The 72,089-nt window shown below is 45.1% G+C and overlaps 2 protein-coding genes across 2 annotated transcripts; both read left to right on the top strand.

Moving 5' to 3' along the window:
* The first annotated feature begins 2,502 nt into the window (after positions 1–2,502).
* On the top strand, positions 2,503–4,364 carry LOC146341355 (vomeronasal type-2 receptor 26-like). Its single transcript, XM_084807391.1, has 2 exons — positions 2,503–2,611; positions 3,463–4,364. Exon 2 carries the CDS (start codon positions 3,465–3,467, stop codon positions 4,362–4,364), a length of 900 nt encoding a protein of 299 aa, XP_084663517.1. The 5' UTR covers positions 2,503–2,611; positions 3,463–3,464.
* A 12,238-nt stretch (positions 4,365–16,602) lies between these two features.
* On the top strand, positions 16,603–38,842 carry LOC146341356 (vomeronasal type-2 receptor 26-like). Its single transcript, XM_084807392.1, has 7 exons — positions 16,603–16,746; positions 17,911–18,115; positions 18,440–18,689; positions 19,171–19,195; positions 21,129–21,356; positions 32,712–32,838; positions 37,938–38,842. The coding sequence occupies exons 1-7, from the start codon at positions 16,603–16,605 to the stop codon at positions 38,840–38,842; spliced, it is 1,884 nt and encodes a 627-aa protein (XP_084663518.1).
* The last annotated feature ends 33,247 nt before the right edge of the window (positions 38,843–72,089 follow it).

Raw genomic sequence — 72,089 nt, forward strand, 5'->3', positions numbered from 1 at the left:
TATAATCAGGAGACAAATGAACAAAGAACTTTTTTTTTTGGCCTGCCATTATAGGCTACATAAATACTTACATAAATACATAAATACTTACATAGCCTATCACGGCAGCCTGGCTGGATGCAAATGGTGGCCACTACGGAGGCTGCCATTTGCGTCTGCAGCAGCCCGTCAGCACCAGGAACTCTGGCTGTGGATGGCCCTGGCCGGCTGCTCTGCGGAGCTGGCCGGGCAGGATTCTGGGGGGGAGGACCGGATCACCTCCCCCCCGTCGAGGATTCTGGGGGGAGGGATGGAGCGCCTCCCCCCCATCGAGGATTCTGGAAGGAGGACCGGATCGCCTCCCCCCCGTCGAGGATTCTGGGGGGAGGGACAGAGCGCCTCCCCCCCCCCACGAATCAATTCCATGAAAAGGTAAGTGACTTTCATACATCCCTAGTCCTTCTTAGATGTAAAGAACACTTCCAAATTTTGGAGTTTTCACCTGCTGAACAGTATTCTCATACATCCCTACTAACAACTGAATGAGAACAGTTTGCTGCTGGTTTTTGTTTGTTTGTTTTTGCTTTTGCTATGTAAACATGTTCTGATTTTACCATCTCTAGGTCAGAATGCTGGGGAACCCTAATAGGCATTCTTGACTTAAATAAATAATCAGGAACAAGTAACTATAATCAGGAGACAAATGAACAAAGAACTATATTATTATTATTATTATTATTATTATTATTATTATTATTATTATTATTATTATTATTTTGGCCTGCCATTATAGGCTACGTAAATACTTGCGTAGCCTATCACGGCATCCTGGCTGGATGCAAATGGCAGCCTGGCTGGATGCAAACAATAAAATGAAATGCACAATAAACCATAAAACAAAGTATCCATACATTAAACTCTGTCTCATAATTTTGTCTTTCCCACCTTAGTTCCTCAAGGACACTCCTCTAGGTGATTTCCATGACTTTCATCCTCTCCCCCCCTTTTTTTAAATCTTCACAATAGGGGTGTTTACACATTACATTTTATGCATCTATAATTTTTGTATGTGTGCACATGTACAATAATGTACATGTAACATTCAACTTGCATACAATCCATGTACACTGTAAGCAGATTGCTGATATGCAGTTATTCAAATGTAATGGAACACAAGTGTGTTCATGGGTTTCTGGAATTTAACCCAGTATGTTTTTGCCCATCAAGGGGCATCCCTTAACCTAGAAGAACAGCTGGCACACAGGCTGAATGCAAGTTCTTCATTCACAAAATGTAGAAATAAGGAATTTTAGGATCTTGAGTAAATGGGTTAGTTTTCTTTAATTTAAGCAATTACTCATAAAAATACCAATGCAAATTAGCACAGGAATAAGGCCTACTGTGTTCAGTGGTGTTTGCATGGGATTGTGATATCTGCAAAAAGTCACTAGTTCTACCTATAAACCGTATAAATATAAGTAGGCCAGAGTTTCACCACTATGAAATGCTGAAAATTAAATAACAACGCCAATGGAGTTCAAAAATATTGAAATTCGCTAGCAGTTCCAACACATCCTAATCACACCAGGTTGGGTTGGGCACCTTTGATTCCGTTGTCTGCCCATCAACAGAACTGAATTTTTTCTGTTGCTGAATTCACACAAATTTGCAGGTTAAAAATGTGCACATTCCCTCCAAATGTGCATTTTCACACCTTACCCTATAGGGGAAATACATATTTTTGGTCTATTTTTTTTTTAATTTTGCTAATTTCCCATGACAAAATTTACACAAAACTCTGGAAAGTTAGACAAACAGCTCACAAGTCCACGGAACTTGCCCAACAGAGTAAAAGCCAGTCCTCTGAGGAATCTGTGGGCAGGAGTCATAAAAATTTGAACTTATTTGGTTCTGTTGCAGATTTCTCCAACACCCCTAGTCCTAAATTGTTTATCATCAGTTTCCTGTAACCCCACAGTCACCTCTGCATAGCATATTCTGTCCACATGATTTATCAGATACTTTGGGAGAATTAGAATTTCACTTGCACTTTCTACCTCCTTAGGGAGGATATGGTGTTAAGACTTTTGAGCCCTAGTTCACAATTTCCCTGCTTCTTTATGCTTGTTTGAAAATGGTACATTAACATTTTTCTTTTTTAAAACTTGGGATGTGAACCCAAGTCAGGTGAGTCTTTTGTTCACATCCCTGATCTGCCATGATGTTCAGTGGGTGCCCTTGGGCCAGTCCCTATCTGAACTTAGCCTACCCAACGAAGGGATCATCAACCTGTCCTCCAACCTGCCCCTAGGATTACAACCCTGAGTGACAGGGGACATAATTGCTCCTATCCTGCTGTGAAAGAAGTTTCATATCTCTGTTCTTCCATGTTTCTGCCTCACTACACTGTCAACATCTCCCAGCATACTCTGCTGCTCCTGAACCTTAATGATTCCAAGACCAGTTTTCTGAAAATTTATATTCTCCTCTTTCATGGGTGGACAGGCACAGCCACTTTCTCTGTGTAATGACAACTGTCAACCTGGTTATAGGAAGAACAGGAAGGAGGGAGAGCCTTTCTGTTGCTATGATTGCATCCCTTGTCCCAAAGGGAGGATATCTGACCACAAAGGTGAGAGTTATAAGGTTCAGAAATCTCAAAAAGATATAAACTAGAGGAATATACAAGTTATGGTGCATCCAATGTGGATGTTGATCGTGTATTTATCCATGTTCTCCAATATTACTTTTCTTCGGTATTTCATATGTGATAGCATTGGAGTGTGTGTGTATATGAATGAGAGAGAGAGCCAATATTAATGCATGGAATAATTTATTGATTATATGGTTATCAGCCAATATCAATATATGGAATTAAGCACAATCTCCCAAGTTGGGCTTAAGCTCTTTCTCATCACTCAAACCCTCAGGATTAGAGAAGCATTTGAAATTCCCCTTATCTAAATTTTCTCTTAAATTTAAGACTTTGAAATGACGTGTTCTTGTTTTTGAAAAGGGAATGATGCATTAGGAACTCTCTTTTCCATTTTCATTTCCAGTTTTGGTGCACAGGTATGCGTGTGGAGAGCTTGCCGCAGCTTCCAATTACTTCCCACCTGTACAGTGCGAACGTGCACAAGCAGTTTTGTTTTTTTGTTTATTTTAAATATAATTTTAGATTCATTTAGGGAGCAATCCTACGGCCGCTAGGAGGGTGGACTCTGAGACAAATTGCCATTTTGTGTGTGGAAGCCCTTTATTCTTTCTGAGCTGTTGTTCAGCCTCAGGTATCTCAGGAATGGTTCTCCTCTCCATGAGCAGTGCCACTTTCAACAAAATCAGTACAGAATAGAATATGTGAACAAGAGTATCAGTTAAAACACATTTCTCAGATTTATTAATGATTGAAAGCCACTTTCCTTAAACCAAGTCTTAAAGGAATACCATAGTCTGGTATTGACAAAAAAACCTTTCCTTTTTCAGACATGGCTGAATGTTTTAAATGCCCAGATGGTCATTATGCAAACAAGGCTCAGGATGTATGCATTCCCAAGACTGTAACCTTCTTATCTTATGAAGAACCTTTAGGAATCACTTTAGCCATCTGTGCTCTTTCATTTTCTTTGATCACAGCTCTGATGATAAGAATGTTTATGAAGCACCACAACACTCCCATCATCAAAGCCAACAACCGGGATCTTTCCTACACTCTTCTCACCTCTCTCCTGTTCTGCTTCCTTTGTGTATTCTTATTCATTGGCCACCCTGAGAAGGTGATGTGTCTCCTCCGCCAAACTGCCTTTGGCGTTGTCTTTACAATGGCTGTTTCTTCTGTGTTGGCAAAAACCATCACTGTTGTTGTAGCTTTCATGGCCACACAGCCAGGATCAAGGAGCAAGAAGTGGGTGGGGAAAAGACTGGCCAGTACTATCGTACTCTCTTGCTCCAGTCTTCAAGCTGCCATTTGTCTTGTGTGGCTGGCAACATCTCCACCATTCCCAAATACTGACATGCACTCACTGGCTGAAGAAATCATAGTGGAATGTAATGAATCATCATTAATAATGTTTTACTGTGTCCTAACCTACATGGGGTTCCTGGCCATTGCCAGTTTCACTGTGGCTTTCTTTGCCAGGAAGTTGCCAGGAAGTTTTAATGAAGCCAAATGTATCACTTTTAGCATGTTGGTGTTTTGCAGTGTTTGGTTGTCTTTTGTTCCAACCTATTTGAGCACCAAGGGAAAATACATGGTAGCTGTGGAAATCTTCTCTATTTTATCCTCCAGTGCTGCATTATTAGGCTGCATTTTTGTCCCAAAATGCTACATTATATTGCTGAGGCCTGACCTTAATAACAAGGAGCAGTTCTTAAGGAGAAAACAGTGAACAATTTCCCTCCCAGTAGCTGCCTCCTATAGCATATTTAACCTCCCCCTCCCCATTTAAAACTATGTGAAGACTGGGGTGGGCTGTATGGATAACGTGTTCAATGGTTATAGCTATGGATGTCCACTATCAATTTTCTCAATCTGATGTGTTCTTTCTTTGAATTCAGAATTTTAGGGCATTTTAAAACCCTGGGGGGTGTTTATATTTATTGCATTTATAACCCTGCTTTTCTCCCCCTGTGAAGGAAGTTATGTTGAGAGATAGCAACTGACTCTGTGAAGCTGATGGATGATTTGGGATTTGGACCTGATCCTTCCTTGTCCTAGTTTAACACCCTAGGGACTATACCATATTGAATCCTAACAGTTTTGGCAAAATAATACTAATGCCAATAACATCTCCAAACTTGTTCTCCAACTCACAAGTATTTAAAAAATAAGGTTTGCAGTTTGTTGTGCTCTGCTGTCATGTGCAACAGTCTCAAATCAATAATGATGGATATGTGCATGATGCTCATGTGTTCCTAGAGTAAGAGAGCCTTATTAACTCTGATGTTCAAATTCAGTGGGAGAAATCAATCTATTATAAGGATGAACATGGTCCAGAACCAATTCTAATAACTCTATTTTCCAATCCTGTCTTTATGGTTCCTTTATTTTCATAGGCTTCTTTTCCATAAGATTCATGTGCAGTTACTGGAGCTGTAACGTCAATGCACTCCCTTTCAAAGACGTTTAGGGTTCCAGTCAGTGCCATGTGAATTGTCTGTTTTCATAAATGTATGGCATTATAGTATACAAGAGTGGATGACAAATGGTTAAAACGTAGGAAATGAGACATCAAAGTTTCTTTGGGGTGGGGGTATATTTCAGTTTTACACTGGAAATAAAGTTATAGGATGGCAGTTGCTGACCTATATTAGGGTGAGTTGAATTAATTGTTTTCTGCCATTATAGCCAGAATTATAGACATTATGCATGGCTTATACTCAGAAAACATCTGAACTTAGCAGTGTGGGAGAGGTCCATGTCAATGTTGAGGTAGAAAGGGTAGGGAATGGCTTATTTATAGGATTTGGAAAATTGACAAGTGACTTCCAGCAGTTTGACAGCTTTTGTCTTTTTTTTAAATAGACTTTGCTAGGGTGGTATGGTGAAAATGTGGAAGACCATTGTTATCTCAAGGAGCTCATGGTGCACAAATTCTCTTGCCCTTGTCTAGAGTTCCATTTCGGCCTGCTTGTTGAGATGGGCAGCTATGCTAGTTCCCAGAGTTAATTCTGTTGTTATTGTATCCCAGAAGCTGTTATGGAGTCACTTTCACTGTTGATCCTATCCCTATAAGACAGGATGCTGGGTTCCCAGTTGCAGAAGGGATGTATGATTTATGACCTTGTTATAATGTATTAGCTTTGCTTTCTTGTGCTTTAATTATTCTGTTCATCTGCTTTCTGTTAATAAAATATTCCCTTCACCTGTTGCCTCTGAATTTCCTAAAAAAAAAGAACCATTGCCATTGACAAAACAGTTACATGTGCCAGCCAATTTCCCATTTATACTATGTCTTTTATAGAAACGTGTGTACCAAGTGGACCATTGTACCAAGTGTACCATTGACTATTTACTGTGCACTAGTACTTAGGGCTGTACATGGACCCCCTGATCTGGTGGGCCCGAATCAGCTCAGGCTGATTTAGGGGCCCCCCAACCCACCATTCCAGGAGCCACTGCTGCCACTCATGCTGATGCTGCCGGGAAAGGTGCTGCCAGGGAAAAAGCTGCCCATTGCAGCCCATCAACTGCTGACAGGCACAAGGGCAGCAGTCGCCCTCCAGCCGCAATCTCTCTCTTCCTTGGAAGGAGGGGAGGTTACCCAGTTGGAGGACAACTCCTGCCTCTGCTCAAGCCTTCACTGGTTCCTTGATTGTGAGGAGCCCGTGAAGGCTTGAGTGAGGTGGCGGAGGCAGGAATTGCCCTCCAACTGCACTCTCTCCCTTCCTTGGAAGGAGGAGAGGGTGCCCAGTTGGAGGCCAACTCTTGCCAATGAGGGAGGGCTGCTGCTGCTGCTGCCACCAGCCCCTAATTCCTCTGGATGTGTGCCAGCAGCTGTCTTGCTCCGGGGAATGGAGGGAGCGATTTCTCCCTGTTTTTGTGATGTTGCTGCACCCACATGTGGTGTATCCATTATTTTTCTGGTTCAGTCCATGGAGGCAGATGTGCTTTGTGATATGATCGTGGCTTGGGGGATTTGCTCTGCAACAGTCATATGGAATCAAGAGGAAAGCTTGTGGAAAGCTGGGACATTTTGCCAAAACCTGCCGTGCTAGACCTGCAGCCCCACTGCCTCTCTCCTTCCTCCTCCTCCTCCTCCTCATCCCCAGGCCTGACTAGGCTGCCCCCCAAGACTGTTGGGGGTCTCCAGTGTGGGAGTCGTTTCCTCACCAAATGGGTGCCTTCCGCAACCCCCCCACCCTCCCATCTGCTATTGTATGTTCACCTCCGCTCCTCCCAGTGGGGTGGGGTGGAGGTAGGGATGTCAGAGAATGCGCCACGAATCTCGGGGAGGCCGAATGCCAGTGCATTCGGCCCCCCGAAATTGGTGGCGAAACGGTCTGCCCCCCCGCCCCCCCGGAATGGGACTTACCTTCGGCGAATCTTCCTGGCGGCGGTGGCGGCGGCTCCGGTGGCGGCGGCTATGGCGGCCGGTCTTCCGACCAGCTGCCGCTGCCACCAATTCCAGTTAAAAAAAAAAAACGTGATAGGCTACGTAAAGATTTATGTAGCCTATCATGGCTAGATTTTTAGAAAACACCGTGATAGGCTATGTAAATGTTTCGTAGCCTATCACAGCTGATTTAAAAGAAAAAACAACAAGGCGCGTATGCAAATGGCGGCGCCTATGGGCGCCGCCATTTGCGTTCCTTATTTTGGCATGTCTTAGTCTACGTAAACATTTAGGTAGACTAAGATGGCGAAAATAAGGGGAACACAAATAGTGTAGTCTCTACGCTATTTGCGTTCCCCTTATTTTCGCCATCTTAGTCTACCTAAATGTTTACATAGACTAAGATGTGCCAAAAAAAGGAACGCAAATGGCGGTGCCCATGGGCGCCGCCATTTGCGTACGTGCATTTGTTTGTTTTAAATCAGCCGTGAAAGGCTATGTAAACATTTACGTAGCCTATCACGGCTGACTGCAGGGATGCAAACGGCAGTGGCTATGGACACAAACCTCAGAGTGGCTTCATTCACCCCTCCTCCTCCCCTGCCTGTACCTAGGGATGGAGGAAAATTTCTCCCCGAAACTTCGGGGGGCCGAGCACCAACGTGTTCGGCCCCCCGAACAAGTTTCGGGGAGAAATCCCCCACCCCCCCACCCCCAGCCCCCCCCCCGGTACGGGACTTACCTTCCCTGAATGTCCCTCCCGGCGGCGGGTCCGCCTGACGGTTCGTCCGGTGTTCGAGCGGGTTCTTTCGACTGGCTGCCGCCCCCGCCATTGCAATGAAAGAAAAAAAAAAAAAGTCCCCTGATAGGCTACGTGACGATTCACGTAGCCTATCACGGCAAGATTTGCAAAGTCAGGCATGATAGGCTACGTGAATCGTCACGTAGCCTATCACGGGTGACTTTAAAAAAAAAAAAGTGTGTACGGATAATGGCGGCCCCCATAGGGAGCCGCCATTCCCGTTCCTTATTTGGTTGCTGTAGTCTACGTCAATGTTTACATAGACTACGGCTATTTGCGTTGCCCTTATTTTCGCCATAGTCTACGTAAACATTGACGTAGACTACAGCAACTAAATAAGGAACGCGAATTCCTTATGGGGGCCGCCATTCGCGTACGCGCTTTTTTTTTTTTTTTTAAAGTCACCGATTCACGTAGCCTATCACGGCTGACTTTCCAGATCTAGCCGTGATAGGCTACGTGAATCGTCACGTAGCCTATCAGGGGACTTTTTTTTTTTTTTTTTACTTTCGTGTTCGCGGCCGGGCGAGGCGGGAAGCCTCCTCCCCGGCCTGAATTTTGGCCGGGCGAGGCGGGAAGCCTCCCCCCCCGGCCTGAATTTCGGCCAGGCGAGGCGGGAAGCCTCCCCCCCCGGCCTGAACTTCGCGGGGGGAGCAGCGAAGCGCTCCCCCCCACCGTGAAAAAGCTGCGAGTAAAGGTAAGTGACTTTCGTTCACCCCTACCTGTACCCCTACCATGTTTGTGCCTCCAAAATTGGGAGAACTCCGCCCGGTGCATAATTTCAGAGCATTGAATTCGATCTTGATCCCTGACAAGTACCCCCCTCCCCCTCATACCGGAGATCCTGGAGCGCCTGGGGCAAGCCAAGATTTTCACAAAGTTGGACCTGCATGGCACCTACAATCTAATTCGCATCTGGGAGGGGGATGAGTGTAGGGATGGCGGAGAATTTCTCCCTGAATCTTCGGGGGGCCGAACGCCAACGCATTTGGCCCCCCAAATCGGCGGTGAAATTCTCTGCCACCCCCCAGCTACCCCCCCGGGATGGGACTTACCATAGCCAAATGTCCCTCCCGGCGGCGTGTCCCGGCGGTGGTTCGGCGGGCTTTCGGTGGGGGCATCAGCCGGTCTTTCGACCGGCTGCCGCCGCCGCCATTCCAATCAAAGAAAAAAAAACACAACAACCCCGTGATAGGCTACGTAACAATTAACGTAGCCTATCACGGCTAGATCTCCAAAGTCAGCCGTGATAGGCTACATTAATTGTTACGTAGCCTATCACGGGTGACTTTGAAAAAAAAAAAAAGCGCATACGCAAATGGCAGCCCCCATGGGGCGCCACCATTTGCGTTCCTTATTTGGTCCCTGTAGTCTACATAAATATTTACGTAGACTACGGTGAAAATAAGGGCAATGCAAATAGTGTTGCCCTTATTTTTGCCGTAGTCTACGTAAATCTTTACGTAGACTACCGGGACCAAATAAGGAACGCAAATGGTGGCGCCCCATGTGGGCCGCCATTTGTGTACCCGCTTTTCTTTTTTTTCAAAGTCACCCGTGATAGGCTACGTAACGATTAACGTAGCCTATCACGGCTGACTTTGAAAATCTAGCCGTGATAGGCTGCGTAAATTGTTACGTAGCCTATCACGGGGTCTTTTTTTTTTTTTTTACTTTTGTAGTTCGTGTCTGGGGAGACGGGGCGCTTCTCCCCGGCCTGAATTTCAGCCGGGCGAGGCTGGACGGCTCCCCCCCCTCGCCTGAACTTCGGGGGGAGAAGCGAAGCACCTCCGCCCCACCGCGAAGCAAGCTGCGAGACCAGGTAAGTGACTTTCGTACATCCCTAGATGAGTGGAAGACCTGTTTTGGCACCCAGTATGGAGCATAGGAATACCTAGTGATGCCGTTTGGGCTCGCCTGTTCCCCCCCCCACATTTTTGTGTTTTATGAATGCCATCTTCCAGGACTATTTGAACATTTTCCTCATTGTGCATCTCGATGATTTACTTATATTTTTTGAGGACCCCCACACCCATCAGCACCATGTCTCCACCGTCCTCCAGCACCTCTGCGAGCACCATCTTTATGCCAAGCTGGAGAAATGTGCATTTGACCTAACATTTTTAGACTATCTTGACTACATTATCTCAGTTGATGGTTTCAGGATGGATCCTGCAAAGGTCCAGGCTGTCCTTTCCTAGCAGGCTCCATCCAGCAAGAAAGACTTGCAATGTTTTCTGGGATTTGCTAATTTTTACAGAAAGTTCCTGCCCGGCTTTGCTTGGCTGACATCTCCTCTCACGGACCTCCTTAAGGGCAGGAAATCTCCTTTTCATTGGACAGCATCTGCCCAACAGGTAGGGATGGAGGAGAATTTCTCCACTAATCTTCGGGAGGCCGAGTGCCGACGCATTCGGCCCCCCGAAAGTGTTGGGGAAATTCTCCGCCGGCCGCCATTCGCAAAGCAGCGCAAATGGCACAAGGTAAGTGCTCCATTTTGCGCACCTTTTGCGGGGTGGTGGAGCGGGGGGGGGCTTCGTTCTGCCACAGATTTCAGGGGGGGGAATGCACTGGCATTCGGCCTCACTGAGATCCATGGTGGAATCCTCTGACATCCCTAGCTGGAGGGTCCTGGCTGAAGGGTCTATAAAGTCAGATATTGCACTGGATGAGGGTCAGTCAGGCAATGCCAGGTGGACCGTAAAGAAGAACAGTGAGGAGGCCCAGAGGTGGCTAAAATAAGCCTGATGAGAGCCTAGAACATGGATAAGGGACCTCTGGCCTGCAGGCCAAACACAGCTCATGGAAGTTCCCCATCTGGCCCACCAGCTATCTTGGCAGGCCCTGTCCCTTTCCCATAAAGCTGCACCCCCACTGGCTTTCCCACAACTCAGAGCTCGGGGATGGTCTCTCTTTCTGCAGGGCTGAGCTGGAAAGCCCAGTTCTTATCTCTGAACAGTGATTGAATGTGATGTTCAATATCCATGCACCCAAAGAATGTGGGTTGTGAACCGCCCAGAGAGCTTTCGCTATTGGGCGGTACAGAAATAAATAAATGCATACATACATATATACATACTTATATATTTCAGTTATTGGGCGGTTTAGAAATGTAATAAATAAACAAAACACATAAATTAATGTTAGAGCTGGATTTGCCGCAGCTCAGAGCTGCAGAATGGTCTACCCTCAATTTTATACAGTATTGAGAGATGAATTATTTAGTCCTTTAACATGTTCCATCCAGCAGATGATGCAGAATTTTCAGATGCAGGTTATCTGGGGGCAGGAAAACTATTCTCAAAACAGCTTTTAATGACAACCATGTATCACCTGATTTCTTTGTTAACCAGCATTTTAAGATCTGGCCCTACGTTCTATAATACTGATAACTTCTCGTCTGGATTACTGCAATGCGTTATACGTGGGGCTGCCTTTGAAAACAGTCCGGAAACTTCAGCTGGTCCAAAATAGGGCAGCAAGATTGTTAACAGGGACTGGCCAGCGAGCTCATATTATGCCAGTACTTTTCCAGCTGCACTGGCTGCCAGTCCATTTCCGGGCCCGATTCAAAGTGCTGGTGTTAACATTTAAAGCCCTTAATGGCTTGGGGCCAGGTTACCTGAAGGATTGCCTCCTCCCATATGTGCCTGTCCAGACCTTAAGATCATCATCAGCGGCCCTTCTCCGTGAGCCCCTGCCAAAGGAAGTGAGGCGGGTGGCTACTAGGAGGAGAGCTTTTTCTGTTGTGGCACCCCGGCTCTGGAATGAGCTCCCTAGTGAGGTTCGCCTGGCGCCTACATTGTATTCCTTTCGGCGCCAGGTGAAGACCTTTTTATTTTCCCAGGCATTTTAGCATTTTAGGTTTCTAAATTTTTATCTTTGCTGTTTTAAATCTGTATTTTAAACTCCTGTACTGCTGCTAGGTTTTATTGTGGTTGTATTGTTATATTGTGGTTTTAATGTTCTATGTATTTAAATTGTTTTATTGTGTGTTGTTTGGTTTTAATTTTTGTGAACCGCCCAGAGAGCTTCGGCTATTGGGCGGTATAGAAATGAAATAAATAAATAAAATAAATACTACTACTACTACTAATAATAAATAATACTGATAATAATACGCAAATATATTGATGGAAATCAATCCAGATTCATAAGAGGCCCATTGATTAATAACTAGGTCTCTCCTTTCCACTTTCTCCACAATATGCATAATCTCATTCCCCCCCTCATCCCCCCCAACTTTTATTTTGAATTTAAAAGCCATGGATACATTTGCCTTTCCATGTAAGGAAAATATTTGAATCCCTTTATTTTAATGGTTGAACCTTTTCTGGATCTTTTCTGGATCCTAGCTCTATGATATCTTTTTTGGATGGGTTTGTCACTGAGCTGTCAACCATTATCCTACTATCTCTTTCCAGTTTTTTAACACCACTTACGATTCCATCAGTTTATATATAGAATCATAGAATGATAGGGTTGGAAGGGGCCTACAAGACCATCGAGTCCAGCCCCCTGCTCAATGCAGGAAGCCTGATTCCCAGGCGGTCTCCCATCCAAGTACTAACCAGGGCTGACCCTGCTTAACTTTCGAGATCAGAGACATATAGATTTGTTAGCAGACCACTTGGCAATAAAGCAGGACTTGCACCCTGCCTTATACTGGCGGCTATAATCATGGTGTCTTTAAGAAAGTTGATCTGAAACAGGTAGCAAAGGAGACTGCTCAACAGCTTTAGGTTGTCTATGCAAGTTGAGACCTGGCAATATCATATCAAAGCTGCATACATTCAAAAGCCTCAAGACTTTCTTCCAGCATTTGTATTCTTGTCATACCACCTATGACAACAAACTACTTCTTAAACTTGTATACTCTGAGAGGTTGCAGCAGTTATTCTGGTAAGTCTGTGATCAGTGCTGACCATGGATGGCAGACTTATACCATCTACATCCTTTCCACTAGAAGCTTTGAACTCTTGGCTCCCCATGTTTTTACAAGAGCTCCAACCAGTCTGTCATGGAGAGAGGCAAACTAAAATCCCTACTCCTCTCAGAATCCCCTTGGAGGGTGAAGGACATTTCAGTTCTTTCTCAAATCCACTAGGGATGTACGAAAATCACTTACCTTTCGTGGATTATGCTGATGGTGCGGGGGGAGCGTTCCATCCCTCCCTCTGAAATCCTTGCCGGGGGGGGAGGCGCTCCGTTCCTCCCCCCCCCCCCCAGAATCCTGGCCAGCCGGCTGTGCTCCGCAGTGATTCTGCGGAGCCGCCGGCCGGCTCCGCCAGCAGCCAGACATCTGGCTGCTGGCTAGCAGGGACGCAAATGGCGGCGACCGTAGCCGCCGCCATTTGCATCCCTGCAGTCAGCCGTGATAGGCTATGTAAATGTTTACGTAGCCTATCACGGCTGATTAAAATAAACAAAAAACAAAAAAAACTTTTACATAGCCTATCACGGTGCTTTTTTTAAAATTTAGCTGTGATAGGCTATGTAAACATTTACGTAGCCTATCACGGTGTTTTTTTAAAATTTAGCCGTGATAGGCTACGTAAACATTTACGTAGCCTATCATGTTTTTTTTTGTTTTTTGTTTTTTTTAAACCTGGAAATGGCGGCAGAAGCAGCCGGTTGGAAGACCAACCGCTGCAGCTGCCACTGCCGGAGCCGCTGCCACCAGGAAGATCCGCCCCAGGTTAGTCCCATCCCGGGGGGGTGGCAGGGGGGTGGCGGGCCGTTCCACCAACCGATTTCGGGGGGCCGAATGCGCTGGCATTCGGCCTCCCCAAGATCCATGGCAGAACTTCCGTACATCCCTAAAATCCACTGCTTTTTAGCCTAGACTGACCATTTAGGTCTGCAAAAGTTCATTTTTAAAGGGACATATGATTTCTGTTGCTGCTGAGACCCAGGACTTTGACTACACCCCAAAATTCAGATATAGGAATGGGTCAACAGGCCTACGGAAAAGTATCTTTGAAACCCAATCTGTCCTTGAGGATCATTTTGTGAACTAGTAGCCTCCACTCCTTTTTTTCTATGGAGTGCTTGTCTATAATTTGTTCTAATTTTGAACTTGTTCCATCAGCATCCAGTCTTGTAGTACATCCTTCTTTGGCCAAAGGGTGGAAAAGATTGCAGCTGGGATGCATTATGCAGCCCTTCCTGTTTCCTCTTTATTTTTCTCCTCTTTCCCAGAAGAGTTAGTCAATGTGAAGTTCCAGGGTTACAAAGTATAATTTGATTGAGTTTGTGCAAGCCCGTTTTGAAAGGAAATGGAAGGTAAGTGCTCTTAATTTGAGTGAATGAGCTGTAAATGTTGGATAGGCTGCCTTCTATTCTCCCTTCTCGTTACAATAATTGTGCATCAGGAGCAGCCTGATCACACCAGCCCAGTTGACTAACATTGGTTCTTTTTTATCTGCTTCATTTCCACCCTCTAGAGTAATTGGCTATCATTTGCAGACCTGACCATCTCAGGGCCACATAGCATTTATGAACAATTTAAATTATTCTAGTCCCAAATCAGATAGCTGAGGGACCCATTTGTTCCTTTCTTCCTTATACTGTAAGTTGATACTTTTTTCAGAGATGGACACATGAAGAGTATATGCAACATCAGGTGTACAGCCAGGAGGCACAGCCTGGCTTCGTCTTCCGTACATTACCCCCAAACATGGAGAGAATGCATAAAAAGTACTTTTGACAAAAGATTATTCTCTTTTCCTTGAATGGCAGAGGTAGAAAATATTCCCCGATATTCACCATCTTATGACCAAATTTCCTGCCTGGTTCAGGACTCAGGTTGACCATTGTTATCCATGTAATGTGGAGCTAATGATACTGTTCAGACATGACAAACATGAATCTTTCAGCAATGCTGCAGAGAATACACCACTTTGACACGAGTCCTCTGTAATTACTGAGAGGACTGTAATTATTTCTGCTGCTTGCAAAATCTACACTAGAATCCCTGCACTGAATAACAAAACCAATGATGCCTGTGAAGCATCCTAGACATATACCCCCATACACTCCACAACCAGGGCTAGGGACAAGAAACAGGCATGACTTGAAACCACCAGACTAACTTCAGTTTACTTTATGTTTTATATTTCTGCCTTCAAGTCTATCACCAAGCAGAATGAGCATTCAAGTCAAGCTGCTGTAACCATGGAGGTTCTAAACTGTTGTAATCATGTGGATTTGCAATATATGCCAATTAGGACATCTGTGTTCAGAGGGCAGATTTGCACTTAAGATGGTGACATTAATACTCTTGCTGTTGCTGCCTCATATAGCATGCCAGGCTCAGGTTTTTAAATATGAGATGTGGAATTCCCAGCCTGTTCTTCCCAAGTATTATCAGACGGGAGATTTCATTTATGGGGGAATTATTTTTCAGTCCTCCTTCTATGTCAAACCGAACAATTTCAGCAAACACCCTTCTGGGCCACCACTGGAAAAAATGTTTGTATATGGATTTTTTTTCTTTATAATGTATTTTTGACCATATCATATTCAGTACTAGGCCAATAATATGGGAAAGCATGAGCTGAAGCTTCATCTACCATAGTTTCTGTTGTCTTCCCTGAAGGTGCATGTCTGATATAGAATAGAGAAAATGGTGAATTTTGCAATCCTGAACTCAGCTTGACAATATATTGAGAGTCTGAACACAATTGAGCTTGAGGTAGAAGATGCACAGATATCGTATGCTTTGGATGTGAATGGGGAAATGAGTTATAGGAATTTCAGTCCCCAAAGAATGGCTTATTAGTTTGTGCTTCAGGCAAGACTAATAAAACAAAATAAACAAACATTCTCTTTTGTATTTTAAAAAAAGCACTTAAACTTTATCGAGGTTTTGACATTTTTGATGTTTATTTGTATGATGTTTGCATATTAGTTTATATTTCCATTCCCTTCCTATTACTCTTTCCCACATCACATTTTCTTCCATATGATGTACTCCAATTCTGTTAAGTAGTGACAGAATTCTCTTTAAGTAGTTAAGCAGGAATGCTCTCTGCTCAGGCTCAGTTTGTAGTCTGGAACCACAAACCACAGTTTGCAGTTTGTATTCTCCCCTCCCCCTTGTGAAATAGTGTGGCTTCTATCAAGCCAAATCAGCCTCACCACAGCCCCTTTGTGGCAGGCAGCACCTGCACATGCTGGAGAGCTGTGAGCTAGCAAGTATTCCCCAACCCATCTCTCACATTTGTTTTTGAGCATGATCATACCTGTGTTTGTCTAATCTGCATATATCTAACCATGCAAAATATAAATTTCTAATTTTGTGCCATGTACATGATGAGGAATGTTCCTCAATCCTTTGGTTTATGTGTTCTTCTTCAGAGTGGTGCTTTATACCAGTTACTTTAATACATCCTATTCCAAATGTATATAGTATTCAAGGAGTAGAATATGTTTGTCATGCTGTAGTTTGATAATGGTTTGTACACTGATATAGTTTCATTCTCTTATTCTTGCATAACCCAACTTGGATTAAAGATTGCATAATAAATCATCATCATAATAACAATCCATAATACAGTGGAGACCATTTTAGGAAGTGATTGTTATGCTTATGACAAAAAATACGTATCTCTTCGTAGTGTAGTGCCTGAGAACTACCAGCACATCCTGGCTTTGGCATTTGCTGTAAAGGAGATCAACAAAAATCCCCAAATGCTACCCAATATTACACTGGGATTCAAAATTTATGATGGATACTTGATTGCAAGGTGGACGTATTATGCAGCAATGCAATTTATTTCTCCAGACCATAAACTTGTTCCCAACTACAAGTGTGAGATCCAGGACAATATACTGGCAATTATCGAGGAACTGAACACTGACCTCTCCCAACAGATTCCACAACTTTTGGGCATCTACAAGATTCTACAGGTAGAATGTGTGTTTGTGAATGACAATAATGCAAATACTTTTCTTTCATTCCAGATGTGACTTTGTGGTATATACACAGAGATGGGTGTGTTTAATTTCAGCAAGAAGAAATTAAATTTTGCAAGAATATAAAAAACTGTACCAAGGAAAGCTGTGTTTCTTATTTTTTTCCTACTTGGGGAAAAATATGACTAGTCTGCAACTTTACCTTGGTGGACATCTATCTGTAAAGATAGAGTAGATCCTCTGAAATCAGTGAGACTGAAGCTAATTATTAGTAACTTAAATCCCACTGATTTTAATGAGTCTACTCTAAGTAGTCATACAACCCAATATCTCTACAGTGCCTCAAACTACATTTTTGTGGAAAACATAATTCAGTTTTTTAAACTTGTGCAAGCTTCTCTGAGATTTTTTTTTTTTAGAATTGCCAACAAAAGAGAAACAAAAAAGAAAATGGGGGGGGGAATTAAATGGAACATAGGAGGACAAAGTGCATTCCATCAAATAAGCTGTTGGAGCACCACTAATCAGAAAAGCAGAAAAAAGCAAGAAAACCCAACATTTCATATATATATATATATATATATATATATATATATATATATTTAAGCAGTCCATATATCTAAATAAGCATCCAGATGAAATTGACCCAACACTTCTACAGTAATTCAGGGTATCGTTAATTACTATACCCTCTACCATCTCATATATTACTAGAATATGGTGTAAAGCATTTCTTCATAGCTGGATCCCACACTGCTATTGCATCATTAGGAAGAAACCATGTGGGTCTCCTGAATGGTTCATTTCCATTCCAAATCTTTGTCAAACTTCCCTGAATGTCTTCATGCTAAAGCAGAATGGGAAAGAATCACATTATTCACTTACGAAGCAATATAATAACCACTGAACAAAATACAGTATTTCTAGGTGAAGAAAACATTATGTTTGATGTAGAAATATCAGACTTCCTCAGCATAGTAGGGCCTCAAGAACTTTTTCAAAAACTAAGTGGGGCACTGACTACAGTTAGTATATGGGGATGATAAATACAATTTTTAAAATGGACCATTGGACAAACACACTTTTTCTGTTGCACATACAGACAAAAGCTATGCCATATTGAACATATTGCTGTCTATACCTATCCTCTTTCTTTAGCTCATGTATGGCTCTGCAGCAGTGAAAATGGAGGACACAAAACCCTGTCACTTCTACCAGATGGTTCCAAATGGATTCCATCAGTACAGGGGGATCATCCAGTTACTTCATCATTTCAACTGGAGATGGGCTGGTTTCATAGCTGCGAATGGGGACAATTTGCAGTGGTTTATGCAGACGGTGCTTCCAGAGTTTTCTAAGGAAGGCATTTGTTTTGCAGTCTTAGAATCATTCACCAGTTTATGTTATGATGCTGAAAAGGGAAACTTTATGGCATGTGCTTTTGAATTTTATGACAAAATCATGAACTGCAAAGTTAACGTGTTGGTCTTCAGTGGAGACACACGTTCTATGGTAATTTTGAGATATTTGCTAAGTACATCAATTAAAGATTTGATGGAAAATACAAAAGGAAAGGTCTGGATTTTGACAGTTGGGATGGAATTAAAATTTGTCAGCAGAAGAAGTTGGGATATAGAAGACCTCAATGGTGCTCTGTCATTTGTACTTCATTCCAATGAACTTCCAGGATTCAAGCAATTTCTTCAGAGCAGAAACCCTTCCAGTGCTAAAGGAGATGGTTTCATCAAGGACTTCTGGGATGAGGCATTTGGCTGTACATTCCAAGATTCTGTTCTGGACAATGTGAGTGGGAATATCTGCACTGGAGAGGAGAAGCTGGAGAGCCTTCCTGAACAGATCTTCCCAAAGAGTGTAACAGGCCACAGCTACAGCATCTACAATGCAGTCTATGCTGTGGCTCATGCTTTACATGCCAGGTATTCCTCCACATCCAAAAGTAAGGCAATTTTGAAAGGAGAGAGAAGGAAGATACATAATCAGCAGGCCTGGCAGGTAATTGACTCAATATTTTAATCTGGGGGCTGTTTTACTTGTTATCTGTCACATCGTGAACACTAATGCAATATGATCTTCCCTGTACCACTGTGGATCATGACTGGGGCAGGTGCATCCAGTGGGAGAGACACAGATGTGATTGTTTCCACATTGGTTGTGCTTGTCTCTGCTGTGGCAAATAATGTATGAGTGAGCTCAGGATTAAGGTAACTTCTGTGGGTAAGAAAAAAAGAAGGGGGGGGGCCTCCGATCTATATAGAAAAAAACCCAGTGATAGTAATCTTCAAGCAGGTGCCAAATAGAGTTAATTGATACAATTTTATTGACCAAAGCATTTTAACAAGTATCTGTGGGAAAGTGTGATTATAAATAGTCAACTTAGTTTATGTGTATAAACCATAGGTTATTGCAAAAGGTTAAAACAGAGGTAGGTTATCACCTTTACAATTAACATAACTGGATTCTAAAAACTTTGCTCTGATTTTCTAAGGTGCAGTTGCAAACAAGGCCATCTGTTTAGTAACATAAGGATCATAATCAGGTAACAGTACTAGTACTCTCTCAGATAATGGGCTTCTTAATATGGAGCATTTATCCTGCTATTGAGATTGATTACTCACAGACATTTGCGGGTCCTTTAGAAGATGCCATGAACCTCCAGGGCATCTCCCGTACTAAATTACCTTTATTCTGTGTTGTTGTTGTTGTTGTTGTTGTTTTTAAAGATTGGAGATAATGAGCTATCAAATTACAATGTTTGAGTTCCTCTTCCCTCATGATAAAGGAAGAGCAGCAAAAAGAGGAGCTAGAGCACAGTGCCATCTAGTGGCTGTATAATGAAACATATGAGGGACTCAGATAAGGGGGGAAGGAAGGGGAAGGAAGCACATGTAAAGGGAGTCCGTCATGATCCTGCATTTAAAATGGAAGCAGAAAGCCCCATTTTAAATGCACGATTTTAGGCTGGTGTAGATATGCTCAATGTTCTACCAGATATTGTTTTTAACAATGGAGCAATAAATATATTTCTTGGAGATGAATACAACTCACAAAACAACATGTAAGGACAATATTCTCCATTTGTAATTCTCCACAAATACGAAATGACTGTACAATTGGCAACTTAGCATACCTTCCATCCCAATAAGCAGAAGCCATTGTCTGAAAGCCTAGCTCAGTAAAGGCTTGCCTCAAAGGAGAAAATGTCAGGATCTGAAGGCAGGGGTATAGACTTCTGTCTTTTTTAAAGCCATATTACCATCTACTGAAATCTGAGGATTGGATATTTCTCCTGTCCTGGCTTGCATCTACAAGATATATCCAATCCTGGAGTTTTATTTTAAAAACCTGCTCCTGAAAGAGGCGTACACTGTCAAGGAATATTGGGCAAGTCTTTCATCCATATCATGGAAACAACCTCTTGTACTATTTTGTTCTTGAAAACAGAGTTTTGCTACATAGTGCTCAGGCATGTCCAATGAACGATCATAAGATACAAATAATGGGCCTTCTTTGCCCCCAAAGTGTTAATAGGTAAACCCACCTCATTACACAGGAAAACAGCTTGTGTGTTTGGGTGTAAAGCTAAAATATATCTTAAAAAATTATTTTGAATAACTGATTATGAATAGGAATAGACAAAAATAGCTGCCGCTGTAACAGCAGCAACAACAACAAAACTAAAGAAATAATGTAAGAGCAAGACTACCATCATATATAAAAGACTTGAATTGTGCTAATAAGAAAACCATTAGAGTGCAAAATGGGTGAAACCAAAAACTAATATGCAATGTGAATCTCTCTTAATAACATTATTAACATAACATTATGAAGGCAAATAGATTCTTCTGTAAAGCAACCAGAAACAATGAGTTGGATCTACAGCTGCATGAGTAGTTTAATTATAGAATGGAGCTGTTATGCACTGTAGTCCTCAATATCCCTTGCCAAATCCTCTCTTACAGATTGCGGTGAGAACTAGAGAAGTCCTGTTGTTAAGGATGTTACACTTGTGCTCCTTTTTCAGAAACTTACTTGTCTTGCCTATGTCTGTTTTTTTTTCAAGGTCCCTACTGTTTCATGCTGTAAAACCCTTCCAAAGATACTTCTGGTCCAACATACTAAGAGAGTATAGTTTTCTGATGGTCAGTTTTCAGTAACCATGCAGAGGGGAGTAGTGTATGTGTGTGGGGGGGCGGTGCATTAGGTATAAGCCTAATGCAATGATGTGGGAGAAATGTGGGCTTGGATATAGCCGTGTGAACATTATAACCATCAAAGGCACATTTTCTACCTCAGTGGGGAAGGTTCAGGACCTTGTCTATCTGCATATTTTTTCTTAAACTTCTGTTTTCCTTTAGCTCCACCACTTCCTGAAATATGTGTCATTTAACAACAGTGCTGGTGAAAATGTTTTCTTTGACCAGAATGGGGAGATAGTCCCAAGATTTGACATCATAAACTGGGTCACATATCCAAACCAATCTTTCAGTAGAGTGCAAGTTGGAGGGATGGATTCTCAGGCTTCCCCAGATGAAGCATTCACCATTAATGAGGATGCCATCGTATGGCATAGCTGGTTTAACCAGGTAGGACTGGAATGCAGTCATGTTGGGAAGTGCCCCAATTTTGAATACCTGTATGCAAATTTATCATTTTCAGCATGATATGTGAAGGTTGTTGTCGTTGCTGCTGTGGGTTTTGGTTAGGGGTGCACGAAAGCCACTTACCTGGTCTCGCAGCTTGCTTCGCGGTGGGGGGGAGGCGCTTTGCTGCTCCCCCTGAAGTTCAGGCCGGGGGGGAGGCTTCCCGCCTCGCCCGGCCGCGAAATAAAAAGTTTTAAAAAAACGCCCCCGTGATAGGCTACGTGACGATTAACGTAGCCTATCATGGCTAGATCTGCAAAGTCACCCGTGATAGGCTACGTTAATCGTCATGTAGCCTATCACGGGTGACTTAAAAAAAAAAAAAAAGCGCGTACGGCTAATGGCAGCCCCCATAGGGAGTCGCCATTCGCATTCCTTATTTGGTCGCTGTAGTCTACGTAAATCTTTACGTAGACTACAGCGACCAAATAAGGAACGTGAATGGTGGCTCCCTATGGGGGCTGCCATTAGCCGTACGCGCTTTTTTTTTTTAAGTCACCCGTGATAGGCTACGTGACGATTTACGTAGCCTATCACGGCTGACTTTGCAAATCTAGCCATGATAGACTATGTTAATCGTCACGTAGCCTATCATGGGGGTGTGTTGTTTTTTTTTACTTTTATTGGAATGGCAGCGGCGGCAGCCAGTCAAAAGACCGGTTGCCGCCTCTGCCCCTGTCGAAGACCTGACAAACCACCGCCGGGACACGCCGCCGGGAGGGACATTCGGGAAAGGTAAGTCCCGTCCAGGGGGGGGGGCGGGGGGTGGGAGGTGCGGAGAATTTCTCCCCGAAACTACTTCAGGGGGCCAAACACATTGGCACATGTCCCCCGAAGTTTCGGGGAGAAATTCTCCCCCATCCCTAGTTTTGGTGCCATCTGTCAGGGCCCAGCTTCAGTACTGCAGTGGGCCTTGTAGGTTACAGCCAGGATTTGATTAGAAGTGGCCTGGAAGGGCTTGAGCTTATTCAGCTTCTGGAATGTCAGAGTCTGTGTGAGCTTATCTCTGTCAGTGTTCTCAGAGCAGAGCCGGGGGAGTCACCCAACTCCCTGTCTACCTGCTGGTCTTAGGGATGGCAGAGAATTCCACCGTGGACTTCAATGAGGCCGGATTCTAAAGAATCTGTCCCTTCAGAGCCCATGGCGGAATGGAAGACTTACCCCTGCCTCCATGCGGAATCGGCCAAATCCTCCGGCTCTGGATTGCCAGTGATATGGCTGCCATGCCATATCGCTGGCTGAAGGGGACTGACTGTGGATGCAAATGGTTCCGGGATGCCATTTGAGGCTGTAAAGGCCTTAGTTTAAGGCAAATGCAGCCATTTACGGCTGCATTTACCTTAAACTAAGGCCTTTTTGGCCACAAATGGCATCCCGGACATCATTTGCATCCACAGTCAGTAGTCCCCTTCAGCCAGGGATACAGCATGGCAGCCGTATCGCTGGCGCTTCGGAGCCAGCCGGCGGCTCCACGGAATCTCCATAGAATGGAGCTGGCTGAAGAGGATTCTGGGGGGAGGAACGGATTGCCTCCTCCCCCTGCAGACCCCCCCCCCCTGGACTGGCAGGTAGGGGATTTGTGCATCCCTAGCTGGTCTGGCGTTGGCAGGCAGGAGGCTGGAAGCTGTCTGTGAGAACCTGACAGAGGTGGTGTGGGGTTTGCAGAAGGGTAGCCCAGGTTGAAGTGTCACTGCTGGAGGGCAGAGCAGTGATGCCCTGTTTAGACAGGGGCCTTGCTGAAAGGCTAAAGGCCCTTGTCTGTCAAGGGATCTAGAGGGGTGTCCTACAGTCACACCTTCCCTTTTAAGCTGATGCAAAGGAGAAGAGCCTTTGCTAGGAACATCTCATCTTCATTGCTCAAAGCCTTCTGTGTTTGGATCCATCATCATCTCGGCTTTTTGAGGCACTCTGCATGTGGACTGGAACTTTGGATTGTTAAGGACTTGCCATGAAAAGTACTGTGAGGCTTATCATAGACTTGAACTCTCATTGCTGTGGATTGTGTGTCAGTGTTTGTAGTCGGCTCAGTGTATGGGTTTGATCTACAACTTTTGGGCTTCCCTCTGCCAGAACTCATGCACTGTGGAGTTGCAAATGTGAAAGCAATGGCCCGGAACTCCTTGCATGTATGGGTATGCCCTTTCCTTGATCTTGATGGGTCTTGACCATGTAGCCTGGAGTTATCAACAAAAAATTCAAAGTTGGACTCTATGGCTGTGAGTTGTTTAGGCCTAACAAGAAGTTATCCCTTGATTGCCTGATGGGTTCATTCCGGGAATCATTCCCTTTCCATGTCCAGGGTTGGAACCCCATGAAAGGATTGTCTGGGTTAGGTACCAGGAATCCAGAGTCCCTTCCGTTGTGTTCAGAACTGTGGGGATGGCAATGGAGAAACCACATTGATGGGGATCTCAGTCACAGTAGTGGTGTTTGGCTTTGGACTGTTCTGGAATTACATAGAGCGTATAGCTACTGACCATCAATTATATGATTTCTGAAGAGTGTAACCATTAAGCTTTTGCCATGGGATTCCCTGAACTAAAGAAATCTCATTGATTTGGGTGTCCAGTGTCAGATTGCCTGATCGGTGTGCTGGGGGGATCGGGAAATCTGACACCACCGGGACACCTCTCTGTGTGACCAGTGTCTTTACCCTCACAAGTTGAACTCTTTGTAGGAGTATTCAATTGGCTTACAAATCTTCTTACAGTCTAGGATAGGGTTGGGTAAATTCTAGGGGTCAGGGTGATGCATGGACCTCTCAGATCCCACCAGGGAATGAAACCCAAACCCTACCACAACATTGAATTTGCTGGTGAAAGTCAACTCTCCTTGTGCACATTGTTTTAAAGTAAAATTGCCAGCAGTTTACCACCACTGCCATGCTGCCAAATATATTTACTAGACAGTAAGTCCTATTCAACAAAATCCAAATTGCATTTTAAGAAAATGTGGGGTGGGAGGTGGCTCCAGGAATTAGTGCTAATTAGGGATGTACAAAACTCACTTACCTTTTCGTGGATTGGTTCGCGGTGGGGGGAGGTGCCCCGTCCCTCACCCCGGAATCCTCGACGGGGGGGGAGGCGATCCGGTCCTCCCCCCTGGAATCCTGCCAGGCCGGCTACACTCCATGGCAGCTCCATGGAGCAGCCGGCCAGGGCCATCCTCAGCCAGGTTTCCGAGCGCAGACGGGCTAGTGCGGACGCAAATGGCAGCCATTTGCATCCAGCCAGGCTGCCGTGATAGGCTATGTAGGTATTTATGTAGCCCATCACAGCTAACCCCCCCAAAAAAAACCAGCATACACAAATGGTGGTGGCTACGGTGGCCGCCATTTGCATTCCCTATTTTTCGCCGTTCTAGCCTACATAAATATTTACATAGGCTATTACGGCAAAAAAAAGGGGAACACAAATAGCGCAGTGGGCGCTATTTGCATTCCCCCCCTGTTCTAGCTTATGTAAATATTTATGTAGGCTATTATGTCAAAAAAAAGGGGAAAGCGAATAATGTAGTGGGCGCTATTTGCATTACTTCCCCCCCCCCATTCTAGCCTACATAAATATTACATAAATATACGCTGGTTATTTTGGGGGGGTGGGGTTAGCCATGATAGGCTATGTAAATACTTACATAGCCTATCACAGCTGCAAGGATGGCAACGGTGGCTGGAGCAGCCTGGCTGCAGCCGTCCAAGAGACCAGCTGCCAGAGCCGCTGCCGCCGCCATTGGAACTGCCACCGCCGCCGAATCCGCTGCATCCGCCCCAGGTAAGTTCCATCCCAGGGGGATTCTGTGGGGGGGTGGGGGGGAAGGAGGCCATTCCGCCATGGATTCTGGGGGGGTGCAAATAGCGTTGCCCTTATTTTCGCCGTAGTCTACGTAAACATTTACGTAGACTACAGCCACCAAATAAGGAACGGGAATGGCGGCTCCCTATGGGGGCCGCCATTCGCGTACGCGCTTTTTTTTTTTTTAAGTCACCCGTGATAGGCTACGTGACGATTCACGTAGCCTATCACGGCTGACTTTGCAGATCTAGCCATGATAGGCTACGTGAATCGTCACGTAGCCTATCAGGGGAAGTTTTTTTTTTTTCTTTCATTACAATGGCGGCGGCAGCAGCCGGTCGAAAGACCGGCTGCCGCTCCCGCCTCGCTTGAAAACCCGCCGAACAGCTGGCCGGACCAGCCACCGGGAGGGACATTCGCAAAAGGTAAGTCCCGTCCCGGGGGGGGGTGCGGGGTGTGGGGGGGGCGGAGGATTTCTCCCCAAAACTTGTTCGGGGGGCCGAACACGTTGGCGCTCGGCCCCCCGAAATTTCGGGGAGAAATTCTCCGCTATCCCTAGCCATAGGTAACTACTGGGAAAACCATAGCTTTGATTAGACGGACGTTTGTCGGCAAGGTGATGTCTCTGCTTCTTACTATGCTGTCTAGGTTTGCCATAGCTTTCCTCCCAAGGAGCAAGCATCTTTTAATTTCATGGCTACAGTCACCGTCTGCGGTGATCTTGGAGCCCAAGAAAATAAAATCTGTCACTGCTTCCATTTCTTCCCCTTCCATATACCAGGAAGTGATAGGGCCAGATGCCATGATCTTCATTTTTTTAATGTTGCGTTTCAAACCAGCTTTTGCACTCTCCTCTTTCACCCTCAACAAGCGGTTCTTTAGATCCTCTTCACTTTCTGCCATTAGGGTGGTATCATCTGTGTATCTGAGGTTGTTGATAATTCTCCCGGCAATCATAATTCCGACCTGTGATTCATCCAACCCAGCGTTTCTCATGATGTACTCTGCATATAAGTTAAATAAGCAGGGCGACAATATGCAGCCTTGTCATGCTCCTTTCCCAATTTTGAACCAATCGGTTGTTCCATGTCTGGTTCTTACTGTTGCTTCTTGACCCTTGTACAGGTTTCTCAGGAGACAGGTAAGGTCGTCTGGTACTCAAAGGCTTTAGCGTAGTCAATGAAGCAGAAATAGAAGTTTTTCTGGAATTCTCTCACTTTCTCCATGATCCAGCGAAAGTTGGCCATTTGATCTCTAGTTCCTCTGCCTCTTCGAAACCCAGCTTGTACTTCCAGTAGTTCTCAGTTTGCATACTGCAGAAGCCTAGCTTGTAGGATTTTGAGCATCACCTTGCGGGCATGTGAAATGAGCGCAATTGTAGGGTAGTTTGAACACTTTTTGGCGTTGCCCTTCTTTGGAATTGGAATGTAAACTGACCTTTTCCAGTTTTGTGGCCACTGTTGAGTGTTCCAAATTTGCTGGCATACTGAGTGAAGCACTTTAACAGCATCATCTTTTAGGATTTTAAATAGCTCAGCTGGAATACTGTCATCTCCACTAGCTTTGTTGTTACTAATGCTTCCTAAGGCCCACTTGACTTCACTCTCGAGGACGTCCGGCTCAAGTTCAGTGACCACACTATCATGGCTATCAGGGACATTCAGATATTTCCTGTATAGTTCTTCTGTGTATTCTTGCCACCTCTTCTTAATCTCATCTGCTTCTGTTAGGTCCCTGCCTTCTTTGTCCTTTATCATGCCCGTCTTTGCACAAAACATTCCCTTGAGATCTCCGATTTTCTTGAAGAGATCTCTAGTCTTTCCCATTCCATTGTTTTCTTCAATTTCTTTGCATTGTTCATTTAAAAAAGCCTTCTTGTCTTTCCTTGCTATTCTCTGGAACTCTGCATTCAGTTGGATTTTTCTTCCCCTTTCTCCCTTGCTTTTTGCTTCCCTTCTTTCCTCAGCTATTTGTAAAGCCTCCTCAGACAGCCACTTTGCTTTCTTGCATTTCTTTTTCTTTGGGATGGATTGAGTTGCTGCCTCCTGAACAATGTTATGGACCTCCGACCATAGTTCCTCAGGCACTCTGTCTATCAGGTCTAATCCCTGAACTCTATTCCTCACCTCCCGTGTATATTCATAAGGGATATGATTTAGGTCATACCTGAACGGTTTAGTCGTTTTCCCTACATTCTTCAATTTAAGCTGAAATTTTGCAACAAGAAGCTCATGATCTGAGTCACAGTCAGCTCCAGGTCTTGTTTTTACTGCCTGTATAGAGCTTCTCCATCTTTGGCTGCAAAGGACATAATCCATCTGATTTCGATATTGACCATCTGGTGATCTCCATGTGTAGAGTCGCCTCTTGTGCTGTTGGAAAAGAGTGTTTGCTATGATCAGTGTGTTCTTTTGGCAAAACTCTATGAGCCTTTTTCCTGCTTCATTTTGTACACCAAGGCCATGCTTGCCTGTTATCCCGGTGATTTCTTGACTTCCTACTTTAGCATTCCAATCCCCTATGATAAAGAGGACATCTTTTTTTGGTGTTAGTTCTAGAAGGTGTTGTAGAACTTCATAGAACCAATCAACCTCAGCTTCTTTGGCCTCAGTGGTTGGGGCATAGACTTGAATTACTGTGATGTTGAATGATTTGCCTTGGATTCGTACTGAGATCATTCTATCATTTTTGATTTTGTACCCCAGTACTGCTTTTCCCACCCTTTTGTTGACTATGAGTGCTACTCCATTTCTTCTAAGGGATTCTTGCCCACAGTAGGAGATATGATGGTCACCTGAATTAAATTTGCCCATGCTTGTCCATTTTAGTTCGCTGATTCCCAAGATGTCGATGTTCAATCTTGCCATCTCATGTTTGACCACCTCCAGCTTACCTTGATTCATTGATCTGACATTCCAGGTTCCTAAACAATATTGTTCTTTACAGCATCAGATTTTCTTTTCACCACCAGACACATCCACAGCTGAGTGTCCTTTTGGCTTTGGCCCAGCCGCTTCACTCTTTCTGGTTCTACTTGGAAATTCCCTCTGCTCTTCCCCAGTAGTATATTGGACACCTTCCGACCTGAGGGGCTCATCTTCCGGCGTCATCTCTTTTATCCTTGTGATATGTTCCATGGGGTTTTCTTGGCAAGAATACTGGAGTAGGTTTCCATTTCCTTCTCGAGTGGACCACATTTTGTCAGAACTCTCTGCCATGACCTGTCCATCTTGGGTTGCCCTGCATGGCATAGCTTATGGCTTCACTGAGTTACGCAAGCCCCTTCACCACAACAAGGCAGTGATCCATGAACGGGAACACTAATGTACATCAGCACTAATGTGAAGTAGCACTGATGTGCATTACTTCTAATGCAAATTAGCATGAATACCCCCCCAAGTAAAACAAACAAACAAAAAATCTGCTAATCCGTGGAATCTGTGTGACTCAGAACAAGCTGGTTCACTGAAAAATCTGCTGTTCAGATTTGAAGAAATCCAAACACATTTGAATCTGTTGTGGATTTCTCCAACTTCACTAGCCCCAGCCTGTGAGGTAATGTGTAGTCTGATCTTCTGAGGTCAAATTCCATAACTAAAGGAAAAAGACATGGCACACAGAAGCCATGTGTAATAAAATACCTCTGAAAACACTGCACTATGGGCAGCATTCTAGTTTTGGAGTGAACCTGTGCATGCTTGGCATAACTTTGCTGGCAATTGCTACCATAGGCTCTCATGGAGCAGGAAAAACATAATCAGCCTTGAACTACTGCTCAGACCATAAACAAACCAGTGAAAGACACAGCTCCTTGACAAGTCAGAATAACATACCTCTGTGGTTTTCACCCAAATTTGAAAGAAATTGAGAAATGTGTCATTTTTCAGCACTATCTAACATGTAATGGTGGTGATCTGTCTTGGATTGTTTACAATTTTGTACAGTTATACACCCCATTACATAGAACATGGATGCCATGTTTCATGTCATTTCATGTAAACAGGTCTCATTTTTGTAAGCAGGGGAAGAGTGAGGCTTATAATGGGGGAGTCTTTGGGGGGTATCTACATGGGACTTTTACTCTGGTTCTGTTCCGACCCCAAGTTGATCATGTCAGATGGTGCACATAGCTAGTGTGGTGTTTCTTGCCCTAAATCCTTTTTTCCCCCCCCCAAACTTGTTTTGTAGGGATGTCAGAGAATTCCGCTACGGATCTCGGTGAGGCCAAATGCCAGTGCATTCGGCCCTCTGAACTCCGTGGCGTAACGGCCTGCCCCCCATCCCCCCATGGATCCCCCCCGGGACGAGACTCACCAGGGGCATATCTTCCGGGTGGCGGCGGCTCCGGCGGCGGCTCCAGCAGCGGCGGCAGCGGTAGACAGTCTTCTGACCGGCTGCCGCCACCGCCATTTCCAGGCTTGTGTAAAAAAAAACAAAAAAAGTGATAGGCTATGTAAAGATTTACGTAGCCTATCATGGCTAGGTTGAAAAAAAAAGAAAAAAAAGACGTGATAGGCTATATAAAACTTTATGTAGCCTATCATGGTTGGGTGGGTTTAAAAAAAACAAACAAGCTGCGTACTCAAATGGCGGTAGCTATGGCCTCCGCCATTTGCGTTCCTTCTTTTTACTGTCTTAATCTACATAAATATTTATGTAGACTATGACGGCGAAAATAAAGGGGAAAGCAAATAGCGTAGCGGGCGCTATTTGCGTCCCCTTTTGATTCGCCATTTTAGCCTACGTAAATATTTATGTAGATTAAGACAGCCAAAAAGAAGGAAGGCAAATGGCGGCAGCCGTAGCCGCCGCCATTTGCGTACGCTTTTTTTTTTTTTTTTACCTAGAGCCCTCCGCAGCCAGAAATCCGGCTGCAGACAGCTATGGCCTGGCCGGGCCAGGCCTGGCCGGCTGCTCCGCGGAGCTGCCGTGGAGCACAGCCGGCCATTCGAGGATTCCAGGGGGAGGAACGGAGCACCTCCCCCCTCAGCCAGGATTCCGGGGGAGGCACGGAATGCCTCCCCCCCACCATCAATATAATCCACGAAAGGTAAGTCACTTTCATACATCCCTATTGTTTTGTGATGGGTTTTTCCATCACCCTAGCTTCAGTGTGATTTGGCAGGCCACGTGACCTTGGCTAGCCTCAGTGCAGGCTGGTGGAAGCAGCACTGATAAGCAGAAAGGCAAGTCGCATGGGGTGGAGTGTGGGGAGAGCAGAGGGCTAAATGCTTGCCTGGGAATAATTAATTGATGTGAATTATGCTTTGCCTGCAGGAGCAGAGGGGTCAGGGGAAGTCCTTTGCCAGACCTTTTCCTTAAAACATCTCTCTTGAGAATAGGGATGTACAAAAGTTACTTACCTTTTCAAAGGGTGACATTTGCGGTGGGGAGGGAGGCGCTCCGTACCTCCCCCCAAAATCCTTCCCCAGCCAGCTCCGCCCCAGGGTGACTCTGTGGAGCCACCAGCTGGGTGCATCCGCATGGCAGGTCTTCAGACGCAAATGGCGGCTGGCGTTGCAGCCGCCATTTGCGTCCCTTTGCTTTTGCTGTGATAGGCTATGTAAATATTTACATAGCCTATCACAGAAAAAGTGGAGACGCAAATGGTGGCTGCTACGCCATTTGTGTCCCTGATCTGAGCCATGATAGGCTACGTAGATACTTACATAGCCTATCACGGCTTGCCAGGGACGCAAATGGCGGCTGGTGTAGCAGCCACCATTTGCGGCTGCAGCCTGGCAGTGGCTGGAACTGCCGGAGCTGCCGCTGGAGCCACCGCCACCACCGCTGCCAGAGCCGCAGCCAGGTAGGCTCCGTTTTGTGGGGCTTTCACTGGGTGGTGGGGCAGGTTCCTCTGTTCTGCCACAGATTCCGTGGGCCGAATTCACTGGAATTCGGCCCCTCTTGGATCCGTGGCAAAATTCTCTAACATCCCTAGTTGAGAACATGGGCTCGATTGCTATCTCTTCCTTACAATATTTATTCATTGGGAGCTAGGAAATCATGCTTACTCAGAAATAGGGATGGGTGAACTGAGCCTCCAAATGTATTTCTGTGGCTGCTTGTTTCAGTCATTCACTGCCAGGATTTATTATTATTATCATCGTCATCATGAAGGATCTAGTGCTTTGTAAACATCTCCCTCTCTCTCTCTCTCTCCTTCTTTCTCTCTTCCTTCCCTACCACCCATCTAGGGATGGGCGGATTCCCTACCTTCTGGTCCAGGTGGGAATCCGCCCTTGGGGGGAGGCGATCTGTCCCTCCCCCCAGAATCCTTCCGGGCTGGCTCCACTCTGCAGCAAATCTGAGGAGCCGGCTGACAGGTCTGCATCACTGGCGATACAGCCAGCCACCATTGCCGTGCCATATTGCTGGGCTAACTCCGGGCGCAAATGGCATCCACTACACCATTTGCATCCCTGTTTTTTCAGATGATAGGCTACGCAAATATCTATGTAAATATAATTTGCGTAGCCTATCACGTGAAAAAACAGGGATGCAAATGGCATAGTGGATGCCATTTGTGGCTGTAAATGGCTGCATTTAGGTTAACCTAACAGCTTTTTGGCTGCAAATGGAATAGTGGACACCATTTGTATCCAGAGTTAGCCCAGCGTTATGGCACAGCAATGGTGGTCAGCCGTATCACCAATGATGCGGACCTGGAGGATAGCTCCATAGGATCTCTGCATGGAGGAGCTGGCCCAGACAGATTCTGGAAGGAGGCGTATGTGAGTGCCCCATTCCGCCATGGACTCCGGAGGCCGGATTCTTTGGAATCTGGCCTCATTGGGGTCCATGGTGGAATTCTCTGCCATCCCTACACCCGTCCCTCAGACAGCCACATCTGCAGGCAGAAATGAGACGAGAGGAGATGCAAGAGCACCTGTGGGTCTGCTACTATTATTACAGCTGCTCAGTCATTCACAATATCACTTTTCTGTGGAGGAGGAGGGGAGGGGGACCAAGCCTGCACTCATTGGCTGCCCATTCATTTCTGTTCATGAGATTCTGCCCATCCCACCACGAACTAGTGCTGTTTTAGTTCCCATTTGCCCCCCGCCTCAAGTGGAGGAATACAGCATTTGACTGGGTTGTGTATGCCATCGAAGGAGCTAATTCATTTCTATGAAAATGTGGATTTTGCCCAATTTGCTTCACAAAGGCATTTCCGTTTTGACTGGCCCTTGGATTCACATGCATGACATGACAGGAAATTCAGTGGGTGACCCTTGGGCCACTGTCTGTCGGAACCTAGCCTGAACAAAGGGATCATGTCCGTGTTCTCAAATATCCCTGCAAGTTTACAGCACTGACTGTTAGGGAACATCATTCCTCCTGCTGTGAAAAGCAAACAAACAAAAAACCCAGATCTCCACTCCTCCATATTCATGCTCCACAACTGGTTGCCACAGTTCATAGCATACTGTGTTTTGTCCTGAATTTAATGATTCCAAGACCAGTTTTCTGAAAATTAATATTCTCCTCTTTCATGGATGGACAGGCACAGCCACTTTCTCTGTGTAACGCCAACTGCCAACCTGGTTCTAGGAAGAACAGGAAGGAAGGGGAGCCCTTTTGTTGCTATGATTGTATCCCATGCCCAGAAGGGTGGATATCTGACCAAAAAGGTGAGAGTTACAGTGATAAGAAATCTCAGAAAGCTTGGCTATAATCTAAAGAAATATGCATGTTGTTATGCATTCAGTAGTCTCTTGCTGGGCATTGATATTGCATGCATCTATGTTTTCCAGTGTCAACCTTCTTCAGTATTTGAAATGTGATGTGATGTGTGTGTGTGTGTGTGTGTGAGAGAGAGAGAGAGAGAGAGAGAGAGAGAGAGAGAGAGAAGTGGAAATTTGTTCCTGGCTCTTATTTGTGAAGACATCCAAGATGGAGTTAAGCTCTGTCTCCAGACTGGAGTTTGTAGGGATGGTGGAGAATTCCCGACACCCGTGGCGGAACAGCCTCCCACCCCCTGCCCTCTGCGGATTCCCTCCCAGGATGAAGCTTACCTGGGGTGGATGTTCTGGCAGTGGCGGCTCCGGCAGCAGTTCCGGCAGCAGCGGCTGCGGCTGGTCTTTTGACCGGCTGCCACGGCTGCCATTTGCGTCTGCTGTTTGCTGTGATAGGTTATATAAGTATTTACATAGCCTATCACGGCAAGCAAAAACAAAAAACACAACAGCGTACACAAATGGCAGCGGCTACAATGGCTGCCATTTGCGTTCCCTTTTTTTCGCTGTTTTAGCCTACGTAAATATTTACGTAAGCTATTACGGTGAAAAAAAGGGGAACGCAAATAGCGTAGTGGGCGCTATTTGCATTCCTTTTTTTTGCCGTAATAGCTTATGTAAATATTTACATAGGCTAGAACGGTGGGGAAAAAGGAACGCAAATGGCGCCCACTACTCTATTTACGTTCCCCTATTTTTTTGCCATAATAACCTACGTAAATATTTACATAGGATAAAATGGTAAAAATAAGGAACGCAAATGGCGGCTGCCGTAGCTGCCGCCATTTGCGTACGCTGTTTTTTTTGGGGGGGGGGCCTGCCATGATAGGCTACATAAATACTTACGTAGCCTATCATGGCAGCCTGGCTGAACGCAAATGGCAGCCGCTACGGGAGCCGCCATTTGCATCTACAGCAGCCTGTCCGCCACCAGAACTCCGGCTGCAGACAGCCCTGGTCAGCTGTTCCGCGGAGCCACCACAGAGTGGAGCCAGCCGAGCAGGATTCTGGGGTGGAGGACTGGATCGCCTCCCCCCCCCCGTCGAGGATTCCAGTGGGAGGGACGGAGCACCTCCCCCCCCTCACCGCGAATCACATCCCCGAAAAGGTAAGTGACTTTCATACATCCCTAGACGTTTGTTTGCATTTTAGGGCAACCATGTATCCAAAGCAGGGCAGGAGAACCACTGAGGGGATCATGCCCTCTGCGCTCCTTCTGTCACCCTGCTTTTTCTGCTAGACAGCTGATTATGGCTGTCTAGCCGCAGGGGCACAGAGTGGGGAAGGAGGCTGCTGTACGACACATAGGATGTGTCATACAGGCATTTCCACCCTCTCTGCCCCAGAACGCCCACAGCCATGCCCCTTTTTGGCCGCTCTGTGCTCCTCTTGTGAGCGTGGAGGGTGGGGCTGTTCCGCGCTGCCTCCGAGGCAGCGCAGAAGTGAGGGGAGGTCAGTTCTCCGGGAACCAACCTTGGAGCGCGGGCTCAGAAGTAAGTTCCCAGATAACACGATAGCCTATGGCGGTCTAGCCACTGTCTAGCAGCCATAGGATTGCTGCCTTAATTATTATTTTTATTATGACATTTTTAACAAAAAAAAGAGGGAAAATGTAGCTACATAAATTTGAATATACATATCAATTTCAATGCACACATATGAAATTTGTGTGCATATAGACACATGAAAATATGGCTTTCTAAGAATTATACATAAACTTCAACAAAAGCAGACCAAATACCCATGTAAATGTCCATTCACAAGTGGCGTCTATATACCACCCATTGTTAGGTCCTCAGTCCACTGCATTAAAGAAATGAGTGTTTATCCTTCCAATGTTGTAATATCAGTCTTCTTCTAGCTCTCAAAAGGGCACAGAGAATCCATTTGCAATGACAGTTCATTAACTTCCAGGAAACAGGTAAATAATTTTAGAGGACGTGTACTTCACCAAATATCAAGGAGTGTTCCAGTACAAGGATGGAGTTAAGTTCCTTCTCATCATTGGAACACTCGGGATTATACAAGCTTTCAAAATTCTGCTTATGTGATTTTCCCCAGATTTTCAGACTTTCAAATTACCAACTCTTTTTGTTCTGTTTTTTTTTTTTAAAGGAAGTGATGCATTAGGAATTCTCCTTTGTTCCTCTTCTTGTACAGAGGTCTATGCATGGAGAGCTTGCCACAGCTTTCAGTTATTTTCCAGCTCTACATTACAAATCTGCATGAGCAGTTCTGTTTGTTTTTTGTTTGTTTTTAACCTTGATGTTTTCACAGGTTTATTTAATTCATTTGGGCATTTTCTTGCATCTCTACATTACAAATGTGTATGCACATATTTATAAAACATACACTCCCCACCCCAAAAGGCAATTTGCTTCTGTTAATATGTATTTTAGTTGTATCAGATTTTAGTTGTATCAGATTCTCTTGAGCGGTGTTTTACTAAATTACAGGAGTGAATGTGGGCATCAGTAAAATACTGCTGAAAGGGAATCTTTTTGCAGTGTTATGTCCAAATTTATCAAGATAGTTTTTTAAAAATAAAAATAAAAACAATTTTAAGAGAGGAGCATAATGTTTTGTTTTGTAGGGATGTACGAAATTGCCCTTACCTTGCTCTGCCAGGTTCCGCTGGGGGGGGAGGCACTCTGTCCCTCCCCCCCAGAATCCTGGCCAGTCAGCTCCGCTCTGCAGGGATTCTGCGGAGCCACCGGCCGGCTCCGCCAGCAGCCGGACATCCGGCCGCTGGCTAGCAGGGACGCAAATGGCAGCGGCCGTAGCCACCACCGTTTGCATCCCTGTAGTCAGCCATGATAGGCTATGAAAATCTTTACGTAGCCTATCACGTCTCACTTTTTAAAAAAAACAACACGTACGTGCATTTTTTTTAAAAAAAAGTCAGATGTGATAGGCTACGTAAAGATTTACGTAGCCTATTATGTCATTTTTTGTTTTTGTTTTAAACCTAGCCATGATACATAAATCTTTATGTAGCCTATCATGTCTTTTTTTTTTTTTAACACTGGAAATGGCGATGGCGGCAGCCGGTCGGAAGACCAGCCGCCGCAGCCACCACTGCAGCCACCGCCGCCTGGAAGATCCGCCCCAGGTAAGTCTCATCCGGGGGGGGATCCACGGGGGGGGGGCGGGGGGGCAGGCCATTCCGCCATGGAGTTCGGGGGGTCGAATGCACTGGCATTCGGCCTCGCCGAGATCCGTGGTGGAATTCTCTGCCATCCCTAGTTTTTTCCATTCTAGAGGCAGGAAAAAATATGAATGGAAATACACTGAAAGCTATAGTAAAGTGTACATGATTCAGTTTGGGAATTATCAATTAAAACATATCAATTATGTTTTTTGAACTTCATGTCAGAAGAAGTAGATATTAAGGTATATCAATCTCACAGAATTAGGGATGGCAGAGAATTCCGCCACAGATCTCGGTGAGGCCGAATGCCAGTGATTCTACGTAAAGATTTACGTAGCCTATCATAGCTGGGTAAAAAAATAAAAAAAACGCATACGCCATAGCTGCCATTTGTGTTCCCTATTTTTGGTGTCTTAGTCTACGTAAATATTTATGTAGACTAAGATGGCGAAAATAAGGGGAACGCAAATAGCGTAGCGGGCGCTATTTGCATCCCTTTTTGATTCGCCATTTTAGCCTATGTAAATATTTACGTAAGCTAAAACGATGAATCAAGAAGGGACGCAAATAGTGCCTGCTACGTTATTTGCATTCCCCTTTATTTTCACCGTCATAGTCTACATAAATATTTACGTAGGCTAAGACGGCCAAAAATAAGGAACGCAAATGGCAGTGGCCGTAGCCGCCACCATTTGCGTACGCGGTTGTTTTTGTTTGTTTGTTTTTTACCCAGAGCCCTCCACGGCCAGAAATCCGGCTGCGGACGGCTCTGGCCTGGGCCTGGCCGGCTGCTCCGTGGAGCTGCTGCGGAGCACAGCTGGCCATCGAGGATTCCAGGGGGAGGGACGGAACGCCTCCCCCCCCCATAAACATAATTCTCGGAAAGGTAAGTACATTTTGTACATCCCTACACAGAATAAGGAATAGGAGGAAATCAATCATTTTCCTTTATTAATGCATTGCTGACTATTAATGCATCCTTTTGAAAAAAGATAATCTTTAAAGGTTAAAAACCTGCATGCCATTTGTGTAGTACTATAGAACTGTGGGAACAAATTCAGGTCTTTGTTTTGTTTTGCTTTGTTTTGTTTTGTACATTAAAACTTGACTGTAAACAACTTGATCTATCTATGGTAAACATAAAACATATTACTGCATCTTTCAAGAACACGGTGTTACTGATAAATACCATGGCCTTGCATTTAATTCCCATGTTTATTTTAATGGGTATAGCATACTTGGTGATATTTAATTTGATGCCATTGGTAGAACTTTAGGAACAAACACATGCCTTTGTTTTGTGTTGTACAATAAAAACACACCCTAAACATGCTGAATCTTATAAGATGTCATTTAATTAAAAAAAATCATGTTGGGACTACATAGTTCAAGAAACACAGTGTTACTGACAAATATCATGGCCTTGCAATCAGTTCCATCATAAACATCCATAAATTATAGTATAACTTCAGTTGTACTGACATCATTATGACTGGCATATCATAAACCATATGCACATTACTGGCTGCTTCTGAATGGGATAAGAAAATGCATTATGCTGAAAATACAAGACATGGAATAACACATTAATGATAATAAGGATAGGGAGGGGGGATGAGATAATTTGCCATTTTTGGTGGAAGCCTCTTATTCTTTCTAAGATATCTCAATGCTACATTTCACAAAATCAACACAAAATAGAATATGTGAGCAATAGAACCAGTTATAGCATGTTTTTCCAGATTCATGAATTCTTGTAGTCCACTTTCTCCCTAAAGGAAGCTTTGAAAGAAGCATAGAATAAGACACTTTTGTGTACTGACAACACAACTTTATTTTTCAGACATGGCTGACTGTTTTAAATGCCCAGATGATCATTATGCAAACAAGGGCCAGAAATCGTGCATTCCCAAGGTCGTAAGCTTCTTATCTTATGAAGAACCTTTGGGTATCAGTTTAACCATCTGTGCTCTTTCATTTTCTTTGATCACAGTCCTGATGATAAGAACGTTTATGAAGCACCACAACACTCCCATTGTCAAAGCCAACAACAGAGACCTCACCTACACTCTTCTCACCTCTCTCCTACTCTGCTTCCTTTGTGCATTTCTATTCATTGGTCAACCTGAGAAGGTGATGTGCCTTCTCCGCCAAACTGCCTTCGGCATGGTCTTCACAGTGGCTGTTTCTTCTGTGTTGGCAAAAACCATCACTGTTGTTGTAGCTTTCATGGCCACACAGCCAGGATCCAGGAGCAAGAAGTGGGTGGGGAAAACACTGGCCAGCTCTGTTGTACTTTCTTGTTCCTCCCTTCAAGCTGCCATTTGTCTTTTATGGCTTGCAACCTCTCCCCCATTTCCAGATATTGATACGCATTCCATGAGGGAAGAAAATATACTGCAATGTAATGAGTCCCCATCAATAATGTTTTATTGTGTTCTGAGCTACATGGGCTTACTGGCCATTGCCAGTTTCACTGTGGCTTTCTTTGCCCGGAAGTTGCCAGATTCCTTTAATGAAGCCAAATTTATCACTTTCAGCATGTTGGTGTTTTGCAGTGTTTGGTTGTCTTTTGTTCCAACCTACTTGAGCACCAAGGGAAAATATATGGTAGCTGTGGAAATCTTCTCTATCTTATCCTCGAGTGCTGGGTTGCTATTTTGCATCTTTTCTCCCAAATTCTACATTATTTTCCTGAGACCTAAGCTGAATAATAGGGATCATTTAATAGAGAGGAGAAAATACTGAATTCTCCTTCTTAGTAGCTTCCTTGTAGAACTCATTCAACCTATTCTAATTTAAAAGTGTGTGTGTGTGTGTGTGTGTGTGTGTGTGTGTTGGGAGTGGCATGTTGTTTCATGAATAATATCTCAAATTTGTATGCCCGTGGATGTCCAGTAAATATATTGTCTCTGTTTTCTTTTGCTTTCCATTCAATGTTTTAAAAGATGTTATTTTCAGCATGTTTACAAGTCAGAAAATACATAAACTCATTTTAGTGTTCAGAAGAAATTAGAAATATGTTTTACAGATCTATGTGGAAAACTGCAAAGAAGGAATTCTCAGATCAATAGTGGTCCAGATGCTCATATGCCCACCTTGTATGAAAACCAAAACACATCTTAATTTTGATATTTAAATTCAATGGGATAAACAAATATATCATTTTAATGAATTTGGTCCAGATCTGCCAGAATTGCAGCACTTCCACAACATCTTATACCTCATCAGAAGCCAGCTGAGAACATTTAGAACTATCATCTAGGGTGGCAATTTTCTTTACTTTGGTTTGGAATAATCAATTCCTTCATGATATACAGTATAGCCCTGTATTGCCCCTGCAATAGGCTTCAAACTCTTAATTTAGAGGTGCCAAAATAGTGATAAATCAGATCAAGGTTTACTTACAAGGAGTACTTTATTGAGTACAATCAGCACACAGGCATACCCAATGGTTGGATCAGACAGCTTCTCTGAGCCCAGAGCCATGGGGTAAAATTAGGGATGTATGAAAGTCACTTACCGTTTCGCAGATCTGCTTCATAGTGGGGGGGAGGTGCTCCATCCCTCCCCCCGAAATCCTCGATGGCGGGGAAGGCACTCCATCCCTCCCCCCGGAGTCCTGCTTGGCCAGCTCTGCTCCGTGGGGACTCCACAGAGCCATCTGCTGGCTCCACCAGCAGCTGGAAATCTGGCCACTGGGTAGCACGGATGCAAATGGTGGCTGCCGTAGCTGCCACCGTTTGCGTCCCTGTATTCAACCATGATAGGCTACGTAAAGACTCACATAGCCTATCACGTCTAGGTCAAAAAAACCCAAAAAAACCCAAATGCGTACGCAAATGGCAGCGGCTATGGTGGCCGCCATTTGCATTCCTTATAGGGATGTACGAAAGTTACTTACTGTTTTGTGGATCTGCTTCGTGGTGGTGGGGGAGGCATTCCATCCCTTGCCCTGGAATCCTTGATGGTGGGGAGGTGCTCCGTCCCTCCCCCTGGAGTCCTGCCCTGCCGGCTCCACTCTGCAGGGATTCCGCAGAGCCGCCAGTTGGCTCTGCCAGCAGCCGGGCATCCAGCTAGGGATGGCAGAGAATTTCTCCCTGAATCTTCAGGGAGCTGAGCGCCAATGCATTCGGCCCCCCGAAATCGGTGGTGAAATTCTCCACCACCACCCCGCCCCCCCCAGGATGGGACTTACCTTTGGCGAATGTCCCTCCCAGAGGTGGGTCCCGGCGGTGGTTCGTCGGCCTTTTGTCGGGAGCAGGGGCGGCAGCCGGTCTTCCGACTGGCTGCCGCCGCCGCCATTACAAAGTGTAAAAAAACCCCCAAAACCCGTGATAGGCTACGTAACGATTAACGTAGCCTATCACGGCTAGATTTCCAAAGTCAGCCGTGATAGGCTATGTTAATCGTTACGTAGCCTATCACGTTTTTTTTTTTTTTACACTTTGTTTCGTGGCCGGGGAGACGGGGCGCTTCTCCCCGGCCTGAATTTCGGCTGGGTGAGGCAGGAAGCCTCCCCCCTGGCCTGAATTTCAGCTGGGCGAGGCGGGATGGCTCCCCCCCCTCACCTGAACTTCGGGGGGAGAAGCAAAGCACCTCTCCCCCACCGCGAAGCACCCCTGCGAAAAGGTAAGTGACTTTCGTACATCCCTACATCCAGCTGCTGGGTAGCAGGGACGCAAATGGCGGCTGCCATAGTCACCACTGTTTGCGTCCCTGTATTCAACAGTGATAGGCTACATAAAGACTTACGTAGCCTATCACGTCTGGGTTAAAAAAAAAAATGTGTACGCAAATGGCGGCTGCTACGGCCGCCACCATTTGTGTTCCTTATTTTTTGCCGTCTTAGTCTATGTAAATATTTGCGTAGACTACTACGGTGAAAATAAAGGGGAACGCAAATAGCGTAGTGGGTGCTATTTGCATTCCTTTTGGATTCGCCTTTTTAGCCTACACAAATATTTACGTAGGCTAAAATGGCGAATCAAAAAGGGACGCAAATAGTGCCACTACGCTATTTGCGTTCCCCTTTATTTTCGCTGTAATAGTCTATGTAAATATTTACGTGGACTAAGATGGCGAAAAATAAGGAATGCAAATGGCGGCGGCCATAGCCGTCACCATTTGTGTACGCGTTTTTTATTTTTTTTACCCAGACATGATAGGCTACATACGACTACAAATGGCAGCATTGGCAGCCGGTCAGAAGACCAGCTGCCGCCTCCGAAGCCTCCACTGGAGCCGCCGCCATCTGGAACATCCACCCGAGGTAAGTATCATCCTGGGGAGGATCTGTGGGGTGGCACGGGGGGTGGCAGGCCATTCCGCCACAGATTTCGGGAGGCCGAATGCCAGTGCATTCAGCCTCACTGAAATCCGTGGAAGAATTCTCCGCCATCCCTAGGTAAAATGGGTTTTATACCATACATGTTAGCAGTGAGGCAGCATGACAACAGCGAGTGTTAATTAGTGTTCATTCCCAGCATAGACTAACAGTGCTTGTTCAGAAGGAAAACAATCAGAATTCTCCCACCGCAGACACCTGCAGGTTTAAGGCAAACAAGTTTCACTTCCCAGGCACATCCTGATAAGACCCTCTTAACCCATTGGGATGGAATGTGCTGAGGCTGTACTATCGACCTTTGAGTCATCCTGGTAAATCAAGAGCCTGTTAGGGAAAACAGTAGCCAACTTGACCAAAGTCAGAGAGCATTATGGATCATCTAAACCCCTCTAAAACTACTAATAGCTTGGTTCAGGCCTGGGGCCTTACAACCCCTTTTCTCTATTTACATTGAACTGTGGATATTAATTTTTGAATAAGATATCTTCGATGGATGGAATATGTGAGTGTTTTTTTCTTTCTTTATATTTCCATTTCTGTTGATTGAGTTGGTGCCAATCCATTCTACCTCTTTCCACCTAATTTATATTTTAATTTCATTAAAAAAAAAAACAATCCTATTAAAAGAAGGTTGGATTTGTGGCATGTAGCAATACTCGTTTTCCTGGACTTCTCTGACTTTCAGTACCATAATCAATGGTAACATTCTGATCGCTCTGGTGGTGTGGGGCATTGGGGACACTGAATTGCAATGATTTTGGTCTTGCCTGCCCAGTCATGTCCAGAAGGTGATATTAAGGAATTACTATGCAACACTGGAGTTGTTGATTTATGATGTCCCCCCTAGTATTGTCCTGTGTTATTGAACATCTGCATGGCAATGCTAGGAGAGATCATCCAGAGCTTTGGAGCGAGATGCCATCAATATGCTGGTGACACTCAACTCTTGCTATTTGTTTCCTGAATGCAAGAAAGCCGTTGACACTCTTGAATGTTGCTTAAGTCCAATAATCAGCTGGCTGAGGCTGAACAAGGTGTGATACAATCCGTAAAAGACGGAGGTGCTGTTGGTCAGTAGAACACCTGACTTAAGGTTTGGGATTCAATCTGTTCTAAATGGAATCACACTGCCCCCAAAATATCAAGTCATAGCTTGGAGGTACTCCTGGATCCTATGCTGTCCTTGGATGTTCAAGTGGCAGTGTTGATGAGGAGTATGTTTCACAACTACATCGAATGCACCATCTGTGACTGTTCCTGAGTCAATCTGATCTGGCAACAGTTATGCATGTCCTTGGTTCCATTATGATTAGACAATTGCAATGTGCTCTATGTAGGGATGGTGGAGAATGGACTACTCCCCCCTGCCACCCCAGAAAATTCTCCCTGGACAGACCCTACCTGCCTCCAGCCAGTCCGGGTCCGTCCGCTGCCATCTGCTGCCCCGGTCTGTGGATGCAAATGGCATCTGGCGTAGCAGACACCATTTGTGTCCCTGCTTTAGCCGAGATAGGCTATGTAAATATTTACATAGCCTATCATGGCAAAGAGCAGGGACACAAATGGCATCCACTACACCATTTGCATCGCTACTCTTTTTGTGATAGGCTATCACTGCTAAAGCAGGACGCCATTTCCATTCGCAGCCCAGCAGTGGATGGAAGTCCGGCTGAGGACAGGTCTAGCCAGTGGCTCTGCGGACTTGCCATGGAGTGGAGCTGGCCAGAGAGGATTCCAGGGGGAGGGACGGATTGCCTCCCCCCACCCTGTGGATGCCCCGAACTGGAATGGTGAGTGGGGTTTCTACACCCCTAGCTCTATGTGAGGCTACCCTTGAAAACAATCTGCAAACTTCAACTGGTGCAAAATGCGACAGCTGTTAACTGTTGCATGTTATTGTGATCACCCCAATACTGAATTATCTTCAGTGGTTGCTAGCTGTTTCAATGTTCAATTCATGGTGTTGGTTTTGAATTGTAAAGCTCTCAACAGTTTAGGGCTTGGTTATCTGAGGGACTGCCTATCTTGATACAAACTAATTTATTAATATCATCAGGAGATAAACCTTTGAAGACACCCTCTCTTGCAGGGCGTAGGGGTGTACAAAACCCCACTTACCTGGCTCCACCAGGTTCTGCAGGTGGGGGGAGGCGATCCTTTCCTCTCCCCCGGAATCCTGCTCGGCCGGCTCCGCTCCGTGGCCAGGAGCCGCAGCCAGGTAGGCTCTGTTTCACAGGGCTTTTGCAGGGTGGGGGGGCGGGGGGCTCCATTCCGCCACGGATTCCGGGGGGCCGAATTCCAGTGAATTTGGCCCCCCTGGGATGCGTGGTGGAATTGTCTAACATCCCTATGTACCAGTGTACAAACCCCTAAAAAACTTGGGACCAGGATACCTGAAAGAGTGCCTCCTTCTTTACCAACCTGTCTGGTCACTGAGGTCATCAGGAGGCTTGCTCCTGGTGGTTCCAAATCGACTCATGGCCTGGTTGGAGTCCACCAGGAAAAGAGCCTTCAGTATGGTAGCCCCCTTCCTGCAGAATTCCCAGCCTTCAGAGGTCAGGCAGGTGCCAACATTGTGTTCCTTCTGGTGCCTCCTGAAGATATTGCTATTTCCAGAGGCCTTCCTTGCGTGTCCACCCGTGGTTTATTACATTCCACCTTATTGGGATGTCTCTTTATAAAAAAATATTTTAACTCTTTTAACCTGCTGTATTATTCTTTTACATTGTTGTTCACTGCTCTGAAATCTTCTGATATGGAGCAGTATATAAATATTGTAAATAAATAAATAAGTCCAAAACATCTGGAAATCTACTTTCTGCCCACCCCTATTGCAAAAGACACATGCACAAAAAAGACTGGGTCTCCAACCAAATCAGTCAAGGATAAAACAAACTTACATACATACTCACTGGTAGGGATGGCGGATAATTCCAGCACAGATTTCAGTGAGGCCGAATGCACTGGCATTTGGCCCCCCAAAACCCATGGCAGAACGGCCTCCAACCCCCTGCCCCCCCACAGAATCCCACCCGGGATGAAAGCTTACCTGGGGCGGATGTTCCGGTGGCGGCTCCGGAGGAGGCTCCGGTGCTGGCGGCAGCAGTAACAGCTGGTCTCTCAGCCGACTGCTGCGGAATCAAATGGTGGCCACCACACCATTTGCGTAGCCGCCTTTGCCGTGATAGGCTATGTAAACACTTATGTAGCCTATCACTGCAAGCAAAAAAAAAAGCGTACGCAAATGGCGGTGGCTACGGTGGCCACCATTTGCATTCCCTTTTATTCGCTGTTTTAGCCTAGGTAAATATTTACATAAGCTATTACAGCAAAAAAAGGGGAACACAAATAATGTAGTGGGCGCTATTTGCTAGGAATGTCAGAGAATTACGCCACGGACCTCGGTGAACTCCGTGGCGGAACGGCCTGCTACCCCCCGCCTCCCCGCGGATCCCCCCCGGGACGAGACTTACCTGGGATGGATCTTCCAGGTGGCAGCGGCTGTGGCAGCCGGTCTTCTGACCGGCTGCCACCACTGCCATTTCCAGTGTGGGAAAAAAAAAGACATGATAGGCTACGTAAAGATTTACGTAGCCTATCATGGCTAGGTTTAAAAAAACAAACAAAAAAAGATGTGATACGCTACGTAAATCTTTACGTAGCCTATCACGTCTGACTTAAAAAAAAAAATGCCCGTACGCAAATGGCTGCAGCTACTGCAGCGGCCATTTGCGTTCCTTATTTTGGGCCGTCTTAGTCTATGTAAATATTTATGTAGACTAAGACGGCGAAAAAAAGGGGAACGCAAATTGCGTAGCGGACGCTATTTGCGTTCCCCTTATTTTCGCCGTCTTAGTCTACGTAAATATTTACGTAGACTAAGATGGCCCAAAATAAGGAACACAAATGGCGGCGGCCGTAGCTGCCGCCATTTGCGTACACGCGTTTGTTTGGTTTTTTTAAGTCAGACGAGATAGGCTACGTAAAGATTTTCATAGCATATCACGGCTGACTGCAGGGACGCAAACGGCGGCGGCTATGGCTGCCGCCATTTGTGTCCCTGCTAGCCAGCGGCCGGATGTCTGGCTGCTGGTGGAGCCGGCTGGCGGCTCAGTGGAATCCCCCCGGAGCGGAGCCGGCCAGCCAGGATTCTGGGGGGGGAATCCCCCCCCCAGTGGAACCCAGCGGAGCCAGGTAAGGGCCATTTTGAACATCCCTACTATTTGCGTTCCCCTTTTTTTTTTTTCACTGTAATAGCTTACATAAATATTTTGGTAGGCTAAAACAGAGGGAAAAAAAGGAACGCAAATGGTGCCCACTACGCTATTTGCATTCCCCTTTTTTTGCTGTAATAGCTTACGTAAATATTTACGTAGGCTAAAACAGCAAAAAAAAGGGAATGCAAATGGCGGCGGCTGTAGCCGCCGCCATTTGCATATGCAGGTTTGTTTGTTTTTTCCGGAAGTCTGCCCAGCGGCCGGATGCCAGCAGCCCCACAGAATCTCCATGGAGCGGAGCTGGATGGAACAGGATTTCGGGGGGAGGTGTGGAGTGCTTCCCCCCCCCACTTATCACCCCATCGAAAAGTTAAATGACTTTCCTACATCCCTACTCACTGGCTATAATTGTAATGGCTCCAAAGATAAAATATGGCTTTGCTTGAGTGGAAGGCCCATTCCTGTAGCCTGGTAAATTAGATTGTGTTGAAACCCCTTGTTTGAGTGGTAATGGAAAACTATATACCTTTAAACTGAGGCTTGGGATGGACTGGCAGGCTACACCTAACCTGGATAAAATAGACTGTGGGGGAGATAGACAGAACCTCAGTGATCTGCAGCTTCTGTGGTGGGCCTGTTCTCCCTGGATTTGTCCAAGCGTGACCTGGGGTTTGCTTTCCCCAGGAGGGCTGGAGCTCTAGCAGTGGTAACTAAAAGTGCCAAGTAGGGATGGTGGAGAATTCCGCCACAGACAGGGGGGAGCAGATTCTTAGAATCCAGCCGCCCCGGAGTCCGTGGCGGAATGCACCACCCCACCCGCCACCCCGTGAAGTCTGACCAGGCCGGATCCTACCTGGCACCGCCGGGTCCGGGTTTGGCCGGGTCCATCCACAGCTGGTCTTCAGTCGCGAATGGCGTCCTGCCTAGCAGACGCCATTTGCGTCCCTTCCCCTTCCCGTGATAGGCTATGTAAATCTTTACATAGCTTATCACAGGAAGGGGAAGGGATGCAAATGGCGTCCACTAGGCTGGAAGCCATTTGCGTCCGAAGACCGGCTGCAGCCAGAAGTCTGGCTGTGGCCGACCCCGGACTTGCCATGGAGCGGAGCCACCTGGGGAGGATTCTGGGTGGCGGAGGCGGCTCTGGTGGTGGTGGCAGCGGAGGCTGGTCTTCCAGCCAGCCGCTGCTGGGCTGCTGCAGCTACAAATGGCGGCCGTCGTAGATGCCACTATTTGCATGCTTGCAGGCAGCCATGATAGGCTACAAAAGTATTTATGTAGCCTGTCACAGCAAAGAGCAGGGATGCAAATGACAGCCACTATGCCATTTGCGCCCCTGCTCTTTGCTGTGACAAGCTACTTAAGTATTTACATAGCCTATCACGGGCTACTGTAGGGACACAAATGGAATCCCCAACGCAGGACGCCATTTGTGTCCACACCAGCCCGGCAGCGGCTGGGGGCCCTGCTGTGATGGGCAGGATTCCGGGGGGGAGGACTGGATCGCTCCCCCCCATCAAGGATTCCGGGGGGAGGAATGGATCACCCCCCACACACAGCAGATGCCCCGACCGGAACCAGGTAAGGGATTCGTATATTCCTAGGTCTAGCTGATGAGGTTCATAATGATGGCAGTTGTGAAACCTCCTTCCAGCCCATTTTATTTCTTACACCTCAAGGGTGTTTCCTGAATATCGTCAGGGAGAAATTATATTGGAATTCAATATCTTCATACTTTATTAATTTTACATCCTGAGTACCCCAAGGTTTCTGAACTTTATGCAGCTCTGATTACTAATAAAATGTCAAGCCGTACCATCCCATGCCTGATCAAATACTGATGAGTAATTAGGGATGGCAGAGAATTCCGCCACAGATCTTGGTGAGGCCGAATGCTAGTGCATTCGGCCCCCCAAAATCTGTGGTGGAACGGCCCACCACCCCACGGATCACCTCCGGGACGAGACTTACCTGGGGCAGATCTTCCAGGCGGCGGCTCCGGCGGCGGCTCCAGAGGTGTCTGCTGCAGCGGCTGGTCTTCCAACTGGCTGCCGCCACTGCCATTTGCATTAAAAACAAACAAACAAACAAGTGATAGGCTACGTAAAGATTTATGTAGCCTATCATGGCTGGGTTTAAAAAAAAAACGTGTATGCAAATGGCGGCGGCTACGGCCACCGCCTTTTGCGTTCCTTATTTTTGGCCATCTTAGTCTACGTAAATATTTACATAGACTAAGACGGCGAAAATAAGGGGAACACAAATAGTGTAGCGGATAGCGTAGCTATTTGCATTCCCCCTTATTTTTGCTGTCTGTCTCAGTCAATGTAAATATTTACGTAGACTAAGATGGCCAAAAATAAGGAACGCAAATGGCGGCAGCCGTAGCTGCCGCCATTTGTGTACGCGCGTGTGTTTTTATTAAGCCAGATGTGATAGGCTATGTAAGTCTTTATGTAGCCTATCATGGCTGACTACAGGGACGCAAGCGGCGGTGGCTACGGCTGCCACCATTTGCGTCCCTGCTAACCAGCAGCCAGATGTCCGGCTGCTGGCGGAGCTGGCCGGCGGCTCCACGGAATCCCTGCAGAGCGGAGGTGGCCGGCCAGGATTCCGGGGGAGGGATGGAGCACCTCCCCCCCCAGCAGAACCCGGCAGAGCCAGGTAAGGGGACTTTCGTACATCCCTATGAGTAATCCTCTTCTGCATATATCTCCCCTTTTTTTGAAGTAACTACATCACTACCTCTAGGCTAAAGCCTTTGATTGTGTAGATCACAATGAACTCTGGCAAATTCTTAAAGAGATGGGAGTACCAGACCACCTTACTTGTCTCCTGAGAAACCTGTACAAGGGTTGAGAAGCAACAGTAAGAACTGGACATGGAACAACCGATTGGTTCAAAATTGGTTGTTCCATGCCCTGGACTGCAAGGAGGTCAAATCAGTCCATCCCAAAGGAAATCAACCCTGACTGCTCATTGGAAGGACAGATACTGAAGCTGAAGCTCAAATATTTTGGCCACCTAATGTGAAGAGAAAACTCCCTGGAAAAGACCTTGATGCTGGGAAAGATTGAAGGCAAAAGGAGAAGGGGACGGCATATAGGGATAGCGGAGAATTTCTCCACAAATCTCCGGGAGGCTGAATGCCAATGCATTCGGCCCCCCAAAATTGGTGGTGAAATTCTCCTCCACCCCCCCACCCCCCACCCCCCCGGATGGGACTTACCTCCTTCGAATGTCCCTCTGGGCAGTGGGTCCCAGCGGCGTTTCAGCGGCGTTTCGGCGGGGGCGGCAGCCGGTCTTCCGACCGTCTGCCGCCACCACCATTACGAAGTAAAGTAAAAAAAACAAAACAAACACGTGATAGGCTACGTAACAATTTATGTAGCCTATCACGGCTAGATTTTCAAAGTCAGCCGTGATAGGCTACGTAAATCATTACGTAGCCTATCACGGGTGACTTTGGAAAAAAAAAAAAAAAGCGTGTCCGCAATGCAAGTTGCATTGCCCTTATTTTCGCCGTAGTCTATGTAAATCTTTACGTAGACTACCCCTGCCCAAACAAGGAATGCAAATGGCGGCGTCCATGGGCGCCGCCATTTGCGTACGCGCTTTTTTTTTTCTTTCAAAGTCACCTGTGATAGGCTACGTAACGATTTACATAGCCTATCATGGCTGACTTTGAAAATCTAGCCATGATAGGCTACGTAAATCATTACGTAGCCTATCACGTGTTTTTTTTAAAAAAAAATTACTTTTTTATTTCGCGGCCAGGGAGACAGGGCGCTCCCCCCCAGCCTGAATTTCGGTGGCGAGGGATGGTGCGCCTCCCCCCCCGGCCTGATTTTCTACAAACCTTCAGTTTAGAATAGGGATGGCATGGGTGCCCGATTCTATCTGGGAATCAGGCAGAACTAGGAGTGCACGAAAGCCACTTACCTGGTCTTGCAGCTTGCTTTGCGGTGGGGGGGAGGCGCTTCGCTGCTCCCCCCAAAGTTCAGGCTGCGGGGGGAGGCTTCCCGCCTCGCCCGGCCGAAATTCAGGCCAGGGGGGAGGCTTCCCGCCTCACCCAGCCGAAATTTAGGCTGGGGAGGAGGCGCCTCGCCTCGCACGGCCGCGAAATAAAAAGTTAAAAAAAAACCAACGCCCCCGTGATAGGCTATGTGACGATTAACGTAACCTATCATGGCTAGATCTGCAAAGTCAACCGTGATAGGCTACGTTAATCGTCACGTAGCCTATCACCGGTGACTTAAAAAAAAAAAAGCACGTACGCAAATGGCGGCCCCCATAGGGAGCCGCCATTCGCGTTCCTTATTTGGTCGCTGTAGTCTACGTAAATCTTTACATAGACTACGGCGAAAATAAGGGCAACGCAAATAGCCCTTACGTAGACTATGGCGAAAATAAGGGCAACGCAAAATTCACCGTAGTCTACGTTACTTTTATTGGAATGGCGGCGGTGGCAGCCAGTCGAAAGACCGGCTGCCGCTCCCGCCCCTGACGAAGACCTGACGAACCACCGCCGGGACCCGCCGCCAGGAGGGACATTCAGGAAAGGTAAGTCCCATCCTGGGGGGGTGCGGGGGGTGGGGGGTGCGGAGAATTTCTCCCCGAAACTACTTCAGGGGGCCGAACACGTTGGCACTCGGCCCCCCGAAGTTTCGCGGAGAAATTCTACCCCATCCCTAGGCAGAACCCTCCCCTGCCTGCACCCTCAAGCCATGCTCACCAACTCCCTGACCTCACACACACCCTGCCCACCCTTGGCGAGCAGCCCACACTCACCCCAGTAGCCTTCTTGAAACCTGTGGTCGCCATCTTTTGAAAAATAAAATGGCAATCACAAAAATGTGCATATTTGGGTATGCATGAAAATGAGCATGATGAGACTGTACATATTTGCATATGCGCAAAATGCATGTTTTTGTGAAAATGAACATTTTTGACACACGTGAACATGCATTTGCAAAAATGTGCATTTTCGCAATCGCCATTTTATTTTTCGAAAAATGGTGGCCTCAGAGCTTGGCGAGGCCATCGGGGTGAGTGCAGGCTGCTTGCTGAGTACAGGAGTGGCTTGAGCTCAGTCTGGGAACTGGTGAGCAGGGGCAGGGGCTGGGCGGGCTCTGTAGGGCCCCAGGCCTGTGAGCAAGTTAACAGTAGCTTTACAGATGCTTAGAGATCCATAATGCTATCTGCTTTGGTTCATTATTAGTAGGGGTGGACGAAAGTCACTTACCTGTCCTCGAAGCTTGTTTGCGGTGAGGGGGAGGTGCTTCGCTGCTCCCCCCGCAAAGTTCAGGCCGGGGGGCAGGCTTCCCTCCTCGCCTGGCTGAAATTCAGGCCGGGGTGGAGGCGCCTCGCCTTGCCCGGCCGCGAACTCCAAAGTTTTTTTTTTTAAAAAAAACGCCCCTGTGATAGGCTATGTCACGATTAACGTAGCCTATCACGGCAAGATCTGCAAAGTCAGCCATGATAGGCTACGTTAATCATCACATAGCCTATCACGGGTGATTTTAAAAAAAAAAAGCGCGTACGCTAATGGCGGCACCATAGGGAGCCGCCATTCGCGTTCCTTATTTGGTCGCTGTAGTCTACGTAAATCTTTATGTAAATAGCGTTGCCTTATTTTCGCCGTAGTCTTTGTAAAGATTTACGTAGACTACAGTGACCAAATAAGGAATGGGAATGGCGGCTCCCTATGGGGGCCACCATTATCCGTACGCGCTTTTTTTTTTTTTAAGTCACCCGTGAGAGGCTACGTGACGATTTACGTAGCCTATCATGGCTGACTTTGCAAATCTAGCCGTGATAGGCTACGTTAATCGTCACGTAGCCTATCACGGGGGCATTTTTGTTTTTTTTGTTTTTTTCTTGGAATGGCGGTGGCGGCAGCCGGTCGAAAGACCGGCTGCCGCTCCCACCCTGCACGAACACCCGCTGAACCGCAGGCCGGACCCGCCGCCAAGAGGGACATTCGGCAAAGGTAAGTCCCGTCCCGGGGGGGGGGTGCGGGGCACAAGGGGGGTATGGAGAATTTCTCCCCGAAACTTGTTCGGGGGGCCGAACACGTTGGCGCTTGGCCCCCCGAAGTTTCGGGGAGAAATTCTCCGACATCCCTAATTATTAGTAGCAATCCCTTGCAAGTGGGCATCTCAGCTTGTAAGCTGATATCGTCCCCCTCAGCACATTCCATGCTAATGAGCTCTGGTACCATTTATCTTATCAGAGCCTAGGATGTGCCTGAGAAGTGATGCTATGTTTATCTTAAAGCCTAACCCTGCTCTGCTCCAGTCGAGAGATTCCCCCTAAGTCTCAGGCACTATGGCAACCCTGTTTGCAGTTTCCCCCAGCTCTCGCTGATCATCTGCTCAGAAGCTATCCCTTCAGCTATTTGCGTTGCCCTTATTTTCGCCGTAGTCTACGTAATGATTTACGTAGTCTACAGCGACCAAATAAGGAACGGGAATGGCGGCTCCCTATGGGGGCCGCCATTTGCGTACACGCTATTTTTTTTTTTAATTCACCCGTGATACGCTACGTGATGATTAACGTAGCCTATCACAGCTGACTTTGCTGATCTAGCCGTGATAGGCTACGTAAATCGTCACATAGCCTATCACGGGGGCGTTTTTTTTTAACTTTTTATTTCACGGCCGGGCGAGGCCCCTCCTCTCCGGCCTGAATTTCGGCCGGGCGAGGCGGGAAGCCTCCCCACCCCGGCCTGAATTTTGGCCGGGCGAGGCGGGAAGCCTCCCCCCCCGGCCTGAACTTCGGGGGGAGCAGCGAAGCGCCTCCCCCCCACCGCGAAGCAAGCTGCGAGACCAGGTAAGTGACTTTCGTACACTCCTAGCATCAGCATCTTCTCCAGGGTGATGTGGCCAAAGTACTTCAGTTTTGCCTTTAATATCCTTCCCTCAAGTGAGCAGTCTGGCTTTCTTTCCTGGAGTATGGACTGGTTTGATCTTCTTGCAGTCCAAGGCACTCTCAGAATTTCCTCCAGCACCACAGTTCAAAAGCATCTATTTTCCTTTGCTCAGCCTTTCTTATGGTCCAGCTCTCACAACCATAGGTTACTACAGGGAATACCATTGCTTGAACTATGCGGACCTTTGTTGTCAGTGTGATGTCTCTGCTCTTCACTATTTTATCAAGATTTGTCATTGCTGTCCTCCCAAGAAGTAAACGTCTTCTGATTTCCTGGCTGCAGTCGGCGTCTGCAGTAATCTTTGCAGCTAGAAAGACAAAGTCTATCACTGCCTCCATGTTTTCTCCCTCTATTTGCCAGTTATTGAGCAAGCTGGTTATCATAATCTTGTTTTTTTGAGGTTTAACTGCAACCCAGCTTTTGCACTTTCTTCTTACACCTTTGTCATAAAGTTCCTCAGCTCCTCCTCACTTTCAGCCATCAAAGTGGTATCATCTGCATATTGGAGACTGTTAATGTTTCTTCCAGCAATTTTAACTCCAGCCTTGGCTTCATCAAGCCCAGGACATCGCATGATGTGTTCTGCGTACAGGTTGAATAGATAGGGTGGGAGTATACAACCCTGCCATACTTCTTTCCTAGTCTTAAACCAGTCCGTTGTTCCATGGTCTGTTCTTACTGTTGCTACTTGGTCGTAATACAGATTCCTCAGGAGGCAGACAAGATGACTTGGTATCCCCATACCAATCCCCATGAACTTGCCACAATTTGTGATGATCCACACAGTCAAAGGCTTTAGAATAGTCAATAAAACAGAAATAGATATTTTTCTGAAACTCCCTGGCTTTCTCCATTATCCAGCGGATATTAGCAATTTGGTCTCTAGTTCCTCTGCCTTTTCTAAACCCAGCTTGTACATCTGGCAATTCTCATTCCATGAATTGCGGGAGTCTACCTTGCAAGATCTTGAGCATTACCTTACTGGCATGTGAAATAAGTGCCACTGTTTGATAGTTTGAAAATTCTTTGGTGCTTCCCTTTTTTGGTATGGGGAATTGTTGCTTATTTCATTTCATTTATTATATTTCTATACCACCCCATAGCCAAAGCTCTTTGAGCGGTTCACAAATGTAGCCAAGATGTTTTAATGACCAAAGAATCTTGCTCATTCTCTCTGTATGAAAGACATATTGCACTGTTTGCATAGCTAAATAGGTTTTGGTTCCCTCCCTATGACTCCATCTTAGGGATGTCAGAGACTTCCATGATGGATCTCGGTGAGACCGAATGCCAGTGCATTTGGCCCCCCGAAATCCAACGCGGAATGGCCTGCCACCCCCCCACCACCTGTGGATCCCCCCCGGGACGAGTCTTATCTGGGGCGGATGTTCTGGACGGCGGCGGCTCCAGCGGCAGCTTCATCAGCGGCGGCAGCGGAGGCTGGTCTTCCGAACAGCTGCTGCCGCTGCCATTTACAGTCTGTGTCTTCCCCCCCATAGATGTGATAGGCTACGTAAAGACTTACGTAGCCTATCACGTCTGGGTTTTAAAAAAAGAAATGCGTATGCAAAAGGCGGCGGCTACAGCCGCCGCCATTTGCGTTCCTTATTTTTCACCATCTTAGTCTACATCAATATTTATGTAGACTAAGGCAAAGAAAAGAAAGGGGAATGCAAATAGCGCCCAGTACGCTATATGCGTTCCCATTTCTTTTCCTTGTCTTAGTCTACGTAAATATTGAAGTAGACTAAGACGGCGAAAAATAAGGAATGCAAATGGTGGGGGCCGTAGCCGCCACCATTTGTGTATGCTTTTTGTTTTTGTTTTGTTACCCAGAGCCCTCTGCAGCCAGAAATCTGGCTGCGGATGGCCCTGGCCTGGGCCTGGCCGGCTGCTCCGCGGAGCTGCCGCAGAGCACAGCCGGCCATCGAGGATTCCAGGGGGAAGGACCGGATTGCCTCCCCTGTCTATCTGTTGAGGATTCCAGGGTGGGGACGGAAAACCTCCCCCCCCCACCATGAACAGAATCCGCGAAAAGGAAAGTCACTTTCGTACATCCCTACTCCTTCTATGATTTATTCAGGCTGTGAGCAATGTAGCCAAAACTGCATCACCCAGGCACAAAAGGGAGGAACAAGCAGGCTTATCTGGAGGAACCCTGCAGAAGAGACCGTTCTGGGGTTTGCAGGAGTATAGACAATATTTAGGAAGAAAAAAAAACTTAACTGGGGGGGCACGCCCACCCCAACAGCTCAATGAGGGCTGTACATGCTCAGTGGCCATGGTATGCTGACTGACTGTTTGTGGGGAGCAGAAAATTGGGGGGGAGTAGAATGGAGTGGCTACAATCCTAAACAGGGAGCATTCCAAACTGCCACTTGAGTAGGTAGGATGGATGGCAGCTCTTAAGAGGTATTTTCCTAAGGAAGCCCAGCTGAGCTGTAACCCCAAGGGCCTGTCCCTTTCAGGGATATTCCAGGCCCCTCCCTGAATCTTCAGCTTCCCTTTTAAAATGTAAGCCTCTAGTGAAAAATCAGGATTGTGTACAATGCATTCCTGAAAGAAGGAAGAGTACAGGGGACCTATAGCAGTGGTCCAGTTCAGGTTGCATATGCTGGGAGAATGTGTACTTTGCATCAGGGCCAGAACAAGGCATGGTTGATTCAGTAACTATTGGGCAAGCAATTACACATAGAATGTACCTGGACTGTTCAAGCTAAGTAGGAGAAGGGGAAATGAGTGTTAATTAAGGAATGGGAAGATGTTTCCAGTGTTCCCACAAAACAGAGGCCACCCACTGTTATGATTAGACACTCCTGTAGTCTTGCTTCTGCCAAATATGTTACCAATCACTGCTAGGCTATGCTGGGAAAGTTGTAGATGAACACATGACTCATGCTTGCACCTGTCATATTACCTCACTGCTATGTCTGAATAACATGTATGATATAAAAGTATTCTGTTAGAAGAGCTCTTTGTTCAGAGCTTTTGTCCGATCCAATGATGGGGTATGCCTGCACGCTGTAAGTACTCTATAAATGTCTCTGTGTAAGTAAAACTGGATCTGTCATCACTTTCTCGGCACCTCTAAATCTTGGAAGCCCATGGCTGGGGCATACAGACTCCTGGAGAACCCAGATGGGGTGGGTTCGCACATCCCTAGTCTAGATTTTATGAGAGGTTCCCAGTTTCTGTCTACTAAAAACTGGTGTTAGATAGGAGATGCGGTTGCTTTGACTTAGTAAGGCACTGAGTTCACACATATATAGAAATTACTCACACATACAACAATTTGTAATGAAGTAAAGTAGTTTTTATTAGGAGGATTCATTTCCATGCACCTTTTATACTCAATACAGAAACAGAAATAATGAGTTGGACTTACATTAAATCTGTCAGCAGAGGCTCTGCCCCACCCATTTTTCCAAGAAGACACATTCTTAGAGTCAGGACTGAAGGCAGAGCCTTGCCCATACGGTAAAATTTCCTTTTATACCCTCTGATCTTATTCCAGCCATATGCCTAATACTATACCTGGTAAGGTTACTGATTGGTTATTCTTAGGTGGTCTAGCTCCATTTAAGCCCCTTACTCTAAATCAAAGTTCTTCCCATGGACTAACGTTATCACTAACACCTGTGTCAATTCCAGAGAAACTCAAAAAGTCCCCAACTTCTCCTTAAGCAGCCTCTCTCTGTAACCTGCGATTGGTAACTTAGCTAAAAAATTGCATCAGCTGCATCCTGATCTTTTTAAACCTCTCTCTTTTCCAGAGTAGAAATGAATGTACTACCTCAACAAGCACTTCCCAAATTTACTTCTGCTCAAACTAGGCCCAGAGAACCATTCTTTTACGAGAGCTACTAATCTTTGGTTCACGTAGGTATCTCATCTTATAACTACCTTTGGCTGTCTATGTGGCTCTTATAAAACAACAGCAACCTTGTGGCACTCTGCCTTAAATAAGCTCAGTTACAATGCGTTTTTAAGCTTCTTATGCTCTTGGCTGCCTTTTAAGCTTCTTACTCTACTGGCTCTCCACATTTTTGCAAGAGTTCCAACAGATCTGTCATGGGGAGAAGCAAACCCAGGAGTTTCTACTACCCTCATACAATATCAGATAGAATCCATTTGGAGGGTATGTTGCTTTTGCTGTGTCTCTCATACACTATTCATTTAACACAGACAAACCCTTGTCTGGCCACTTAGACTACAAAAGCTCATTTTAAAAGAGAGAGATTTGTCATGTTGCTGGTGAGACCCAGGAGTTTCATTGTACCCCAGTCTTCAGCTATAGAAATGGATCAACAGGTCTAGGGAAAGTTATCTTTGAAACCAAGTTTGTCTTTGGAGGTCTTCCTTCAAAAGTGTAGCCTCCACCCCTTTGTCTATGGTGTTTATGTGTATAGTTTGATCTAATTTGAACTTGTTTTGTCAGAGTCCCCAAATTGTAGTACATCCCTCCCTAACCAACTATTGAAAATGATTGCAGCCAGGACTCTTTTTGCACCCCTTAATGTTTCATCTTTTTTTTCCCTATTCAGTTGGTGGTCTTTTTCCAAAAGAGATAGTCAACTTGAACTTCCACAGTTATGAAGTGTCATTGATTTAGTTTGTGCAAGGCCATTTCAAGAGGAAATAGGAAGTAAGTGCACAAAGGTGCTCGTATTTAATGCATTCCCCATTGCTTGAAGAATCGTGTATGCGTGTTTTCTTTTGGGTTTCCCTTTGACAAAGACCCATTATCAAAAATGTTAAAAGATTATTTAAAGAGATTTGCATCTTTAGAACAATTTGCACACATGTATAGAAGATCACATGCTCTAACAGATTCTTTGCCCCAATGTGCTTCCTATTACACAAACTTCAGTGGAATTTTATTTGGTGTTTTTTCAGCCATTCATCAATGTTGGCTCTTCATCAACTGCTTCATGTTCACCATCAAGAAAAAAAAAAGGGGGTATCATTTGCAAACCTGACGATCTCATTGCCCCATATAATTTCTGATTAAGTTACATACATTTGATCCCAAATCAGATAGTTGAGGGACCTATTTGATCCTTTCTTCCTTGTACTGTTAGATTATACTCTTTCAGACATGAACACAGGCTATGACCAACAGCATATGCAACATCAGGGATAAAGCCAGGAAGCACAATCTGGCTCCATCCTCTACACATTAGCCCTACACATGGAGGAAACTTTCCTCTTGAGTAGCAGAGATATTCCCAGTCAGGCCAGTCCTATGACCAAGAATTGTATTTCCTGCCTGATTTGGGACACAGGACTTTAATTGACAATCATGCTTATGACTATTGTTATCCAACTATTAGGGAGATAATATAATTAGGGAGACATGACAAATATCCGGAGTTCTTTAGCAATGCCACAGAGAATACACCACTTTGACTGGCATCCTTTGTAATTGCCAACAGGACAGTAATTATTTCTGCAGCTTGCAAAATCTCACCTGGAGTTTCAGTGACAAATAATACAACTAGTAACATACATGAAGAAGAGCATAAATAGACTGCCATTTACTCAAGAACCAGGACTAGGGGTGATAAACTGACAAGACTCCATCCCATCAGGCTGATTTTGGTTTACTTCCTTCAAGCCTATTCACGAACAAAATGAGCTTTCAAATCAAGCTGATGTAATCATGGAGATTCTGAAGTGTTGTAATCATGCATATTTGCTATAGATGCAAACTGTGTTCAGAGGACAGATTTGCACTTATGATGGTTATGCTAATACTCTTGCTGCTGCTGCCTCACATAGTATACCAGGCTCCAGCAGTTAAATATGGGATGTGGAATCCCCCTCCTATGGTTCTCAAGTATTATCAGGCAGGAGATCTTATCTATGGAGGCATTGTTTTTCAGTCCTCTTTGTATGTCAGTCTAAGCAACTTCAGCAAATATCCTTCACCACCATTAAGAGAAATGTTGGTATATTGATGTTTTTCCTCTATAAAGTATCTCTGTCCAAATCATATTCTGTTGTAGAGCAATGCTATAGGAAGGCAATGACTGGGGCCATCACAGTTTCAGTTGACTTGCGTCATGGTGAATCTCATCTGGAACTTAGACAATGGCAAAATTCACAGCCCTGATCCCATCTCAACAATGTAATTAGAGTCTGAACACGCTCAAGCTGGATGTAGAAGAAGAGACAAAGTGATCTCATGCTTTTTATATGAATGGGGCTAAGAGTAGAAGGAATCTCCAAAGAGTGTCTCATTTGATTGTGCTGCAGGGAAGATGAATAAAACAAAAGAAACTCTCTTTTTTTGGCTATAAAAGGCTACTTAAAATGTACTGAGATTTTGAAATTTAGCCAATTTCTTTTTATTACATGGGGCTATTGTTATTTTGTTATATTTCCATTTTCTTCCTACTTCTAGCTCTCTCCTCAAGCACTTTTGCTTCATTACCAAGTTTCTCACATTTTGTTGAGTAGTGGTGGGTGGATCCTCCCTCCAATTTATTTATTTTATGTATTTATATTAAATATTTCTTGGCTGCCTTTCAGGGCAGAAGCCTTCCCAAGGCATCTTACAACAATAAAATACATTAAAACACTTAAAATGTTAAAAGTGATAAAAATAATAAAAAACAACAATAAAAGCCAATAATAAAACCAGCAACATTGTTAACAGCAGTAACAGCAACAATAGCAGTCATATCAAGAGAAGGCCATGGTAAAATATGTTTTCAAGGCCTTCTTAAAAGCTTGCAATGACGGAGTATGGCGGACCTCCGATGGCAGCTTGTTCCAAAGGCATGGGGCCACTGCAGAAAAGCGTTCTGGTTGTACCTTCACACCATAAGGGTAGAATCCTATGGGGATAGTCAGCCACCTCTGAACTCAGAGGTGACCAGCTATCCAATGCAGGTTGGGCAGAGCACAGAGGGGATCATCTCCTCCATGCTCCAGCCACCCTGAATTTGCAGCTAGATGGCTGATTTCACCTCAGAGCTGGGGGTGGGAGGAGGTCGGATGGTGTGTAAGAAGCATTGTACCAGTGCTTCTGCATCCCCTCCCTGCCCCCAGAAATGCCCCCTTTTTGGCTGCTCCACACTCCTCTTGTGAGTGCGGAGCCAGGGGTGAACCGTGCTGCCTACGAGGCCGTGGGGAATTGGTCAGGGAGTCAGTTCCCAGAAAACAAAAAAATCCTATGGTTCTCTAGACGTTGTCTAGCAGCCATAGGACTGTGCCCTAAACGAAGCTATTTGCTTCTCCCCTCCCCACACCCCTCATAAAACAGCTTGTGATAACAAAGCCAAATCAGCCCTACCACATAACCTTTTCACAATCAACATAAGATGGAATACTATGGGTTTCTAACTCTTCCCCCACCCTCCCTCACACCTGTATTTGAACATGATCATAATACGTTTGAGCTATGCGTTTATTTTAATCATGAAACATATCAATTTGTAATGTTTGTGCTATACCCAGGATGAGGAATGTTCTTCCAATCCTTGGGTTTATGTGTTCTTCTTCATAATGGGCATGTGTCAGTTATTTGTATGCATCCTATTCTAAATCTGTAACAGGTTTTTCATGCTGTACTTAGATATAAGTTTGTACGCTGTCTGTTGCTGATGTAGTTTCTTTCTAATATTTGTGTTTTACCCATCTTTGATTAAGGATTTCCTAATATAATAATAATAATAATAATAATAATAATAATAATAATTCATAACATAGAGGAGACAATTTTAGGAAGTTGTGAATATGCGTATGCCACAACATGCATATCTCTTTGTAGTGTAGTGACTGAGAATTACCAGCATATCCTGGCTTTGTCATTTGCGGTTAATGAGATCAACAAAAATCCCCAGATGCTACCCAATATTACACTTGGGTTCAAAATTTATGACAGCTCTTTGAATGCAAGGTGGACCTATCATGCGGCAATGCAATTTATTTCTCCAAAGAACAAGCTTGTCCCCAACTACAAGTGTGAGATCCAGGACAATCTACTGGCAGTTATTGAAGAACTGATCACTGACCTCTCTCAACTGATACCAAATTTTCTGGGCATCTACAAGATTCCACAGGTAGGATGTGTGTTTATGAATGATAATAATGCACCTACTGCATGTATTCTTTCATACCAAATGTGGCTTTATGGTGTGTAGACAGAGGTGGGTTTGTTTCATGTCAAGAAGGAAATACGATAGTTTGCAGTGTTTATGATTCCTAGCTGGGGTAAAATTAGGGATGTAAGAAAGTCACTTACCTTTTCAAAGGGTGACATTTGCGGTAGGGGGGAAGCGCTCCATCCCTCCCCCCAAAATTCTCTCCAGCCTGCTCCGCTCCACGGAGATTCCGCAGAGCCGCCGGCTGGGGCTGCCCGCAGCCGGACATCCGGCCGCTGGGCAGCCTGCAGGGATGCAAATGGCGGCTGCCGTAGCTGCCGCCATTTGCATCCCTGCATTTTGCTGTGATAGGCTACGTAAATATTTACATAGCCTATCACGGCAACCCCCCCAAAAAAAATCAGCGGACGCAAATGGCGGCGCCTACGGTGGCCGCCATTTGCGTTCCCTTTTTTTTGCCGTTTTAGCCTATGTAAATATTTACGTAGGCTAAAACGGCAAAAAAAGGCAATGCAAATGGAGGCCACTACGCCATTTGTGTTCCCTTTTTTTCCCGCCGTAATAGCCTATGTAAATATTTACGTAGGCTAAAATGGCTAAAAATAGGGAACGCAAATAGTGGCCGCCGTAGCTGCCGCCATTTGCGAATGCTTTTTTTTTTTTTGCTTGCTGTGATAGGCTATGTAAATAGCCTATCACGGCTACGTTAGTGACAGGCTAGTGATAGGCTACGTAGTGACAGGCTATGTAAGTAGACTATCACGGCTATGATGAAGTGAATGGTGGCTGCAGGGTGGCTGCCATTCGCAAGTCAGCTCGGACGGTGGCAGGTAAGTGCTCCGTTTCGCGCGCCTTTCGTGGGTTGGGGGGGGTGGGGGTTTTGTTCCACCACGGATTTCAGGGGGCCGAATGTACTGGCATTTGGCCTCACCGAGATCCATGGCGGAATTCTCTGACATCCCTAGGTAAAATATGACTAGTCTGTAACTTTATCTTTGTGAACATCTATTTGTGAAGATAGAATAGATCCATTGAAATTGATGGCACCTGGGTTACTTCTTATGTTAATTGTTTTACTCTAAGGATGATTAAGTGTGAACCCAAGCCAACATCTCTACAGCAGATCAGTGTGTGTGTGTGTGTGTGTGTGTGAATGTGAAAACTCAATTCAATTTTTCAATAATATGTAAGCTTCTCCTTGATCTTTTATTGTTATACTCTTTGTCATTAATATTGAGGGTCATTTCATACATTACTGGAGTAGTATGTAAAGCACTTCTTCATAGCTACATCCCGCACAACTTTTACATCATTAGAAAGGAGGAACAATGTGAGTTTTCTGAAAGATCCATTGCCAAGCTGTGTCACCCTTCCCTGAAGGTCATGCTAAGGTAGAATAGGAAATAAGTACATAATTCAATTAAGAAGTATTACTTTATAATTATCACTGAGCAAAATGTAATATTATGAAGTGAAGAAAATACTTCATGTAGAATTGTAGGACTTCATCGCCATAGTAGGGACTCAAGAGAATTGATGGCTGATAGCTATATGCTACCTCTAGTATCAGAGGTAGTATGCCTATGTACACCAGTTGCAGGTGAACATGGGTGGGAGGGTGCTGTTGTACTCATGTCCTCCTTGTAGGTTTCCAGTGGGCATCTGGTTGGCTACTGTGTGAATAAAATTCTGGACTAGATGGGCTATTGATCTGATCCAGCATGGCTCTTCTTAAGTTCTTCAGTTTTCAATAATGTTTTGTGGGAAGTAAGTACAGGTAGTATGTGGAAATGATAGATAGATAGATAGATAGATAGATAGATAGATAGATAGATAGATAGATAGATAGATAGAAATATGCCACTGTACAAATCAACTTTCTCTGTTGCATAAACAGACAACAACAGCTATTTCATATTGGATGTATTTCTGTCTATATCCTCTTTCCGTAGCTCATGTATGGCTCTGCTATAGCAGTAACAGAGGACACCAAACTCCATTCCTTCTACCAGATGGTTCCAAATGGATTCCATCAGTACAGAGGGATTCTCCTATTACTTCATCATTTCAATTGGAGATGGGCTGGATTCGTTGCTGCAAATGGGGAGACTTTACAATGGTTCATGCAGACAATGCTTCCAGAATTTTCCAAGGAAGGCATTTGTTTTGCTATCTTAGAATCTTTTACCAGTTTATGTTTATGTTTCAATGGTGACAAGAGAGATTTTATGACATGCACTTTGGAATTCTATAACAAAATCATGAACTGCAAAGCAAATGTTTTGGTTTTCAATGGAGACACACTTTCTGTGATAGTGTTGAGATATTTGCTAAATATATTATTTAAAGAGGGGATGCAAAATCAAAAAGCCAAAGTCTGGATTTTGACAGTTGGGATGGAATTAAAATCCTTTGTCAGCAGGAGGACTTGGGATGTAACAGACTTCCATGGTGCTTTATCATTTGTACTTCACTCCAATGAACTTCAAGGATTCAAGCAATTCCTTCAGAGCAGAAACCCTTCCAGTGCTAACGGAGATGGTTTCATCAAGAACTTCTGGGTTCAGGCATTTCGCTGTATATTCCAGGATTCTGTTCTGGACAATGTGAGTGGAAATATCTGCACTGGAGAGGAAAAGCTGGAGAGCCTTCCTGAGCATGTTTTCCCAATGAGTGTAACAGGCCACAGTTACAGCATGTACAATGCTGTCTATGCTGTGGCTCATGCTTTACATGCCATGTATTCCTCCACATCCAAAAGTAAGGCAATTATGAAAGGAGAAAGAAGCAAGTTTTATAATCAGAAGGCCTGGCAGGTAATGGACTCAACATTTTAATCCTGTGGCTGTTGCACATATTATCTGCCACATTATGAACACTAATGCAATATGACCTTTGCTGTGCCAGTGCAGATCATTATTACAGCAAATGTATCCAGTGGGAGAGACAGAGATGTGATTGTTTCCACAATGGTGGTGCCAGTCTCTGCCTTTGCAAGTAATTATGAGCCAGCTTGGGGAAGGGGTCACTTCTGTGGGTAAATTTATAGGTGCCCATTCTTACAGAAATAAGCAAAGAGATAGTGATCTGCAAGCAGGTGCCAATAGCACTTTATTGATAAGATTTTATTGGCTAAAGCAGTTTGATAAGTATCTATGGGCAAGGGTTATATAAATAAATGTAGGCAGTAGCTGCAGTGACAACAGCTAAAGAAGTAATGTCTGAGCAAGACCACTGCATATATCAAAAACTGGAGTGAAACTGATAAGAAACTATATGAGTCCAGTATGGATGAAACAAAAACTAATGTGTAATTGGGACAGATTGTCCTTGCCTAGGGTTATTAATTATATAGGATTTTTGTATTTAGTGATTATAGATCAGCAGTTAACATATCCCATTCCATTTCTTAAGTACAAAGTGTCACCTAGAAACTTATAGGTTTACAACATTCCTGGTAGCAACACAAATAGTTTTTAGATAGTTTCAGGACTCTGAGATCAGGTGTGTATTTTTCTACATTTCATGATATAAGAGCATTGAACACACGAAGATACATAGTAGTTACAAACACAACACATCTTTTAAGCCTTTTAATAGCAAAATGAGGAACAATGCAATTGGCCTTCTGAGGACAGATGTTGCATCCTGTGAGAACAACGTTGGGTTCTGTGAGAACAGGTGGAACATTCTGGAGTTCCTGTATTTTCCTTCTCAAGCTGAAATTATTTCTTTTGAACTGCTGATGTATATTTCTTTCATGGAGTGGGATGTCTTGAACAATTGGTTATTATTTTCCCCGAAGTTTTCAGCTATGCTTTTGGGGAATATATTTACTTCATTACTTATCAGCTTTTCTGAGCTATACTTCTTTTCACAACAGGATAACATCTGCTTTTCTTTCATTGGCCCAATTTACTTTTTATAATGTTTCATGTCATTTGTGTTACAATAGTCCACCTCCCCCCCCCCGCCCCTGAAATGCATTTTCCCTCACTATATAGAAATCCTTGCTTTCCCTACATGTAGCTGGGAAAAATATTCTACTTTTCTTTCTTTTTTTAAGTCAAAAAGCTTAGAGGTTAGTGAGAAGTTCAGTCAAAAACCACATCATGTCAGCACAAATGGTTCTTAGAATCAAACTGATTCAACTTTCATATTAGGGTTGCTGGAGAAATCTGAATGGAATGAAATGACTTCGGGGGTTTTGTTAATCCGACCCACAGATTCTGCCGCAGACTGGCTTTTTCCAAGTTACATGGATTCCACGGACTTGCAAAATGGATTCATTACTTTATGGAATTTTATGCAAATTAACTAGTAGAAAAAATATTTAAAAAACCCCATTGGCTGAAAATGCGCATTTCCCCCATAGGCTAAAGCATGAAAATCCACATGGGGGGAAGATTTTGTTCATTAGGGGGGATTTGCACATGATCACAAATGCAAATTTATGCAAATGTGAATTTTCACAAACTCCAAAAATTGGAACAATTTTAACCAAACATTGAAAATCAGCTGACATTTGGTCATGGTCCAAGCCTGAGTTCTTGTTTCTAACCTTAGGTACTGTGTTATGGTGCATCTGGGTGTCCCCAATATGGTTTTAAAAATTATGTTCTGAATCCATTGTTACTCACCTAAAATTTTTAAATTTAAAAAGATCTCTGATCCGTACAGTATTTGAGTCTGGATTTTAAATTTTATTAAATTCAGGACAGGAAACACCTGCCTACCCCCAGCAGTATTCCAGGATTTATGAATCCCACTCATAATCCCTTCAGCCTTCATTTTGGAAGCCCTGATATGTGGTTCCCATGAACATGATGCAGTGAAAAGTATGCCCAAGTAGTGGTATGTGGGCATCTGCTTTATCTCATTCTGGCCAATGTGCAACTGAAGCTACCAGTAGGGATGTTAGAGAATTCTGCCACAGACTCCAGTGAGGCTGGATTCTTTAGCAATTTCCCCCTCCACCCCACGAAATTGTCCTGGGACAGAACCTACCTGGTGTCGGCCATCTGGTCCATCCACTGCCCCTGGTCTATGGCCATGAATGGCCGCCCCAGTCTGCGGCCACCATTTGTGTCCCTGTGTTAGCTGTGATAGGCTACGTAAGTATTTACGTAGCCTATCATGGCAAAGAGCAGGGACGCAAATGGCAGCCACTACGCCATTTGCATCCCTGCCTTTTGCTGTGATAGGCTATGTATATATTTAAGTAGCCTATCATGAAAAGAGCAGGGACACAAATGGCATAGCGGCAGCCATTTGCGTCCCTGCCTTTTGCTGTGATAGGCTATGTATATATTTAAGTAGCCTATCATGAAAAGAGCAGGGACACAAATGGCATAGCAGCAGCCATTTGTGTCCCTGCTCTTTGTTGTGATAGGCTACGTAAATATATACATAGCCTATCATACAGCTAACACAGGGACACAAATGGCGGCTGCAGCCCGGCAGCGGAAGGAAGTCCGGCAGTGGGCGGGCCCGGATGGCAGCTCCGCAGACTTGCTACAGAGCGGAGCCAGCCAGGAGGGATTCTGGGGGGAGGGACGAATTGCATCCCCCCCCCTCCGCGGATGGCCCGGACTGGAATGGGGTAAGTAATTCGTACACCCCAAGCTACTATTACACATTACACATACCCAAGTGGCAACTAATACAATCCATATAATAATAGAGTTAGAAAGCAGTTGTGCCTTATCCTGCACTGATGACAGGTTTGAATTTCATGAACTTCAAGGTCCCTTCTAACTCTGTCATTCTGTCTAGATGGTATTGGTTTCCAGTTGGGTAATTGAAACATCACACTAATCTTCAGTTGCATGATAGCTTCAGTTGCATAGACTCCATGTCTCTATTCCAGTGAAAAGACAAATCTGGAACTCATGTGCAGCACTCTGACACTAACAGCCATCCAGCTCCAAGTGAAGCTGGAACTATTCCCAGCATAGGATACCATACCATATGCATATTGCCTGAATAACACATCTATTATGGGTATGACCCTTAACAGCCATAATTTCCTGCCATTTGGGGGCTTGCGTGAACCTGGAAAGCTCTAAGCACAATATGTTATACTGAAATGTTTTTTGCTGTTGTTGTGTATTGAATTTCATTACACTTTGAGAAGGCTATGCCTACAATACTAGATGCCTGTACCATTAAGGATAGTAGGCACTGATCATATTTGCCTTCAATAAGTCATTACTGTTGATTCTGAGGAGGGTGAGGAGAGAGAAAAGGAGACAGAGATCAGGAAAGGTGGTTCAGAGGAAACTGTGAAGAGGGGAAGTCAGATAGAGAAAAGACAGGTCCTGAGGAGTCTGAGTAAAGACTAGGAAAGAGAGGAGGAGGAGGAGGAAGATTCTGCCCTCCTCCCAGTTACCAGGCAGCAGCAGCTCCATAATAAACAGTCAATAACTGAGGCCTACAGTTACTTCTGAATTCCGGACTGAACAGCTACAGACAGGTTTTAAGAAATAACCTACCTTTGTGGACTGTATAACTATTGGACTCCCTTCATTCCATTTTGTTTTATTGTTTCAAGACTTACTTTAGATTGTTCATTCATTTGGATGTTTATTTTGTGTCCTTCCGTTAGGACTGGATAGAATTGACAAAGACTATGTCTCTTTTGTTTCTCAGATGGTCCAATAGTGATATATTCCCTAAAGGTGGGTTATTTCTTTTTCTTTCTTTCTTTAAAAAAACAAAGAAACAAACTTTCTCTAGCTATGCAGTCTAGGACTCAGAAGTAATTGTAGGCCTCAATTACTGATAGTTGGTTGTCAAGCATCTACTGGTAACTGGGGCAGAACCTCGCTTTCAAAGCTCAGTACCTTTCTCTCTCCTCACAGTCGCCTCACAAAGAACCTCCCATCAGTGGGTCCTTATGTTCAAACATTCCAGTTCCACTGGATGGTTGCACTCTTGCCCCATTGTATTCTCCCTCCCATCCTGCAAAGCAGAGCTTATGACATTCCATAGGCTAAAATGGGAGGAAAAATCACACTTTTTTTTTTCAAACCCAACCAATACTTTATACTTTTTTGGTAATAATAATAACAATAATAAGAATAATATATATATTTTAAAAAACTGCCATGATAAGGGCACCCACCAATTTAAGTTATCCTTAAATATTTCCCTGGAAATTCTATTTTCACTCGCAGTCTTACCTTGGATAAACTGAAATGATATCTGCTGTCTGGTGGCCATAGAACTAGGGTTAGAGCTACACCTTATGTCATATTGATTTGATCCCTGATCCCATCATGGTAGTGCTATATCTCTCTTGTGCATTTACACTTTGTGGCACACACACAATGGCATCTGTTGCAGTATTTTGGATAATATGGGAAAAAAAGTAGGAAATAATGCTAGAAAAGTGATATATGGAATGTGTAATGTGCCCCAACAGTTATCAGTGCACTTCAATACCGATAAAAAAAACCACAATGGTGTAGATCCAGCCAAATGCAAGTTAAGGTTCTGAACCATTTATGCTGGGGTTGCATTTAAAAAAAAAAATAGCATGAAAATAACTCACCCATACAGGTTGTGAAACATTTGTGGACTGAACAGGAATAGAGTCAAGACACTATGTTGTTGTTGTTCAGTCGTTCAGTCATGTCCGACTCTTCATGACCCCATGGACCATAGCACGCCAGGCCTTCCTGTCCTGCGCTCTCTCCCGGAGCGTGCTCAAGTTCATATTCATTGCATCCGTGATGCTATCTAGCCATCTCATCCTCTGCTGTCCCCTTCTCCTTTTGCCTTCAGTCTTTCCCAGCATCAGGGTCTTTTCCAGGGAGTTTTCTCTTCACATTAGGTGGCCAAAATATTGGAGCTTCAGCTTCATTATCTGTCCTTCCAATGAGCACTCAGGGTTGATTTCCTTGAGGATGGACTGATTGGACCTCCTTGCAGTCCAGGGCACTCGTAAGAGTCTTCTCCAGCACCACAGTTCGAAAGCATCGATTCTTCGGCGCTCAGCCTTCCTTATAGTCCAGCTCTCACAGCCATACATTACTACTGGGAAAACCATAGCTTTGATTAGACGGACCTTTATCGGCAAGGTGATGTCTCTGCTTCTTACTATGCTGTCTAGGTTGGCCATAGCTTTCCTCCCAAGGAGCAAGCGTCTTTTAATTTCATGGCTACAGTCACCGTCTGCGGTGATCTTGGAACCCAAGAAAGTAAAATCTGTCACTGCTTCCATTTCTTCCCCTTCTATATGCCAGGAAGTGATGGGGCCAGATGCCATGATCTTAGTTTTTTTAATGTTGAGTTTCAAACCAGCTTTTGCACTCTCCTCTTTCACCCTCAACAAGAGGCTCTTGAGATCCTCTTCGCTTTCTGCCATTAGGGTGGTATCGTCTGCATATCGGAGGTTGTTGATAATTCTCCCAGCAATCTTAATTCCGACCTCTGATTCATCCAACCCGGCATTTCTCATGATGTACTCTGCATATAAGTTAAATAAGCAGGGTGACAATATGCAGCCTTGTCGTACTCCTTTCCCAATTTTGAACCAATCGGTTGTTCCATGTCTGGTTCTTACTGTTGCTTCTTGACCCTCGTACAGGTTTCTCAGGAGACAGGTAAGGTGGTCTGGTACTCCCATCACTTTCAGAATTTGCCACAGTTTGTTGTGATCCACACAATCAAAGGCTTTAGCGTAGTCAATGAAGCAGAAATAGACGTTTTTCTGGAATTCTCTTGCTTTCTCCATGATGCAGCGAATGTTGGCGATTTGATCTCTAGTTCCTCTGCCTCTTCGAAACCCAGCTTGTACTTCCGGTAGTTCTCAGTTCGCATACTGCTGAAGCCTAGCTTGTAGGATTTTGAGCATCACCTTGCTGGCATGTGAAATGAGCGCAATTGTGCGGTAGTTTGAACACTCTTTGGCGTTGCCCTTCTTTGGAATTGGAATGTAAACTGACCTTTTCCAGTCTTGTGGCCACTGTTGAGTGTTCCAGATTTGTTGGCATATTGAATGCAGCACTTTAACAGCATCATCTTTTAGGATTTTAAATAGCTCGGCTGGAATACTGTCATCTCCGCTAGCTTTGTTGTTACTAATGCTTCCTAAGGCCCACTTGACTTCACTCTCTAGGATGTCCGGCTCAAGTTCAGTGACCGCACTATCATGGCTATCAGGGACATTCAGATCTTTCCTGTATAGTTCTTCTGTGTATTCTTGCCACCTCTTCTTAATCTCATCTGCTTCTGTTAGGTCCCTGCCTTCTTTGTCCTTTATCATGCCAGTCTTTGCACAAAACGTTCCCTTGAGATCTCCAATTTTCTTGAAGAGATCTCTAGTCTTTCCCATTCTGTTGTTTTCCTCGATTTCTTTGCATTGTTCATTTAAGAAGGCCTTCTTGTCTCTCCTTGCTATTCTCTGGAACTCTGCATTCAGTTGGGTATATCTTCCCCTTTCTCCCTTGCTTTTCGCTTCCCTTCTTTCGTGAGCTACTTGTAAAGCCTCATCAGACAGCCACTTGGCTTTCTTGCATTTCTTTTTCTTTGGGACGGATTGAGTTGCTGCCTCCTGAACAATGTTACGGACCTCCATCCATAGTTCCTCAGGCACTCTGTCTATCAGGTCTAATCCCTGAAATCTATTCCTCACCTCCACTGTATATTCATCAGGGATATGATTTAGGTCATACCTGAACGGTTTAGTGGTTTTCCCGACGTTCTTCAATTTAAGCTGAAATTTTGCAAGAAGCAGCTCATGATCTGAGCCACAGTCAGCTCCAGGTCTTGTTTTGACTGACTGTATGGAGCTTCTCCATCTTTGGCTGCAAAGGACATAATCAATCTGATTTCGATATTGACCATCTGGTGATGTCCATGTGTAGAGTCGCCTCTTGTGCTGTTGGAAAAGAGTGTTTGCTATGATCAGCATGTTCTCTTGGCAAAACTCTATTAGCTTTTGTCCTGCTTCATTTTGTACACCAAGGCCATGCCTGCCTGTTATCCCGGTGATTTCTTGACTTCCTACTTTAGCATTCCAATCCCCTATGATGAAGAGGACATCTTTTTTTGGTGTTAGTTCTAGAAGGTGTTGTAGGTCTTCATAGAACCGATCAACCTCAGCTTCTTCAGCATCAGTGGTTGGGGCATAGACTTGAATTACTGTGATGTTGAATGGTTTGCCTTGGATTCGTACTGAGATCATTCTATCATTTTTAAGATTGTACCCCAGTACTGCTTTTCCCACCCTTTTGTTGACTATGAGTGCTACTCCATGTCTTCTAAGGGATTCTTGCCCACAATAGTTGATATGATGGTCACCTGAATTAAATTCGCCCATGCCTGTCCATTTTAGTTCGCTGATTCCCCAGATGTCAATGTTCAATCTTGCCATCTCATGTTTGACCACCTCCAGCTTACCTTGATTCATTGATCTGACATTCCAGGTTTCTAAACAATATTGTTCTTTACAGCATCGGATTTTCTTTTCACCACCAGACACATCCACAGCTGAGTGTCCTTTCGGGTTTGGCCCAGCTGCTTCACTCTTTCTGGCGCTACTTGGAAATACCCTCTGCTCTTCCCCAGTAGCATATTGGACACCTTCCGACCTGAGGGGCTCATCTTCCGGTGTCATATCTTTTAGCCTTGTGATACGTTCCATGGGGTTTTCTTGGCAAGAATACTGGAGTGGGTTGCCATTTCCTTCTCCAGTGGACCACATTTTGTCAGAACTCTCTGCCATGACCTGTCCGTCTTGGGTGGCCCTGCACGGCATAGCTTATGGCTTCACTGAGTTACGCAAGCCCCTTCGCCACAACAAGGCAGTGATCCATGAAGGGGCAAGACACTATAGATGGATTTAAACAGGGCCACATTTATTGAACTGAACAAGGATCAGCAAAGGGGTAAATGTGTAGTGTTATCTAAGTTTGGTCCAATAATTATGTTGAGTATTCAGGAAAGCCATGATGCCCTGACTGTTGGATGGGCTGAAATTCCCACTCAAGTTTCCAGGCCACACCTTGGATGGTGCTGAGGGTGGACTTTCTGTATGATATCTTAGAATCACAGAATCATAGAATCATAGTGTTGGAAGTGGCCGACAAGTCCATCGAGTCCAATGCCCTGCTCAATGCAGGAAGCCTGATTCCCAGGTGGTCTCCCATCCAAGCACTAACCAGGGCTGACCCTGTTTAGCTTCCGAGATCAGGCGAGATCAGGCACATCCATATTCCCTCCCAGTGCTTCACAACTCTAAGTGAATGATAAAGATTAAGCCCAAAGGCCATCTGTACCCTACCCCCTGATCTCTCGAGCAGCAGGTCTCAGGCATAGCTAGTCATCTTAAAGGTGCCACAGGATACTTACCTAACTGTCATGTTATTCTATCCCCTCC

Source organism: Heloderma suspectum, chromosome 6 (assembly GCF_057233095.1).
Source record: "Heloderma suspectum isolate Gila_16-S chromosome 6, 16-S_ref, whole genome shotgun sequence".
Lineage (NCBI taxonomy): Eukaryota > Metazoa > Chordata > Lepidosauria > Squamata > Helodermatidae > Heloderma > Heloderma suspectum.

Excerpts from the sequence above, each read along its gene's own strand:
- LOC146341355 (XM_084807391.1), top strand. The coding sequence starts at position 3,465 with ATGGCTGAATGTTTTAAATGCCCAGATGGTCATTATGCAAACAAGGCT.
- LOC146341356 (XM_084807392.1), top strand. The coding sequence starts at position 16,603 with ATGCAATTTATTTCTCCAGACCATAAACTTGTTCCCAACTACAAGTGT. Across the intron at positions 18,116-18,439 it reads TCCAGAGTTTTCTAAGGAAG|GATTCAAGCAATTTCTTCAG; the intron begins GCATTTGTTTTG and ends ATGAACTTCCAG. Across the intron at positions 18,690-19,170 it reads GCTCATGCTTTACATGCCAG|GTTATTGCAAAAGGTTAAAA; the intron begins GTATTCCTCCAC and ends TATAAACCATAG.